General features: G+C 46.7%; 2 protein-coding genes and 1 pseudogene across 4 annotated transcripts; 2 read left to right on the forward strand and 1 right to left on the reverse strand.

Annotated features, from left to right (window-relative positions):
* Positions 1–22,196: 22,196 nt before the first annotated feature.
* LOC125510773 (protein FAR1-RELATED SEQUENCE 5-like) lies at positions 22,197–28,274 on the reverse strand. Of its 3 annotated transcripts, none has more exons than XM_048676037.1 (8): positions 27,098–28,274; positions 26,667–26,744; positions 25,740–25,796; positions 23,438–25,487; positions 23,223–23,347; positions 23,032–23,103; positions 22,873–22,953; positions 22,197–22,463 (listed from the first exon to the last, which is right to left on the reverse strand). In XM_048676037.1, the coding sequence occupies exons 1-8, from the start codon at positions 28,163–28,165 to the stop codon at positions 22,353–22,355; spliced, it is 3,642 nt and encodes a 1,213-aa protein (XP_048531994.1). In that variant the 5' UTR covers positions 28,166–28,274; the 3' UTR covers positions 22,197–22,352. The 3 variants fall into 3 exon arrangements, with proteins under 3 accessions (XP_048531994.1, XP_048531993.1, XP_048531992.1); XM_048676036.1 differs by having other exon boundaries at positions 22,873–22,947; positions 23,429–25,487; positions 27,098–28,271; XM_048676035.1 differs by having other exon boundaries at positions 23,429–25,487; positions 27,098–28,265.
* Positions 28,169–30,498, forward strand: LOC125507385 (annotated as a pseudogene).
* Positions 30,499–30,908: 410 nt separating this feature from the next.
* Positions 30,909–36,648, forward strand: LOC125510774 (citrate synthase 3, peroxisomal-like). Its single transcript, XM_048676038.1, has 13 exons — positions 30,909–31,253; positions 32,006–32,186; positions 32,279–32,364; positions 32,488–32,592; positions 32,790–32,852; positions 33,047–33,156; positions 33,258–33,377; positions 33,451–33,526; positions 34,428–34,501; positions 34,635–34,755; positions 35,403–35,500; positions 35,599–35,722; positions 36,238–36,648. Exons 1-13 carry the CDS (start codon positions 31,032–31,034, stop codon positions 36,367–36,369), a joined length of 1,512 nt encoding a protein of 503 aa, XP_048531995.1. The 5' UTR covers positions 30,909–31,031; the 3' UTR covers positions 36,370–36,648.
* The last annotated feature ends 35,185 nt before the right edge of the window (positions 36,649–71,833 follow it).

Here is a 71,833-nt window from a genome sequence, read left to right on the forward strand (position 1 = left end):
GCCGATCATCGGGCAAGTCCACCAAAGTCCACACTTTGTTCTCATACATGGATCCTATCTTAGATTTCATGGCCTCAAGCCATTTATCAGAATCTGGGCTCATCATCGCTTCCTCATAGTTTGTAGGTTCGTCATGGTCTAGTAACATGACTTCCAGAATAGGATTACTGTACCACTCTGGTGTGGATCGTGCTCTGGTTGACGTATGAGGCTCGGTAGTAACTTGATCTGAAGTTTCATGATCATTATCATTAGCTTCCTCCCTAGTTGGTGTAGGCATCATGGGAACAGTTTTCTGTGATGAGTTACTATCTAATTCGAGAGAAGGTACAATTACCTCATCAAGTTCTACTTTCCTCCCACTCACTTCTTTCGAGAGAAACTCCTTCTCTAGAAAGGTTACATTCCCGGCAACAAAGATCTTGCCTCTAGATCTGTGGTACAAGGTGTACCCAATTGTTTCCTTAGGGTATCCTATGAAGACGCACTTCTCCGATTTGGGTTTGAGCTTATCAGGCTGAAACTTTTTCACATAAGCATTGCAACCCCAAACTTTAAGAAACAACAGCTTAGGTTCCTTGCCAAACCATAGTTCATATAGTGTCATCTCAACGGATTTAGACGGTGCCCTATTTAACGTGAATGCAGCTATCTCTATGCATAACCCAAATCGATAGTGGTAAATCGGTAAGATACATTATAGATCGCACCATATCTAATAAAGTACGATTACGATGTTCGGACACACCATTACGCTGTGGTGTTCGAGGTGGCGCGAGTTCTGAAACTATTCCACATTGTTTCAAATGAAGGCCAAACCCGTAACTCAAATATTCGCCTACGAGATCAGATCGTAGAAACTTTATTTTCTTGTTACGATGATTCTCCACTTCACTCTGAAATTCTTTGAACTTTTCAAATGTCTCAGACTTGTGTTTCATTAAGTAGGTATATCTGCTCAAATCATTTGTGAAGGTCAGAAAATAACGATACCCGCCGCGAGCTTCAACACTCATCGGACCGCATACATCGGTATGTATTATTTCCAATAAGTCATTAGCTCGCTCCATTGTTTGGAGAACGGATTTTTAGTCATCTTGCCCATGAGGCATGGTTTGCAAGTATCAAATGATTCATAATCAAGTGATTCCAAAAGCCCATCTACATGGAGTTTCTTCATGCATTTTACACCAATATGACCTAAACGGCAGTGCCACAAATATGTTGCACTGTCATTATCAACTTTGCATCTTTTGGCATCAATATTATGAATAGGTGTATTACTATGATCGAGATTCACTAAACCATTCACATTGGGTGTATGACCATAGAAGAATTTATTCATATAAACAGAACAACAATTATTCTCTGATTTAAATGAATAACTTTATTGCAATAAACATGATCCAATCATATCCATGCTCAATGCAAACACCAAATAAAATTTATTTAGGTTCAACACTAATCCCGAAGGTAGAGGGAGTATGCGATGGTGATCTTATCAACCTTGGAATCTCTTCCAACACACATCGTCACTTCGACATCAACTAGTCTCTGTTAATTTTGTAACTCCTGTTTCGAGTTACTACTCTTAGCAACTGAACCAATATCAAATACCGAGGGGTTGCTATAAACACTAGTAAAGTACACATCAATAACATGTATATCAAATATACCTTTGCTCACTTTGCCATCCTTCTTATCCGCCAAGTATCTAGGGTAGTTCCGCTTCCAGTGACCATTTCCTTTGCAGTAGAAGCACTCAGTTTCAGGCTTGGGTCTAGCTTTGGGCTTCTTCATGGGAGTGGCAACTTGCTTGTCATTCTTCTTGAAGTTATCTTTCTTTTCCTTTGCCCCTTTTCTTGAAACTAGTGGTCTTGTTAATCATCAACACTTGATGCTATTTCTTGATTTCTACCTTCGATGATTTTAGCATCGCGAAGAGCTTGGGAATCATTTTCGTCATCCCTTTCATATTATAGTTCATCATGAAGTTCTAGTAACTTGGTGATAGTGACTAGAGAACTCTATCAATCACTATCTTATCTGGAAGATTAACTCCCACTTGATTCAAGTGATTGTAGTACCCAGACATTCTGAGCATATGCTCACTAGTTGAGCTATTCTCCTCCATCTTGTAGGCAAAGTACTTGTCAGGGGTCTCATACCTCCTAACACGGGCATGAGTCTGAAATAACTTTTTCAGCTCTTGGAACATCTCATATGCTCCATGGCGTTCAAAACTTTTTTGAAGTCCCGGTTCTAAGCTCTAAAGCATGGTGCACTAAACTATCAAGTAGTCATCATACCGAGCTTGTCAAACGTTCATAACATCTGCATCTGCTCTTGCAATAGATCTGTCACCTAGTGGTGCATTAAGGACATAATTCTTCTGTGGAGCAACGAGGATAATCCTTAGATCACGGACCCAGTCTGCATCATTGCTACTATCGTCTTTCAACTTAGTTTCCTCTAGGAACATATCAAAAAACATAGGGGAGCTACAACGCGAGCTATTGATCTATAACATAGATATGCAAATACTATCAAGACTAAGTTCATGATAAATTAAGTTCAATTAATCATATTATTTAAGAACTCCCACTTAGATAGACATCCATCGAGTCATCTAAATGATCATGTGATCCATATCAACTAAACCATGTCCGACCATCACGTGAGATGGAGTAGTCTTCAATGGTGAACATCTCTATGTTGATCATATCTACTATATGATTCATATTTGATCTTTGGGTCTCCAATGTTCCAACGCCATGTCTGTACATGCTAGGCTCGTCAAGTTTAACCCGAGTATTCCGCATGTGCAAAACTATCTTGCACTCGTTGTATGTGAACGTAGAGCTTATCACACCCGATCATCACATGGTGTCTCAGCACGATGAACTGTCGCAATGGTGCATACTCAGGGAGAACACTTATACCTTGAAATTTTAGTGAGGGATCATCTTATAATGCTACCGTCGTACTAAGCAAAATAAGATGCATAAAAGATAAACATCACATGCAATCAAAATATGTGACACGATATGGCCATCATCATCTTGTGCCTTTGATCTCCATCTCCAAAGCACCGTCATGATATCCATCGTCACCGGCTTGACACCTTGATCTCCATCGTAGCATCGTTGTCGCCTCGCCAACTATTTCTTCTACAACTATCGCTAATGCATAGTGATAAAGTAAAGCAATTACATGGTGTTTGCATTTCATACGATAAAGCGACAACCATAAGGCTCCTGCCAGTTGCCGACAACTTTTACAAAACATGATCATCTCATACAATAACGTATATCTCATCATGTCTTGACCATATCACATCACAACATCCCTGCAAAAACAAGTTGGATGTCCTCTACTTTGTTGTTGCAAGTTTTACGTGTCTGCTACGGGCTTCTAGTAAGAACCGTTCTTACCTACACATGAAAACCACAACGGTGATTTATCAAGTTTGCTGTTTTAACCTTCAACAAGGACCGGCCATAGTCAAATTCGATTCAACTAAAGTTGGAGAAACAGACACCCGCCAGCCACCTTTATGCAAAACTAGTTGTGTATGTCTGTCGGTGGAACCGGTCTCATCAACGTGGTCATGTAAGGTTGGTCCGGGTCGCTTTATCCAACAATATCGCTGAATCAAAATAAGACATTGGTGGTAAGTAGTATGACTATCACCGCCCACAACTCTTTGTGTTATACTCGTGCATATCATCTACGCATAGACCTGGCTCAGATGCCACTGTTGGGGAACGTAGCATGCAATTTCAAAAAAAATCCTACACTCACACACGATCTATCTAGGAGATGCATAGCAACGAGAGGGGGAGAGTGTGTCTACGTACCCTTGTAGACCGAAAGCGGAAGCATTTGACAACGGGGTTGATGTAGTCGAACTCCTCGTTCCGATCGATCAAGCACCGAACGTACGGCACCTCCGAGTTCTGCACACGTTCAGCTCGATGACGTCCCTCGAACTCTTGATCCAGCAAAGTGGCGAGGGAGAGTTCCGTCAGCATGACGGCATGGTGGCGGTGATGGTGAAGTTATCCGCACAGGGCTTCGCCTAGCACTACGTGAATATGACCGAAGGCATAAACTGTGGAGGGGGGTACCGCACACGACTAATAATGATTCGTGTGTGTTCTAGTGGTGCCCCTCTCATATATATAGGTTGGAGGGGAGGAGAGGCAGCCAAGAGGGCACCCCAAGTAGGAGGAATCCTACTTGGGGTCCTCCCAATTCGGCCTCCACCCTTTCCTATTCCTATTCGGAGTAGGAAGGGAAGAGGGAGAAGGGGGAATCCTATTCCCCTTTTCCTTTCCTTCTTCCCCTTTCCTTCTCCAATTTGGCCAGACCATATAGGGGGGTGCACCAGCCCCTTTGTGGCTGGTGTGTTTCCCCTCTTGGCCCATAAGGCCCATATCTTTTGCCGGGGGTGCCCGGAACCCCTTCCGGTGACCCGATAAGTACCCGGTGTATCCCGAAACACTTTTGGTGTCTGAATACCATCGTCCTATATGTCAATCTTTACCTCTCGACCATTTCGAGACTCCTCGTCATGTCCGTGATCTCACTCGGGACTCCGAACAACATTCGGTCACCAAATCACATAACTCATATAATACAAAATCATCATCGAACGTTAAGCGTGCAGACCCTACGGGTTCGAGAACTATGTAGACATGACTGAGACACCTCTCCGGTCAATAACCAATAGCAGAACCTGGATGCTCATATTGGTTCCTACATATTCTACGAAGATCTTTATCGGTCAAACCGTTATGACAACATACATTATTTCCTTTGTCATCGGTATGTTACTTGCCCGAGATTCGATCGTCGGTATCTTCATACCTAGTTCAATCTCGTTACCGGCAAGTCTCTTTACTCGTTCCGTAATGCATCATCCCGCAAATAACTCATTAGTCACATTGCTTGCAAGGCTTATTATGGTGTGCATTACCGAGAGGGCCCAGAGATACCTCTCCGATACTCGGAGTGACAAATCATAATCTCTATCTATGCGAACCCAACAAACACCTTCAGATATACCTATAGAGCATCTTTATAATCACCCAATTACATTGTGATGTTTGATAGCATACAAGGTATTCCTCCGGTATCCGGGAGTTGCATAATCTCATAGTAGGAATATGTATTTGACATGAAGAAAGCAATAGCAATAAAACTGAACGATCAACATGCTAAGCTAACGGATGGGTCTTGTCCATCACATCATTCTCCTAATGATGTGATCCCATTAATCAAATGAAAACACATGTCTATGATTAGGAAACTTAACCATCTTTGATTAACGAGCTAGTCTAGTAGAGGCTTACTAGGGACACGGTGTTTTGTCTATGTATCCACACATGTATCAAGTTTCTGGTTAATACAATTCTAGCATGGATAATAAACATTTATCATGATATAAGGAAATATAAAATAACAACTTTATTATTGCCTCTAGGGCATATTTCCTTCGGCCAATGTGTTGGATGCTGCGGACAGTGCATGGTGTTGAGGTATGTGTTCTTCATCACCATTATCGAGGTTTCCCAAACCTTATTATTTATGGGTTTGGTTTGTTTCTTCTTCAGCGACGACCATGTATGCAGTGCGGTGGTGTGGTTGTGCATTGTTGTGCGAAGAGTCTTCTTCCGTGCTCCTACGGGAACGACTGAGGTTTTCCTTCATTGTCATCTGGGTTCTGTGTTGGTGTTTGGTGGTAACGATTCTTCGTCATCTTCTGCCGCTTTGACTACTGGTGGGCTTTGTAGCCTCCTGAATCTTCAGACACCGCTCGTGCCAGTTCCCCTAAAAAAGAAGATAACAATTCCAGTGTTCATGTTGCCTATCATTCCTAACACTCTTTACCATTTTCCCACAATGTGCTCGAGCCATAGTGTTGGGCGCATTCAGTTATAGTTCTTGAGAAGAAGGTAGCAAGGAAAACTACTTATATAAGAACTAGGACATGGTAGAGAACAATAAATGTAAGAGGTTGGACTCTTTTCATATTCCAAGAGTTGGCGCGGCAGTTACGCCATTTATTTATCTGCATGTTTGGTTGAAGACTTGAACTTCAGCGTCAATCATTCAACTGGATTTGGTTATAGCACAAACGTCCATTTTTTTCCTTAAAGTTCTTTTTAGTTTTTGAGCTGCTGGATATTCATCCAGTCATGCTTGTTACCTCTTCAGTCTGAACCAAATCAAGGATAAGCTAAATATTAAGGAACCCAACTTCTTTGGGTCATTCCGCAATGAACTATCACCAATCATTATCGCAACACCCACCATCACGAAAGACATATATTTATACCTCAGCAGACTCCATCACAAAGGTACCATATATCATCCCTCGAAAACTATAACTACACCTGATCTATTTACTCAAACCTATTACTGAACTTCCCAAAGATAGTTCTATTCTGTTGCTGGGCATATGGCTTGTTCAATGTCTCCCCTATTTAACGTATGATAGTGAGCAGTAATTGGTAATAGTTTAGGCAGAATGCCCCAATTGCACATTAGAAAGTTTCTTGAGAGAAGTTTGTGTTGGACCGTTTGCATTAGTACTGTTAATTGATTGAATTACTTCGCATGACAATTCCATTGTCATCTCGGCATTTGGCTCAGGTATAGCACAACATATATGATGTGGGTGACCTATTAACCTATCATACATACCATTGAAAGATTGTGTTATTTTTTCTAACAAATTATCACTAACTTTTGCACTCAGTAGACTGATTCCTTTCAACAAAGTCAGAAGCATGTCTTATTTGTTCGAACTAATGTGCAGTCCGCGCGGACAATACCATTCTCCTGTCACAACTAGCACTAGTTGCATTCTTTATGGCTTTCAACGTGACATAACCTTTCACAATGAACTGTCATCCATCATTTACATCTTAGCAGACTCGGTCATAAAAGTACTACTATGGATATACCACCTCGAAAACTATGCACATACCTGGTCCATCACTAAGAATTGCAGGGGCATATGTTTAATTAACCATTTACTCAAACCTTCTACTGAATTTGCCGAGAGATAACCATTTGGCTGAGTTGAAAAGAATCAGCCTGCCAGAAGATAGTTATATTCTGTTGTTGGTCATACGGCTTGCTTGCTCTCTCAATCATTTAACCTATTCCCTCTCTCTCAGTTTACAAGGCGTGCGTGTATTCCTAGATCGTCAATTTGACCAATCTAATAGAAGTCATATATTATAAAAAACATATCAAAACTTCAGATGTTCTATTTTCAAACGGTACAATTTTTGTGTTATATAGTTTATATTACGGTGATAAAATTAATAATCTAGATGTATGCGCACGCCTTATAAACTGAAACGGAGAGAGTATGATAGTGCGCACTGAGCAGTAACTGATAATAATTATATGGAATGCCCTGATTGCTCATCAGAAAGTTTCTTGAGAGAAGTTTGTTTCGACCATTTACATTAGTATTGTCAAATGATTGAAATTTTACAGTCTTCACTTTGCATGAAACGAAATTTAATTGGAGATCACTGCCACCCCTTATCGGTGTCACCTCAGCATTTGAGATATATTTTTCAGCCTTTCAGGTTTAGCACAAGATAACATCAATAGATCATGTTTTTTTCAACCAAATGGTCACTAAAATGTTGTACTCGGTAGACTGAATCCTTTCAGCTCAGCCAAAAGCACGTCTTCTTTGTAAAAGAGCATCTTAGAAGCACAAGCATAGCTTTTTTTCGAAACAGGGGCAAAAATATTTGCCTCATCGATTAATTAAGAAGAAGAGAGTTGCCCGGTTAATTTACGAAAAACCGAACGAAAACCGGTACAGACTCCCAAATACGGACTACTCGCAAAGTACGAAACACCAAAACTGCTCAAGCGGCCCTCTAAACAAGCAACAACCGCAACTCTCAATACTTGTAGAACACAATGAAACTCCTAGCGAGCACACCAACGAAAACTGACCACCCTCCATCATGAACCCACGGACGCCTTTCGAATGGTGTCACACTTCTTATTTTTCTTCTTCTTTGGTTTCTCCTTAGTTGACTTCTTCTTTGGAGGGTCACTTGTCTTGCCAGATGTCGGCTGATGAGCCACCCATTTGTCAAGAAAATCATAAAACTCATTGAATTTCCTAGTTTCGTTGTCATCAACCAAGACGCTGCCAGAAGCCGACATCAACACACTAACCGCATCAACAACCTCAACCAAAGGAATCAACGACGCAACCTCATCGACCACAGGAACCGCCAACACGATGGACTCAGGCACCTTCAGTTGCTCACATGACTTTGGCAACACATGCTCCTCACACGAGGCCGCCGATGAGATGCTCTACTGTAGCGACCCGACCCGAACGGATCAAGTCTCTGTGCTTAAGTGTCATCCCTGGATCGGTATGCTGACACACACAGTACTCGTGGATTTATAATAGAGGTAAATCACATGTATAAATAACGTAAAATACTATTACCTCAATCCAAAATAGCGGAAGTAACAAGGTTGTGGATTCTCATCAACACCAACGGCAAAGTTGAGTGTAGAAACCGTAACCCTAACGTATCACTTACTCGTCGTAAGAAATCCTGCAACAGGAGACGTTGCAGCCACAAAGAGTCAGTACATTGAATGTACTGGCAAATTCACACCATAGAGAATGATGAACAATGGCTATCACTACATGCATATTTGGCTGGTGGAAAAGCTCTATGGTTATAAGGTTTTGCGTAAAGCCAATTTTTCCCTACTGCAAAGGAATAAATTTTATTTAACTATCATGGTGGTTGTTGAATATTGAGAATGGTTGACAGCATTCTCAATCCCAATTAAGTAACATCATTAAACCCAACAAAATTAAATTTTAGAGTAACATGTTGAGATTCACATGATAATCCAGGTACTAGATACTCAAGATGTCCATAACCGGGGACACGGCTAATCATGATTAGTTTATACACTCTGCAGAGGTTTGCGCACTTTTCCCCACAAGACTCGATCGCCTCCGTTTGGTTTCTCGCACTACATGGTGTTTGAGAAGACGGATGACCGAGACATAGTCTTTCAGAAGTGCTAGCACCTTACGATGGATAGACCGTTACACCTACTTTCCCCTACATCTGCTAGTCTACCCTGTAAGAGTTCGCACGACTTAATCAACTATGCTAGAACCCATAATAGCTTGTGGCTGCACACGGAAGTTTCTAGTATGAAAAATCTCATGATCCCTTTGAGCCTGGATGGCGGTCCGAAAAAAACAGGCAATCCTGGTCTACCTAGGTGCCTAGACAGGCAATCCTGGAATACCCAGGTACCTCAATCCACCCAGATGTGTGTTTAAGTTGCCACCTTAAGTAAACCATTAATTAACAATCTCACATCTGTCACGAAGACTCTCAAAACCCAATCCACGTCTACGAGCATAGCATGGCACTATAAGCATAACGTAATAGTAACTCCCAAGGTTTGAATGCAGGGCAATAGGTTCCTACCTCATCAACTACTTCCCAATACCCACATGTTATCAATCCTACTCATGCAATGTTTGAGGGTCAAACTAATGCATAAAAACTGGGTATGAAAGGGGATATGATCAAAGTGTGAACTTGCCTGCAATGTTGATGAAGATGATTCGCACTCAAAAATCTTGATAGATCTACTCGTCACACTCCGGTCAATATATCGTAAGCAAGCAATAGTAATCACACATAACCCTTTCATTTAATTTAAATGGAAGAAGTCATATCATCTTCGCTCAAGGGTTTTGTATTTGAAAAATAATTTGAATTCATGGAGATCAGAAAGCAAATATGAAAGTTTGGGAAAGTCCTTTTATTCCCTCTCATTTAACTTTCAACAAGTTTTGAATTCACTCACTTTCAGACAATCAATCAAACAATCAATCAAATCTATCTATTTATTATAACATTCCAAAATTTAAAATTTTGGGATGTTACATCTACAGAGAGAGGAGAACCAGGGCTAAGACATAGCTCTCGTAGCTCGGGCATGACCTGCAACACCGGATCTTCAAGCACGACAATGGACTCGCCTGAGAGTGACGATGAACCGTTCTCAACACGAGGGGAGAAACATCCATATAACTCTTGCCTCCCTTCCTCCATAGAGCCAACTGTTGGGGATCGTAGCAATAATTCAAAAAAATTCCTACGTGTCACCAAGATCAATCTAGGAGATACTAGCAACGAGAGAGAGGGAGTGCATCTTCATACCCTTGAAGATCGCTAAGCGGAAGCGTTGCAAGAACGTGGTTGGTGGAGTTGTACACGCAGCGATTCAGATCGCGGTCGATTCCGATCTAAGCGCCGAACAATGGCGCCTCCGCGTTCAACACACGTACAGCCCGGTGACGTCTCCCGCGCCTTGATCCAGCAAGGAGATAGGGAGAGGTTGGGGAAGACTCCGTCCAGCAGCAGCATGACGGCGTGGTGGTGGAGGAGCGCGGTACTCCTGCAGGGCTTCGCCAAGCACTACGAGAGACGAGGAGGGAGAAAGGTAGGGCTGCGCCTTGGGAGAGAGAGACTCGTATGTTGTGCAGCCCCAAAACCTCCACTATATATAGTGGCAAGGGCAAGGGGAGGCGCCCTAGGGTTTCCCCTAGGGGGGCGGCGGCCAGGGCAGATGGGATCTCCCCCTTGGGTGACTTGGCCCCCAAGCCAGGAGGTGGGAACCCTAGATGGGGCGCCCCAAACCCCCTGGTCACGTGGGAATAGGTGAGGGGGGCGCACAGCCCCTTAGTGGGCTGGTTTGCCCCCTTCCCTTGGCCCATGAAGCCCCCCAACACTTGTTGGGACTCCCGAAACACCTTTCGGTCATGCTGGTCATCACCCGGTACCTCCGGAACACTTTCGGACTACAAAACCCTTCGTCCAATATACCAATATTCACCTCCGGACCATTCCAGAACTCCTCGTGACATCTGGGATCTCATCCGGGACTCCGAACAACATTCGGTAACCGCGTACATACTTTCCCTATAACCCTAGCGTCATCGAACCTTAAGTGTGTAGACCCTACGGGCTCGGGAATAATGCAGACATGACCGAGACATCTCTCTGGTCAATAACCAACAGCGGGATCTGGATACACATGTTGTCTCCCACATGTTCCACGATGATCTCATCGGATAAACCACGATGTCAAGGATTTAGTCAATCCCGTATACAATTTCCTTTGTCTACCGGTATAGTACTTGCCCGAGATTCGATCGTCGGTATCCCAATACCTTGTTCAATCTCGTTACCGGCAAGTCTCTTTACTCGTTCCGTAACACATCATCCCGTGATCAACTCCTTGATCACATTGTGCACATTATGATGATGTCCTACCGAGTGGGCCCAGAGATACCTCTCCGTTTACATGGAGTGACAAACCCCAGTCTTGATTCGTGCCAACCCAACAGACACTTTCGGAGATATCCGTAGTGCACCTTTATAGCCACCCAGTTACGTTGTGGCGTTTGGTACACCCAAAGCATTCCTACGGTATCCGGGAGTTGCACAATCTCATGGTCTAAGGAAATGATACTTGACATTAGAAAAGCTTTAGCAGACGAACTATACGATCTTGTGCTAGGCTTAGGATTGGGTCTTGTCCATCACATCATTCTCCTAATGATATGATCCCGTTATCAACGACATCCAATGTCCATGGTCAGGAAACCGTAACCATCTATTGATCAATGAGCTAGTCAACTAGAGGCTTACTAGGGCCAAAAAGGACCGCAACATCAATATCGGGTGGGGTTGCTGAGCCAACGGTAGCAGAGACGACAGACACCCAAGACCCATGGTGAATCGCCTTGGAAGGGAGCACGGCTTTCATTGCACCCTTACATGAAGCTAGAGCAGGATGGCGCATGGAACCGAGGACTGGCGGCATGGCAAGGCATGCCAAAGAACTTAAAGAACGCAAGGATTGCGGCATCCGCGCGCACGGTGACCATTCTCCAAGCAACGGGAGCACCGAAGCGGATTTCTGCAAGCGGCCGCACGATGCCCAGGAGCGAAGCATCTGCAACATCTACCGTGCAGCCAAGCAGGGATTGGACGCGGAGCCATTGCAGGGGCTAGCGACGTCGGGCGACGCGGATCATGCCGGGGCAACACCTCCTGCCATACCTCGCTCGCCTTCACCACCACGTCCGGCAGAGCAGCGACTGGGGCCGAGGCCTTGCAGCAGGCGGTGTCATAGGGGCCGGCTCCTCTTCATCGTCATCGTCGCCGTCAGCGGCCAGAGAGGTCCATGACTCGGGCTCTGGCCGACCCGAGCCGAGATGCGGTGGCGCGGCGACGGGGGAGCACATCCCCTCCGGGCCCTCCAAGATCGACGCAGCAGAGGCCTGCACGGGCAGTCGCGCGGGCGCACGCACAGGCGCAACCAACTTGCTCGGAGACACCACCGGCACCTTCCCTGACCCGCCAACAGCATGGACGGAGCGGCTCAGCGCCGGCGGGGCCCCGATCCAGATGGGATCGAGCAACAGACGGCGCTGGCTGCGGGACGACGCGCGGCGCGGAGCCAGCAGACATCTCAGCGGGAGGCGGCGACAGCGCGCTCGCTGGGGCGTGGAGCAGCGTTGGGGGTGGCCGACGGGGAGCTGCCGGTGAAGACGGGAGTGACGGCGCGGGGTCGCCGGGGCGCAGCTCCCACACCTGATTCCTAGCAGGAGGGAAGGGGGGAGCAGACGACGTGGAGGCCGGATCTGGGAGCGGCAGACGCAGGGGTGGCCGGAGCATGGAGATCCGGCCGGCGGCGGCCGCGCGCTCACGCGGGGACGACCGCGGTCGCGAGAGTCATGCTCTCAGAGTGGAGAAGTTTTCGGGCAAATGTATGCGTTTCTTTTGATCTCAAAATGTTGTAATAATGTGCATTCCGCACGGACAATGCTAAAATGAGAACGATTCCTGCAATATCCCGACGGCCAAGCAAGCAAAATTTAGGTCAGGTTGCAAGGTGGACTGGATATTCCGCTAGGCCGCTGCGCCGTCCCGCAAAAAAGCCTGCAAAGCTGCTGCTGGGTCGGCCGTGTTTCCTCTAGCAGGCTCCTGTGGTTCCCGTGCGTTATGCGGTTATGCGGTTCCCGCTCGCCCCTGTGGTTCGCTTGTCGGTGACGCTGCAGGTGGGGTTGTCTTCTCCTTGGTCCCGTGCGTCATTGTCCTGCCTCTTGCTTTTTTGTGTGTGTGTGGCCTCCCGCGTCTGGATTGGCTCGTGCCGAGTATGGAGCGAGGAGGGACGCCATCGCCATGCCGCGTCGCATCGTGAGGCGTACTGGAGGCTTCTTTTTCTTTGGGTCGTCTGTTACCTTTTCCTGTGTCGCTTTGACCCGTCGCCCACCTGCCTCGTCATCCCTCTCGTTGTCCTCTCTTAGGCATAGCCCTCTTCGTCCGCCCCAGGCCCAGCAGGTGATGGGGGCGCCGCCCTGGTTGCGAGGAAGCCGCTGGAGGAAGAGCTCAACTTGGACATTGTCGACCGGAGGAGGGGATCGATTCGATCTGCAGAAGAGAGATAGTAGATGAGAGGGGGAGAGGGAAGGAAGGAGACGGATTCTATCTCCAAGAGAGAGAGAGAGAGAAGATGAGAGGGAAAGACTGATGGAAGGAGAGGAAGGAGAAAGAGAGAGGAAAGAGGAGAGGGAGGCGCGACAACGGACATGACAGGGTCAACAGTCGTCGTTGGCCTGCCCCGGCGAGGTAGGGCGCGACCTGAAGGTTGGTGGTGGCTCGATCCGCTTCTAGATCAGGACCTACGAGGAGGGTGGGGCTCGGGCGCGAGGTACGGCAGGCTGCGCTCGACCTCTTCCTCGAGGTGCATGTGCAGTGGGCAGACGGTAGCTCGCGCGGTGGTGCGGGGACCTCAACGGGTGCGCAATGGGGACTCCATGCATCTCCTACGCTTCGCAACCCTTTCCTTCCCGACACAGCAGAAACAAGGATGCCGAGGCGGTTCAGGTTTGCCTTCACCTCCTCTCATTTGCAGCTTCATTCAAGCATATATATTAAATTGGTAGGTATTCCAGGGATTTAGCTTATGTATGGACTACACCTACATGGAGAAGTTTCCATGTACACATATCACTGAAAGTGGAATATATATTCCAAATGCCAACACAACCATAGTCCAATATGCAGAACTATTTGCGCCCACGCAGCACATACCTCTTCTACACTTACAAGTCTTCCTTTCCAGGATTGCCATGATGAGCTGCTACTGTAGTGCTTTATAATTTTTTTTTGTCCCTTTGCTAAACTTTGTTCTCTTATTCTGATGCTATGATTTGTAATGGCTAGATGAGATTTGTGGTGAAAAGTTTCCTTTCTTTTGTTTACCTACAGATCTTGAATGCACGATTGATGATTTTGTTTGACAGGTTAGAAATCTAAATAATAAACATTTTTAAATTTTGTAGTTGGTAAACATCGAAATACAAGAAAAATATACTAGCTTACTACAATGTTGTTTGATCAATTGCTTTGCAGGAGGCTCACTGATGGAGTATGCCTAATCTCAATTTATTGCATGGTGTTGGTATGTTTCTTTTATTCTATTTAGGAGGGTTCTAAACTATTAAGGGAAACATACAATTTATCAGTTTGAGACCTGCTTCAGTCTCTGTGCTGCTGCAGGGGGACTTTGGATGGTGGTCTTGATATTCCGCACAGTGACAAGAGATTTGCTGGCTTCAAGAAGAATGAGAAGTGGCTGGACACTGAGATTCACCGCAACTACATTTATGAAGATCATGTTGCAGACTGCATGAAGGTGAGTTGGATCCATTGTCCTTGTGGTATTATTATAATGCCATTTCTTCGTTCCCCTGGGCTATCGTTGTTGTATACATGAATTCTTTCTGAGCCTGATTCATCCATATTAAAGTATCCTAAAACAGTGTACTTTGTTCTTATTTCTGAAGCAGGTTACTGAATCTTGTTTTAACTTCTGCCCTACCCTTATTTCAGTCAATAGCTGATGAAGAACCTGAGGAGTACCAATTTCACTTTAGTGAGTACATCAAGAAGGGGATTGCGGCTGATGACATGGAAGCACTGTACAAGAAGGTTCATGCTACCATTCGTGCTGATCCTACCATGGCAAAATAAACCAAGGAACCTCCGAAGACGCACAAGAGGTAGATGTATCTTGTTGTTTATTAAAGTCAGACAACTTATTTCAGCACTTTCATTGGATTGCAAGTACGGGACTGTTCGCTGCAGGTATAATCTCAGGAAGCGTTGAGACACAGCTTGCCTTGTATGTGATGTTGCAGCTCAAAATTAAGATGCTGTCAATCCAATAAGAGAAGCCAAGGAGCTATTGGCGATCGTGTGGTGCGTACTAGATCATGAAGTTTATCAGTATGCAGTAATGGCTATCATTTTTTTCTCATACTCATGTAGTCCATTCACTCCTAAACTGTATGTTCTTCTTTTGTTAAAACCTTGAAGTATTAAGATGTTAGGCTAAATATATTCCTTCATAATCAATAATAGAAATTTTTTCTATGTAATAAGATACAGTTTCATGCAAAAAATAATCTTGTCTTATATAGTTATATATCAAAACTATGGATTTGCTATGCACTTCTTGTGATCATTAGTGTTCACTGTTTTCCTTCGGATTTTGTTGGACACCTGCGGCATCGTGGTGTCGGATGCGACGGACGCTGCCAGGTCCGCGCCCATATCATGCTCAGGGAGCCTGACCTCTTTAGTCGTGTTCTCCATCTTGCAGCACATGATGAACTACACTGTAGAGTTCAGCTGTGTTTCCCCTGTTTTCTTCTACTACAAGAGTTCTAATGATTTTTTTTGAGGGAAGAGTTCTAATGATTTGTACTGTTTGCTGCAAATTTATGTTCTTTGCATCACCATATGGATAGTCATAACGATTGAAGAGATTTCAGAGAGTTTCACAATCTGACTCGAGTCACAGGCTATAGGTTAACTTTAATTGAATGGTAGTATGGGAGTAATAATTCTGAAATCTAGAAATGATCTTGTTTCTCATATAGATCTTTCTGGTAATCTGATCTACCTTTGCTGTATTAGTGGTGTTGGGTTAGACATCAACAGTGATGCTTAAAATAGCTAAAGGTGATTGTTGTAGTTACTGGGATCCTCCAAGTGGATCATAATAATGATGAGAAAACATAACCAAAAAAACATAAAATGGATTAAAAGGGAACCCACTTTCTAGGATTGTGGGCTGAAGAGAGAATGGATACAGGCTTTGTCTCAAGGAGATTATCTGACAAGAATGAATTAGTCATCAACAGTTGAGGTGCAGCGAACCTTCTTACTTGCTCCACATTGTTATTCTCTTCTTTTTTCTCCTTCGTTGTTGTGTCGCTCGACTGCATCTTTATTAGTTCAAACTCATGCTTGTTTTAGCTAGGATGAATTTAGGAATGGTTGCCATTTCATGGTACAGTTGAGCTGATGTTGAGTGTGTGTTTGTGTGTAGCGGTTCATTTCCTCCTTTTCTTTCTGCAACATTTCGTTCACTTGCTTATAGAAAGATTCATCACATAGGCCTTTAGCTTGATTGTTCCACATACCATGAGAACCAGCATGACTTTGGATATATGTTTCTGCAGATTTCAGAATGTATCCAAGATTGCAGGGAAGTTAATTACACCATCTCTGGAAGATGGACTGTGGAAGATGTACATAGCCCCTCAGTTATTTCACTTTGTCCTGGATTAATAACAGATTACTAACTTATTTGTTTAAACAGGGCGGGTTATTTACGAAAGTATTTTCTATGCAGAACTGATTAGCATTAACTCTAGACCATTTACTATTGACTGGATAATTTACATGTTGGCAAGGACTTATTCCTGCAGCCTGGTCATAATTGCTCAGCCAATTTCCCAACCCAAATCCAGAACCACTTCATTTTTAGATCTTTACGTGCTTCATGAAATGCCTTAGTGATTAAGCTCTGCACTTTGTTTTTCTTTGTTCTCCTGCTCACAGAAACCGATGGCTGCAAGACCGAGAGAAGCATTAGGAACTGGTCCGCAGCGTCTTCCAGTGTATGCATACACACAATTCGCTTTCCTTTTCTTTTCACACTTTTTATAGATGATGTGGTTGAGTTCCTCTTCTTGTAGTGTTGTCTGCAAGGCCGAAGGGTGTGAGCAATTTCATCGAGGCTGATGCAATCTTTGGACCAGTAGTGACGCTAGTGCCTGTATATCCCATGACTGGTTCTTTCAGCTCAATATCCATACACTACTTGTTTGTATTCTGTATTCCAGTGCAAATTATGATTGTTGCTAAACACTCTTGCATGTAACTGCACTACTATCTGCTCTAAAAAATGTCACTGCACTACCACAATGCTAGCATGCATTCCTTTTCACATCTAACACTTATTGAATTGTTCATCTTCTTTCTCCTCTGTTTGTCACAAAGATTCTTCTATGACAACCTCTTTAAGGAGATCAACTAATCTTCTTGTCGCAGTTTTTGTTGAAACATTGATTAGGTGCTCCAAGAATGTATGTGAGCTTGACATTGTATTTAACGGCATCAAGGTACAATGATTCTCTTTGTTTGTATTTTATTCTGGAATGTCACTGTCATAATAAATAAAGTCCAGAGAAGCATTGGTGTTTTTATCTTAGCATGTACTCCCTCTGTTCCTAAATATAAATCTTTTTAGAGATTTCAATAAAAACTACATACGGATGTATATAGACAAGCAGACGCCTTTTTGTAGCTTAGTTTCATATGTTGAACTGCGTTGTTGAGTGCAGTGCGTAGGCTCTTTATAAATTGCTCAGTAGGCAATCAACGCGGCACATGTGGGGGCTGTGAGAGCTGTGAATGGCATCGGTCTTGTCATACTTATGAGCAGGAGCACGGGCCACATTACTCTTCATGCCACTCTGAGCAGCCGAGATGTTGACTGCTGCTTGAATCCTGAGATTGATTTCCACGTTGTAATAGAAGAGAGTCCTGTTTGAGTTCCTGTATGAAAGGGTAAATAAGAAGAGGCATGTTTTCATGGTAGTTGCTGAAGGTGTTGGTCAGGAGTTGATTACCCGGACCGATGACCAGAACCAAGAGCAGGATGAGTATGTTAAGGGCATCTCCAGCCGCGCCCCCAACAGGCCCCCCCGGGCCACTTTTTCGGTGCCGGCGCGGAAAAAACGACCCAGTCGCGCCCTCAGGACGCCGAAAATTGCCGGTTCGGACCTTTTTTCCGCCCGGCGGTCACAGGCCGAACCCGGCGCGCTGGGGAGCAGTTGGGGGCTCCGGCGCTAGGGAAAAGCACGCCTGGCCCACACCGACAGGGGAAAAGTCAAGGTTTTCTTCCCCCGACTCGCCTCGCACCCCCCGCGCCCTCGGCCACCACTAGCTATATCCCGGCGACGGCCGCCTCCCTACTCCGCTAGATAGCCATTCCCCGCCGGAAAATAGCAGCGCTTCGCCGCGGCAGCCCCTCCCACAGCAGCTGGGCGTTTCCGGCCGCGGAGGCGTGGTTTAACGGCGGGTACACGCCCACCGAGCGCAAGGTGTTCGGCGTTTTGCCTGTCTCGGCGATGGACTCGGATGAGGAGGAAGAGCTCGCCGCGCTGCTGGAGGAGGAAGCCGCGGCCGACGTCCAGGAAGAAGAGCATCTCATGGTGCTCGCCGCCCTCGCCCAGCTGCTGGCGAGCAATGAAAAGCCGCGGCGAGGTGGCTCGGCGCCGGGGCGGGTGAAAGCAAAGAATCGGCATTGTCTCCAAGGCTACTGCATGCTCTACTCCGACTACTTCGCCGATGCTCCACTTCATGGCGAGAGAACATTTCGGCGCCGTTATCGGATGAGCCGAAAGCTCTTCCTCAGGATTGTGAGTTTCATCCGGGAGTTCGACAACTACTTCAAGTGCAAGATGGATTGCACTGGCGCTCTTGGATTCACCTCCATCCAGAAGTGCACGACAGCGATGAGGATGCTTGCATATGGAGCTCCCAGTGATTCACTCGACGACTATGGGCGCATGGCCGAGTCCACCAGTATAGAGTGTTTCTACAACTTCTGTCGGGCAGTGGTGGCGGTGTTTGGGCCACAATACTTGAGAACACCCAATGCGGAAGACACTGCTCGGATCCTAGCCCAGAATGCAGCAAGAGGATTTCCTGGGATGCTTGGAAGCATCGACTGCATGCATTGGAAATGGAAGAATTGCCCATTTGGTTGGTAGGGGATGTACAAAGGCGCCAAAGGCAGTTGCAGTGTGGTGCTTGAGGCGGTAGCCACACAGGACCTTTGGATTTGGCACTCCTTCTTTGGTATGCCAGGAACTCACAATGACATCAACGTGCTGCAGTGCTCTCCTGTTTTTGCCAAGCTCGTTGAGGGCCGTTCTCCTCCGGTGAACTTCGAGATCAACGGGCACCAATACAACAAGGGGTACTATCTAGCTGACGGCATCTATCCGAGATGGTCGACATTTGTGAAGACGATCTCAAACCCTATGGCAGGAGGCAAGAACGCCTGGTTTGCGAAGCTTCAGGAGGCTTGCAGGAAGGATGTCGAGCGGGCATTTGGTGTGCTCCAATCTCGATTTGCTGTTGTTCGGTACCCCGCTCAGACCTGGTCCAAAGATCAAATGTGGGAGATTATGACTTGTTGTGTCATCTTGCACAACATGATCATCGAGAGCGAGCAAGAAGACCCAGTGTTTGACACTGAACCATACTACAGGCAGGGTCCTCTAGCCGAAGTTGATCACCAGCTACCGGCAACTTGGACTGCCTATCTCAGTATGCGTCAGGAGATCCGAGACCCACAGGTGCATCATCAACTGCAGAAAGATCTGATTGAGCACCTATGGAGGCTCAAGGGGGACGCCGTGTGATGAAATACAAGTTTTTATTTGTTGAACTATATAATTTGTATTGAACTATTTGTTGTTGTACTATTTTGTTGAAGTATTTGATTTTTCTGTGATAAGAAATAATTGTGTTCATAATTGAACGCCGAGACACGGCGAAACCACGCCGAATATGGGCCTATTCTCACCCATATGGGCCGTTTATTCGCCGAAATTGGGCTGCAAAGTGGGCCAATTTCGGCGCCTGGAGGCGAGCTGGGGGCGACGACTGGGCGCAAAACCGCCCCCAGCGCCGATTGTATCGCCGGCTCGCCCCCAGAGGGCGATTTTTATGCGTCCTGGGGGGGCCAACGGCTGGAGATGCCCTAACATGTTGTTCCTTGACGTTGGCCTTCTTCTATAAAGTTTACATGCAACTCTCCTCCATGGTTAAAAAACCAATTTCGTTTTGTTTCTTTGACGGTTACTCATTTCTCTTACCGTTGTTGTATCAAAACAATTGTATTTTTGTTGATGGCCGCTTGGGCTCATTTTCTAGGAGAATGAGATGTGGGATAATCTACTCTGAAATGCTTGGTTCCCTTCAAACAATTTATAAGCTAACTAATTTTGGCTGCTGCTGCACATGAAACAATTGTACTATGTTGTTGCCATCTTGCCTTTTATGTGAGCTTAAACACACCATCAATTAAAATTTTACTAAGTTCATACTGTATGTATTTGCTCAAACAAAGTTGTTGAAAATGCAAATACTTTTAACGACTACATGATTTTAAATGAGACTCTGCGCCATTTGGCGCAACAGGTCATGTTATACAAATATATTTTTTTTAGCGCAATGGGTCATACAAATTTTTTTTTCAAATTCAGATTTCGCAATGTGATAAACATATTTTCAATATAGCATGGTTTAACACATGGGTTTTCTGACTACCAATATCGAATATGTCCTTGCAAAATGAAACAATTTTCATCGACAACATGGCTTTAGCGGGTCTCTGCGCCATTTGGCGCAACGGGTCAACTAGTTGTATCAATTGGAGCTGGAGCTCTGTCGCGACCCGTCTTAGGAGCTGCAGGCTCGGCAGGCCCGGAGGATGGATCAACAATGTGACTGATCAGACTGAGGCCAGTTACCTGTAAGAGTCAGTAGCACCATCCTGAATTAAGCTAGACATCAGGATCATCCATCAGGCTGCTAGGATCAGCATTATATGTGTTCCATCGGAGTGTCCATCTCTTGTCCAGTTTCAGTTATAACTAGAGAGTGCCGAGGGCCGGTCACTGTGGAGTTCAGAGACACGGTTGAAGTGTCATATCCTATTGGGGCCAAGCCGAAACCATGACCCCAAGTTCCATATCCAGGAGCGAGATGGCCAAGCACATATGACACCTGATTGGCAACATTCAGCGGGAGCAAGCTGAAAAAACAGACGTAAAGGGGTTTCCTTGGAAAGAAAAGGTTGCATGTATACCAGTGTTCACAAAACTAACAGTTACAGTCCTCACTTGATACTTGATTGAGAATCTCGTGAGCTACTGGGTTGGAAGCAAGTGATGCGTTAGCTTGTTGAGGAGCCAGCGAGGCAAACAGAGGAATTGTCTGGAGATCTTCAGGGGGCACGGCACACTAGAGCTGGAAGAAGAGTGTTCGGAAATAGACCCATTCCACACAGTATATGTGCTTCTGCAGTTCTGAATGTGAACGTTGCTGTCATGAGAACGATTGGTTGCTGACGGTGCTGCCGTGCTGTCCGCTAAAAATCAAGCGACCCGAAGGCGGGCAACCGCGGTGGCCGCTAAAAAAGCTGGCTTCCGCTTTGGTGTTTGGCGGGCAGCCGCCTGCAACCTCAGATGCTGCAGATGAACAAAGAATCAAAGATGAGATCACGGAGAACAAGATTAAGGCTTACCTGATAAGCCTCTTTCTTCGCACCGATCCACGCTTTGGCGGGTGTCGACAAAATGGCAAACTTGTTAATGATAGTCCATGATCCCTTGCTCATGACCAGCGGCTGGTGGTTTTGGGATTCGGCTCCCTTGTATCTGGCTCAGACAATGTTCCTTGATGTTATGCATGCCGTCCGAATATGTCCATCTAAACCTTACCCCCAGGCTCTAGTCTTCCTTTTTGTGCTTTTACTTTATGTATTCCAGTTCTCGCCCAGTTTTCCCTCAGTTAACTAGGCAACTTTCCTCTTATATGAAAAGGGCAGAGCTCCTGGCCTTGCCTCATCAAGTATTTCAAAACAAAAAAAACTAGTAATAATTGCACTTTTATGGCTTTCAACGCGGCGTAACCTTTTCACCCATAGTATAAAGGTTTGGTCCAGGTTTTACCAGTGCCACATATTTTCATTAATATAAACAAGGTGGGCCAGGGAGGACAGCTCAGTTTCTACATTATTTTTCGTTACATGATTTACAGCTAGGATAGTTGAGTTTCTACATTCTGGCATAAACACATGCTACATCACAGGAAATCCCATACTGGGATGGTGTACTGGCCTTGATCCGTGGTCTGGTGGCCCAGCTGAGGATTACTGCTAAGAAATTGCAATGACTGGATATCTGGAGGGGGAGCCTGCACCAAAACACGACGAAAACTAGATATCATCATTTTGCCTTCTTAAAAAAATTAGCCAACAAGGTGTTGAATGAGCTCATGCTATGTAATGCTGATTACAGTCACTTGACCGACTACATCAACTACTCCCTCCGTTCGGAATTACTTGTCGCAGAAATGGATGTATCTAGATGTATTTTAGTTCTAGATACATCCATATCCGAGACAAGTAATTCCGGACGGAGGGAGTACATGAATATCTCCCATGGAGAGAACTTGTTATAGAGGGGTATGTAAGGATATGAAATCAATGCTCACTTAAAAGTCCTACCCTAGCAACTGTTGAAGAAATAATTGGAGTAAAATCCCATGAGAAGGACAACACAGGTGTAACCAACCATAGAGTAATGCACAAATGTAGAATCACCTGGTGCATTTGAGGACCGCCATGAAAGGGTGATTGTTGTAGATGAGGTTGCTGAAGATGAACAGGTGATTGTTCCTGCATCTATCGACACACCGATATGTAGTGACAGCAAAGTATAAATTGTATTGCTTTTTCAAGAAATTAAAAAATGTCCATTACCTGCCCAAATGGCGTCATGCCAGAAAATCCTTGAAGAGAATTAAGACCAAACTGCTGTGTAACATATGGTGCCTGTTTCGATAAAGCTATAATATATCAGACTTAACTACAAACTACAATATTCATCATCTTATCTGTTCATCAAAACAGGGGTGTATGGAAAGAGAAGTAGAAGGAAATATAAGTTTTACCTGCATTATATGATTTGGGGCAAGGAACTGGTTGGTTGGAGTACTCATGTGATTCGGGATGTCATTCGATATTGTGGGAGCAAGAACCCTAAGTGGGAGTTCAGCCTCCTCAGACTCCACTAGACCTGCAACAATTTAATAAGATCAGACACTGATCATGTATTCACGTTCAATCCAGCATGGAGCAGCTTAGGTGATGAACATACCTTGTCTACCTTTTTTCTTTTTACTTGATTCAAGAGGACTTTGCTGCTGGCGACGATTCTCTACATTTTTATTTTTCTTACTACTTGCTCTGCGAGGTTCACTGTTGCTGGTATCATTCTGAGGCAAATTTGGCTGTTGACTTCTCATGATAGTGCTTAAGGAAGGCTTGTCATGCAACTTTGCTTGCAAAAGAAGCTCAACTTGCTCCAGGAGCTGATCATATTGGCTCTCCATAAATCTCTGACCTTCAATGTTTTCTGCAGCCTTTGCTGCCACTTTATATAAAGTTCGATACAGCGAATTGTGCCGTTTAGACACCGTGAACTTGGGATCTTCATCCACAGCAGCAAAACCGAAGTTCTCCTTTGGAGATTCACTCTGAGCATCCTTTCGCCATCTTTTCAAAATATATTGTGGTGGAAGTTCTTTGATATTTTTTATCTCAAGAACTTTCAGTACATGGCAACATGGAAGGCCTACGAATTCAAACTTCTTGCAGCTACAAACGACCATATATTCTGATGAGTCAAATCTAACAAAATGGACTTGAGGTCTGTTTTTGACAGTTACCTCATACTCGGATATTGGTCCAATTTCACCACAGCAATAAACCATGCAGGACAAGACCAGTTCAAATTCTAACCTGAACATCTCAAACAGTGCAGGAGTATATGTATTAGCAGCTTGCCAGAGTAACCGCAGAGGTGGTACCCTCTGTGTCATTTGAACTCCAAGGTAGTCAGCTTGTTGTTCAGCTAGACGTTTCTCCTCCAAAAATTTATCATATCTGTTGAAGAAGTATGGAAGATCTATTTCTGTTTTAAGAACACCTGTCAGGATGGCATCCATGTTATCACTTCGGAGTGTGGCTGCAATATCTGCACAGAATATATCACGCCCATAAGGCAAAGCCCATCTTTCTCTATCCTCATACAATTTACTTAGCCACTCATTGTCTTTCAGATTGTACTTCGCCAAGAGGATTTCCCAGCTAGACAAGAAGTCCCCCTCCTCCTCATAGTCATACAAAGACCGACTAAAATCATGGGCAAAAGTTTCCGAACCTTGGAATGTATCGCTTAGTACCTTGGTGGCATTTTGATATAAATGCAACAGTGAGAAGCGATGGGCAGTCCCTGGCCAAGCAGAAGCAACTGCATCGCTTATTGCTGTAGAGCGATCAGTCAAAACTGTTCTTGGCTGCTTACCGCTCATAGCAGACTTGAAAGTTTCAAACAACCACTTGAAGGATTCGACTGATTCATCATAAATAAATGCTGTACCAAATATGGTTGGCTCCTTATGATGGTTAACTCCAATGAACAACAACAAAGGCCTACAATAATCACTTGTGCTATACCTTGTGTCAACACATACTACATCACCGAAGTAGTTAAAGTCCATCACTGATTTAACATCTGCCCAGAATACATTTCTGAATTGGTCGTCTTCATCCACTTGAATGGAACAAAAGAATGAAGGATTCTCGCCTTTCATCCTCTGTAAATATTCAGAAATTGCCTGAGCATCGCCTGATTGCATATCCTTCGTGTGTCTTGTCCTTACGTAATTTTTATAATCATTTGGTATCAAAACAACTTTTGGTGGATCCGGAGGCTGCTGTAACTTTGCTAATAACTTCTGTGATCTAAGAATCTGAATGTCCACCAAGGGAGCTTCAAGATCATGATTATGATCAGCCACATACTCAGTCACAACATATTTGCCGCCAGTAGTGATTCTAACAGTCATGTGTGCTTCGCAGCCAGTTCTTATTTCTGCTCGTTGTTTCTTTGGCTCAGCAGTAACACTTTTAGGACGGAAGCCCTCTTTAGAACATACATAAGACCGAGACCTCGTAACATTATTTGCTGTTTTCTCAGAGCATCCTTTTCGGACATTGAATCCTGCAGTTCCAGCATAGCTGACATAAAACTCATAGGCCTTGTCTTCATTCAGGAAAACCATACCAACTTTTGGTTCTCCTCCAGGCCCAGCTACTACTTCAGTTTCTGGATCCTGTTCCGCTTCAACTATTTCATCTTCTTTATTCTCAGGCTGGACAATAGGGAAAACAATCATACATGTTATAGTGAATGGCCGTTTCAAATATGCAAATGTAATAATTCATATGGAAGAAATGGTGTAAACTCACAGAATTCATTATTCCCTTTCTATGTTACATAATAGAAGAAAAATATTATATCAAAAGATTCATACAGAGAACTCAAACAAGTATCTCCTATGCAACACTTGCAGAGAAAAAGTCAAACATATCATTACAATTGAACATTTTGCACACAAGCTTACCTTCTTTTCATTTTTAAGATTTTGCTTCTCAAGACGTTTTGAACGCCTTTCTGACGGCTGCCAAGAACAAGAATAAGAAAGCATAAAAATAATGAGATAAATGTCACAGAAATGCTTCACATTTACTCTGAAAAAACTAATACATGGAGGCAAGTTAACGCTTGTTGATTCGAATAATTTGCACATTCATGAGACGAGATACAGCAGGTCAGATAAATTAGAATTGTGTTAGCATACAAGAGTTGCAAAGTGGAGGTAAGTACAAACCACCCACAAATCACATAAAATTAGTTCAGCGAAGGCAACAAGAAGAGCTACAGATAATCTGTTGAAACCAGCCCCATAGAAGTTAAGAGTTATACATCAATGAAATGCGGAATACAGGTACATAGTGAACATTTTCTTCTATAAAATTAAGTTTATTAGCAACAGAAAGTGGCTACACAAATGAAGTAACAACACATATCTGTCATGTGGGGCAGAATGTATGGCGCAGGCACAATGATAAGGACAGGCAGCCTACTGCTTGATCCTCACGATAGCCTAGGGGATCCCCGTATCAATTAGTTTCCAAGTTTGTTAGTGCTTGCCTTATGTCGTAAGCCTTCCTTTTACCCCAGCCATCTATATTCTAGCTATGTAAAGCTATCAATAAACAGAAAACGAGATTAGGCTCCAACCCTAAGCACATGACAATATCTTCCATAGAAAAGGTGCCAATTTATTTGCCAGTATGTATGAGACTGCAGTCGGTTGTAGCTTGTGAGTCCTGACAGTGAGATGACAATTAGACACCAACTGAGTGCTACCATTTTTCTTTCATTGGATAACTAACCACCCACTTAATGGAAACTGCTAACAGCGAAAGAACACAGTGATGCAGCGCATTCGCAAATACAAATATTGCTGATATGCAAGCAAAGTTACCAGCGGTCCGTCGCTTGACAGAAATCTACCTCCATCACCACGCTTACGCCTTTCCGCCAAAGCTTGGCGTGAGACAATCTAAAATGGACAAGAACACATACTTACCAAATAAGCAAAGGATCATACAATATTATATTTGTATCTACGATTACTTTCAGTTGATATAGGGCCGATTACCCAGACACTTGAACATTCTAACATATGTTTATGTCCTGATATATGCAACACACATTGGTAAAAACAGGCCATAAATATTGATGTGCCAGGTATATAACCTTTTTTCTGAAATGAGCAAGTATGTGGGCCTCATTGTAGCAATGAGGCCTACTTACATCGTATTCTACAGTCCACAATCCACATAATACAGTATTGCAAATTATGATATATTCTATATCACCATCACAACAAACAGCAAGGTGGAAGTGATTTACCTTGGCAGGCCTGCCCGAGGCAGGTCTGCTCTGTCGCTTCGAGAGATACTTATTAAGTATCTTCTTTCTCTCATCAACAGCGCACTGCGACGCCATCACACCAAGGTCCGTCGACACACATGCCTGAAGGGCATTATCCTCTGTAACAGCCTTTCTCGGCCTCCCCCTCCCTCTCTTTTCCTTGACCTCCACCTCCTTTTCCATTTCACCCTCATGAGCATCAGAATTAGCACCGTCGCCGTCACCGAGGTCATGGGCACCATCCTGTGCAGCATCCTCCACCTCAACATGTTCCTCCTCCAGTTCGACGACAGACTCGACATCCTTCTCCACAGCATCCTTCTTATCCCCACCTCTCCCCAAATTCTCCGTACTAGGTACTGCTTGCCCATTCCCTGTGCCTGCTGTTGCGACACCCTTCTCCACCGAGTTCTTCACCTTGATCACCGGCGTGCTCTTCTTCCCGGGCTTGCGGCCCCTCTTCTTATGCGCCCCAACCTTCCCTTCCCCTTCCCCTTCCCCCGCGGCACCCTCCTCCACCTCCTTCGGGGCTGCCGAATCCTTGGCTTTGTTACCCTTCCTGTAGGAGTAATTGCCTCTGCAGCAGAGGAACCGCTGCATGATCATGCCCCCCGTGCCGGCCGAGCGGCGGTTGGAGCCGGTGCGCGCCTTGAACCCGGCCCTCTCGCCGTAGCCGTAGTAGAAGCCCTTGGCGTCCTGGACGGAGTCGAACTCCATCCCTAGCTCCGGCGCGGCCGCGGCCGCGGAGGGGGCAGCCTCCCCCGTAGCCGCCGCTTCCAGCACGTGGTTGTGCTCCACCACCAGCTTGGACACCTTCCACTTGCCCTCATCCCCGCCCACCCCGCCGTCCTTCCTCACCACCTCCATCATCGCCCTGCACCGTTCGTCGGGCGGTCCCGCGGGCGCTGGCGACGCCTCCTCCTCGCTGGCGGGGCCGGCCTGGCGGAGCGAGAGGTAGCCGCGGGAGAGCGGCTCGCCGGGCTCCGCCGGCGGGGGCGGATCGGAGGAGCTCGCGGGCGGCCCCAGCGGCGGCGGCGCGTCGGCCATGCTCGGGGCGGGGGTTTGGGCGGGGTTTGAAATGGCGCGGGTTTAGGCGGGGGCGGGGGATGGGGTGGGGGGTGGAGATCGGGTGTGGGGAGGAGGCGTCTTGCCCTGGCTGCGGCGGCCGGCGGGAGGGGGGGGGGGGTGGGGGGGTGGATGCGGAGAAGGGTGTGGGTGTCAAAGGCTGCGCGCACGGGCGTCGGCTCCCTGGCGCGTGGGGTCAGGGGCGGCGTGGCCCAGGTGTCATCGGGTGTGAGCCTGGAAGCGAGTGTGGCGCTAGGGGGCCGCCGATGGGGCTCCTGGTCGGCGACCTGAGGAGGGAGACGGTGTGGCGCCTCTGAGCACGCGACGCGTGGCCCGCCACGGTAGGGGATTGGCATGCCGCAGGTGGGCCGACGATGTCAGTGCACACATTTTTATCACGATCGTCTACGAATTACTCCCTCCGTTCTACTCCTCAGTTCCGAATTACTTGTCTAAATGTATTTTAGTTCTAGATACATCCATTTCTGCGATGAGTAATTTAGAACGAAGGGAATATAATGTAAGATTTTTTTTATACTAATATAATGTCAAAAAACGTCTTACATCATGAGACTAAGAAAGTATGATCGTTATTACCGATGTGGAAAGGGAAAGAAAATACGAGTTCCTCGTGCAACCTATATGCACTTTGGAATTATTATCATTGCTAGAGGATTGAGATAGGAAGTAGAGTGACAACCAGTGTAGTGCACAAACGGCAGTTTTCGATTCGCGTGAAGAAAAAAAATCACTGCTCGTATTCCAACGTAAAGAAAATGTAGAAAGGACCATACATGAGATGCGCAAATGGATACACTAGGGACACTTGTGCCCCCCAAAAACAAAGGAATTCTTTGAAGCCTCTGGAATGAACGATCTGATAGATCGTTGTCGGACTCTGTTGTCATTGAATCATCAAAAGGGGAAGAAGATGGTGCTCCCGTTCTACATGTGTTTTCATATGTTGAAACAAACTGCCTTGCTATACATCTGGAGGAATCAAACTTATTCAACATGTTTTCATATGTGTCATAAGTAATTTCCTCCCTAGGCAAGCTGAGAACGTGATCCGGTCAACACGTTTCTTGATGCCGCTCATTCCGAAGAAGTGAAAGTTAGCCCCTGCATGGGCATCTAAGACAAGTTATACACTCTTGCCAAGAGGATCGAGCTTGTGTCTCACAAGTGAAAAGGAACAAGAGAAGCACGTATTTATATATGCATAGCACATAGTGGTAAAGAAGAGTTGCAGGAGGTGAAGAGCTTAGGTGCATATAAATAGAGGAAGTAATGCTCAGTAAATACTCGGCAAGAGACTTGGGCGTGATATGGCACCGTCTCCATCCGGGTTCTCCACCTCCCACACCTACATATGAAAACCAACCCTCTAGTTGAAGACCGCGGCACATAAATTTGGTGCAGTTCATGTGAGCTAAGTTAACAAAGATCCTCTATAACATTATGCTCTTTAATTTTAAATAGCCCCACATTCAATTGAGATCTGCAATTGAAATTGGGTCATTCAATTTTGATCGCATCAACAATTTCTTGAAACTCTCTTGTTAGACTCTTTTGTACTCATTATGTTTCCTAAATTTTAAGGGGCGGCACAATTAATTGATGTCTGCAATTTATGATTGGGTCAATCAATTTTGATCGGGTCAACAATTTCTCAAGGAGCGCTCCCATTCAATTCTTTTAATTCACTATGTTTCCTAATTTTGAAGCCCCGCCAATCAATCAATGTATTCAATTTGAGATTTGGTTTTATGCTTCAGACTGGGTCAATGATTTTCAAAATTAATCAGTAGCAATCAGCCTTTAAAAGTATATCAATCCCGTGCACCCTCCCACCACCTAGAAAAAGAAAGTGCCACATTATGTGAACTATAGAACCAATATAGTCAATGTAGCCACCAACACAATTTTTTTTCACATAAATATAGATTGGTTGGCAAATAACACAAAATCACATCACAAAAGGAGCTATTTACGACGACTCCGTCCGCTCGAATAGATTCAGATAGCTAGCTAGCTAGCTCAGTCCGCTCGAATCGATTCAACTAGCTAGCAGTGGCGGAGGGAGGATTCGAGTATAGGGGGGCCGAGTACGTATATTGATCGAATCTTGTTGATAATTACTAGTTGCTTCTACTAAAATTGTTGATCGTTGGGGGGGGGGGGGGGGGGGGGGCGGGGGGGGGGGGGGGGGGGGGGGAGGGGGGGGGGGGGGGGGGGGGGGCGGGGGGGGGGGGGGGGGGGGGGGCAGGCCCCTGCTCGTCCCCCTGGCTCCGCCCCTGCTAGCTAGTTCCTAGATTGATTCAGCTAGCTACGACGATGGTGGTTCCGTATTTGGCCGTTTGGATTGATTCAAGCTAGTTAGTTTCATGCAAGTCACCCTGGACGCCCGCGGCTCCGTATTTGGCCGTTTTATGCGCTGTTCGCCGGTTTCGTAGAAGTGAGCTAGCTGACCGTGGACACGGGCGAGAGAAAGAAAAAGACGTCAGGAAAATATAAATGAGTATTTAATTTTACAATTTAAGTTTGAGGAGTTTGTTCGGCTGCAGCTCAAACCAATCCTTAAAAAATGCGTTTCCACGAACTGAAAACGCTCCGCGGTTTAAAGGGTGTGTTAGAGACGCTCCTACTCGTAGAAAATAACCGTACTAGTGAACACACGAGACGAACACATTGACCATCGGCGCTACTTAAAAAGGAAAAGATAAACAGCATCCTGCTGCGCGAAGCAAAAGCCGTACCAAACTAGACGTCCAAGCAACCGCTTCCCTCTCTTCTCTTGCTCTGCTCGTCTCCAGTCCACCCTGCTCGCATCGCACCGACCGATCCGATGGACCGCGCCGATCCCGCGCGGGGCCGCCTCGCCGTGCTCTCCTCCCACCTCCTCGCCGCCGGCGCGGATCCCGCGGCCGCGCTGGGGAGGTCGCCGGCGTCGGCCGCGGCCCCGGGGGCCCGCGCCGGCGTGCTCGCCGTGGTGGACTCGAGGACCGGGAAGCGGTACGAGGTCAAGGTTTCGGAGGACGGCACCGTCCGCGCCACAGACTTCAAGAAGGTATAAAACCAGCAGTCCAGCCTGATATTAGCTTGTCTTCTCCTGCGGCGGGGGGTGGCGTGAATCGATCTGTGCTGCCTCTGTCCGTAGCAGAGTGCTTGTGCTCTGCAGTTCGGTTAGCGGTGGGCTGGCCTTATGGATTCGGGATTGGATCAGGATTTTTATCCTACTCGTCGTAGCTAGGCGCATGTAATGAAAGAGCTTAAGTTTTGGTTGGTAGTTGAGGTTCCAGTCCAATAATTAGGATCTACTGTTGAACCTGTGATCAGATCAGATGATCCAGCAATTGATGAATTATTCTTTTGTAGAAATTGTAATTGAGGATGATAGATAGACGTATTAAATATTTAATTCGACCGAGCTCGTTAAATTTAATGCAATCGGGCCAACAATATATGGTTATTGTACGTGAGGTTGAAGTTGAGCTGATAATCAGTACAAGCTTGAAATTTGTTCTGATGGGTAATTGTTGCAATTAACAATGTTATGGCATGGTCTAGGAGAACTTGTCTAATTGACCGACATGTATAGCTTGGGAAGCTGGTAGCCGTAATTATTTCAGTAGAAATTGTCTATAGATTTCTGTGATTTTGCAGCACCAAATTTTAACAAAACACGCTATAAGCATTTTACTTTCAGTGACACCTTCTTTTTCGAGGAACTAGCAGGAGCTCTGCCTCAATGATCCTTCATTTGTATCATGAAACCAGATCGAAGAGGACAAAGCTGATTGTCGTTGTGTTATGTTGTAGATTACCACTGGGAAAGATGACAAGGGTCTTAAGACTTACGATCCTGGTTATCTCAACACTGCCCCTGTGCGTTCTTCCATCTGCTACATTGATGGGGATGAGGGAATTCTTCGCTACAGGGGTTATCCAATTGAGGAGGTGGCCGAAAGCAGTTCGTTTGTTGAGGTCGCCTACCTCTTAAGTAAGTGTTTTGCAACTTGTATTCCTATTGAATTCCAGAGCATATTCGCTTTTTTTGTTGTAATCGTTGGTTAATGACTTGTGCGTTCACAGTGTACGGGAACTTGCCCACTCAGAGTCAACTGGCAGGCTGGGAATTTGCAATTTCACAGCACTCTGCTGTTCCTCAAGGACTCTTGGTATGCGTTGTCCCTTACCTTTTCTTTTAGAGTCTTGATATTACGATATATTAAGAATATCATGTAGGTTTCGGGCTTCGCTCTGATTACAAAGTGATGTATGGTGCTTTCTAATTTTGGCAGGATATCATACAATCAATGCCTCACGATGCCCACCCCATGGGTGTCCTTGCCAGTGCAATGAGCACACTTTCTGTCTTCCACCCAGATGCAAACCCTGCCCTTAGAGTAAGCACATTCTGAATGCACCAATTTAGGCAGATGATTATTCACATAGTTCTTACGCAATGCAATAGTATCCATCAAATCCTTAAACTTTCACTGTTATAATTCTTGTTTGATAGTTTGTTGTACATGCATACTTAATTTTTTATTATTATGCTTAACAGTTTGAAGTTGATCTTTGACATATTCTACCCATACAGGGGCAAGATCTGTACAACTCAAAGCAGGTTAGGGATAAGCAAATTGTGCGAGTTCTTGGGAAGGTATGACTAATAATCTGATTATCTTCAGTTAGTGTAGTTTTTCAGGATACTCATCCAACTGATTAAATTATGTTGCCATGCTAAAAATATCCACGGATTCCGCACATAACCTCATGATGAAAGTTGCAACAACAGTACTTTCTGTCTTTAGTCATCTACGTGACTTAACTTTCTATATCTGACCATTTGTTTAGGCACCAGCAATAGCAGCTGCAGCCTACCTGAGACTAGCAGGAAGGCCTGCTGTCCTTCCTTCAAATAATCTTTCTTATTCAGAGAATTTCTTGTATATGCTAGACTCTTTGTAAGTCACGTTACTTGATAATTATTTTCATTTGTTTTTCCCACATATATTGGCTAAATAATCCATTTGCTACATATTTTTCTATGTTTGTTGTGTTGCAGGGGTAACAAAGAATATAAGCCAAATCCCCGACTTGCACGGGTTCTAGATATCCTTTTTATTCTCCATGCTGAACACGAAATGAACTGCTCAACAGCTGCTGTTAGGCACCTTGCTTCAAGGTATCATGTCCTTCATTCTCCTCTCAAGTGGGAGTAGTAAATTGATGTCTAATTACCTATGATATCTGTATAGTGGTGTCGATGTCTTCACTGCTCTTTCTGGTGCTGTTGGAGCTCTATATGGTCCACTGCATGGTGGCGCAAATGAGGTAAATTATATCGAGCTCTGCATCCTCCTCGTTCATGAATTCAAGCTTATAATGTTTCTACATATTTGACAATCCTCATCATTAGTAATTCATTAATTAATCTAAGAAACAGCAGGACCTTGCCTCAGTAGCTTTACATGAAAAACCTTCTGAATCTTGCATCCACTTGTAAGGAAGTTTGTATTTTAAATAATCATTAACCTACACTTAAATCAGTTTTAGACCGTGTGTTCCACCTCTGGCCCTACCAGGCCCATTCAAAACCCAAATTGAAACCTAACAAAACTGAAAGTATGTGACTAGCAGTCTCATGCAGTTCTAGTTCATCCTATGTACCCGGCAGGAGCTTGCAACGGTTCCATGACGACCAATGCTCCAATTTCTTTTATGAAGAGTCTGATATCCATATCTCCCTGACCGTATCTACATTGCTCAATATCTCCTTAATTTGGAACTATCAAAACTAGTGCACACAGTATAACCAAGATTATTAGACCACGAGGAACAACTTATTAATGCGTCTATGGATTTTATTAGATTTGGTACCTGTAAAGTGTTTATGCATACTGGCAGGCTGTCATTTTCTCCATGTAAAGCAGAATCCATTACTATCTATAATTTCGAAGGTGATTAATCTTTGCCTGATTCACATTGAAACTCATGAAAATGAATTCCTGAAGCAAGGCCCACCAACACATTTCTATGTGTTTCTGTTTCTCATCGTGGCGTCATGCAAGTAGATCCATCCTCCCAGGAATATCCTTCCAGCCCCACACCATGTTAGTTTTTAGGGAATGTATGTATTGTGAAGTCTTTTAATTTCAGAAACCTGCATCCTGGCCAAAAGAGATCAATGATTTGCATCTTACCATGGGACTTAGTGTTATGTTCTGTATGTCAGGCGGTACTTAAAATGTTGAATGAGATTGGAGCTGTGGAGAATATTCCAGATTTCATTGAGGGAGTGAAGAACAGGTGATAATACACAACTCCTGCTTGATTGATATTTTTCTTGTCTCCGTGATAGTCTTTTCAGTAGAATTTCTACTTCGATACCTTTTGATGTACCGTGGGACTTGTTTTACAAGCGATGTCTGTCATTTTTCAGGAAACGGAAAATGTCAGGTTTTGGGCACCGTGTGTATAAGAATTATGATCCTCGTGCTAAAGTCATCCGAAAGTTAGCAGAGGAGGTTTTCTCTATTGTTGGACGGGATCCTCTTATCGAGGTCAGCTATTCTTGATCTGTTTAACTGTAGAGAGGAAGATTTTCTGAGAACTTTACGAAACCTCCATTTATGTGGCGAGAGTTTGATCGGTGCTCTCATGTAATGAAACAGTGCTGCTCTGTTTATGCTGTGGGTGCTAAGTGTCAGTAACTTTGTCTATGAAACATTATGTTTCGCAAGTAACAGAGTAAAAGGATCGAACCATGCAAGATAGAAAATACAGTAAAAATATCTCTTTTCTACTGGGTGAAAATTGACTGAAAAATTGTGAGATAGATGAAGTGCAATTCAGATTATTTCCACTTTGGATCTGTTGACTGTTGAAAGGAACAAAAATAGTGGACCTAAGTTGTACGATTGTTCGCCATCTGTTTTTTTTATGACCGAACGAAAGCTGTGTGTTTTATGCTACTCTTGTTTGCTAATATCACAAATGGCTAACACTTCAGGGTTTGACAATCGTTCATTTTGCTATTTAACTTCTTTTTCTTTAAACACCCTAGAGTTATGGTATCAACAAGGGCCTAATAATTATGTCGTTTTCTTTAAATGAGGATCCTAAACAGCTTGGCTATTGGTGGTCGAAACTGTAATCATGCGTTGCCAAATCAAACACATCCTTATGATGTTTTCTGATGCCATGCCAGGTTGCTGTTGCTTTGGAGAAGGCAGCACTGTCAGACGATTATTTTATCAAGAGGAAGCTGTATCCAAATGTGGATTTTTACTCAGGCCTGATTTACAGGTGTATCAGTTGTTTCTTCGAAACTGAGTCTACTTTCTATCCCCCGTGCACCCTATTTCTGTTATTGAATACTTACATTGTGACTCGTTGATTTTCAGAGCGATGGGATTCCCTACAGAATTTTTCCCTGTGTTATTTGCAATTCCTCGCATGGCTGGTTGGCTAGCACATTGGAAGGAGTCACTTGATGACCCTGACAATAAAATTATGAGGCCTCAACAGGTCAGTAGCTATCAACAGTTTTATGTAGAGCACTTCTTTTTGCTTGTTCTGAATTCGGGGACAACCATTTTTGTTTTGTTTGTCAGTCTATACTGAGCACCAGCTTAAGAGTTGCTATTATTCTTTGATCTGTAGTGTGAAATATAATGTTGTACATGCTTCTTATTCTTTTGAGTGTTGTTCGGTGGATCTAGTTTTCCCTGTGCTTTAGCAAGGACTTCTTATCACTGTGATACATGTTCCTTTATGCACCTTGAAACGATTTTGCTTATGCAGAAGTCAGTCAATGAATTCTAGTCATGTTTCACTTTATCTTGTCTCCCTATAGTATCCTGTTTTTTTTTCTGTCATATTCTCAAAATTAGTAGAACAAATAATTCTGTTAACATTATTTGAGTCATGCAGTTGCTAAAACAAACCATCTAAGACAGTAGTTAGTTACTCAGGCAGCCAGATCTTCTCATACTTGTGCAATGATTGCTTTGTCGGCGTTAATTTGTTTGCTATTTCTTCAGGTATACACGGGCGTTTGGCTGAGGCACTACACCCCTGTGAGGGAACGAGTGGCATCTAACCAGGGCGAGGAGCTCGGTCAGATCGCTGCATCAAACGCAACGAGGCGTCGCCGTGCTGGTTCTTCCCTGTAGAACAGCAGCAGGCACGGATGCATGGTGCAGCATCCAGCCCACGCAATAAACCAGGCTGCTGTCGTTGCCACTCACAACGCCGCAGCGGCTCGAGTCCGGGAGCTGTTATCCTTCTGGTGTCACCAAGACACTTAGCAGTTGCCATGTAATAAACTTCTAGTAAAAGGCACGCTGTGGACACTATCTATGCACACACTTCCAGTTTCCAGCTTCATCTCTGCATGCATGCAATGTGAGCTCATGATTGGAAAAAATAATCATACTCCCTCCGTCCCAAAATAAGTCTTAACTTTAGAGGGAGTAGTTGATGGCATGTCGGTCTTCGTAAGAGTGTGCATATTAGTGCGGTGCGTAGGATTCGATCCCTGGCCAGCAATGAAAAATCATGCCATTTGACCGTTAGTTAACGCGCTATTTAGTTCTTTTTTACCTTGGGAAAAAGTTCCCTTTTTCAGTTAAACGTGTTACTATTTTATCGAACCTGGACGGACCAACGGTTGTACCGGTGCTCCAGCAGCCTGTCCGGTTCATTCGTCGGTCTAGGTTTTCAAAACTATGCTCTAATGATGTTGGATTTACAATCACACTGATGCGATTTATGTGCGTGGCGCTGACTGTGCTTCCGTTTGGCCAGACCGGTGGACTGTTCGTTGCTGCTCTTTCGGTGATGTTCCCTGTAGTTGGCAACGTTCTGGGTGTTGTGTTTGGTCGTTGCATGGTACTCACTCCGTCCGGAAATACTTGTTCTAGAAATGGTTGTATCTAGACTTATTTTAGTTATAGATATATCTATTTTATCCATTTGTCAGTATTTTTGGATAGAGGAAGTAGGCGGTACTTCAATGAACTACGTGTGGTTGTTTGTGCGGGTTTGGTTGCCGGGGGTGGTGCCTTCGTGGTCAAACCTGCAAAATCGCATACGGAGGACATGAATATAGCAAAGGCGTAGCGGAGCGCGCCATTCTGTCTAGTTCATTTTCGTATCATATGGTTACTGTCTTCAGTTTTTTGCTGTTGTACCTTGCTACCTTCTCTGTTTTATATCTCTGTTTTTGGATCTGTGCATGCTATTTCCTTTCTGGATCACATCCCATGTCTTCTTGAGCAATAGTAATACACTGATGCAATGAGGAGACACACTGCTGACTCTCACTCGTTTGTTCCACCATTGATGTTTGTTCCAAGCTTGACCGGGTCAGTGTCGATCGTCGTCTTTTGTAGGCAGTACCTTTTGGGAATTATGCACCTCGTATTCCTTGCACTAGCTAATGATTTGTGCACTTTCTCGATGCAGGAGCAGTGGGTTAGCTTGGACCAATGACAGAAGTGGTGAGGCATTCATATGGAAGTTTATCTCATTACACTGGACTAGAGTCAACGGCTGTTAACATGCTTCTTGATGTCGCCCGTTCCGAAGAAGCAAAGGCAAACAAATTCCTGCCTCCCCTTGGGCATCTAAGACCTGCATGCGTTCTTGTCGAGAGAGGATTGAGTATGTAGATATTTATAGATGTAGAATAGTAAGAAAGAGTCGCAAAAAAAAGCGAGGAAAATTATGAGGTGGAAACATTTAAGAACCTAGATGCACATAAGTAATTAGAGGTACTGCTCCGTCAAAACTTTACTACGAGACTTTGGGCATGATAGGTAGGCTGCATCAACCGATCAGGAATGTCACACACACAAGCTATGACTGTCTGGTTATCTGTATGCGCCCACCATATGTTAACATGAGTTGCTCCATTGCTTACAATGACTACTCTAGACCAACACTGGTAGAAAAAGGGTCTATAGTCCCGGTTCGTAAGGACCTTTAGTCCTAGTTCCTGAACTGGAACTAAAGTGTCGGTACTAATGCCCCGACCCTTTAGTCCCGGTTCAATCCAGAACCGGGACTGATGGGCCTCCACGTAGGCAGTGCCCAGTGCCCAGGCAGGAGACCCTTTAGTCCCGGTTCAATCCAGAACCGGGACTGATGGGCCTCCACGTGGGCAGTGCGTAGTGCCCAGGCAGGAGACCCTTTGGTCCCGGTTGGTGGCATCAACCGGGACCATAGGCATCCACGCGTCAGCATTTCTATGGTTGGGATTTTTGTTTTTTTTAAAGGGGGGGTTGGGGGTTTTGGGGGGTTAATTTAGGTGTTTCATATATTGTGTTAGCTAGCTATAATTAATAGAAAGAAGTGTCCTCTCTTACGTCTGTGCTTGGTCGACGCTACGTACTATACACACGTATAGAGAGGACTAGACACGCTAGTTAGCTAGTAAGCAAACGAAGGAAACAGAAGATCGTCATGAACATATATGCATACAAAGAGAAGTGATATCGACCACCTCTCCTTCTCCGAGAGATTGGTCGAACAACAAGTTCTCGTATATCTATCCGACACTACCGACTACATATATACAATAATTATCTCTTACAAATATAATCATACGGACTCATGGTCCACATAGTATTCTCCGTCTTCAGCGATCACTTGGTCAAGAAAGAATGCCGCCAATTCCTCTTGAATTGCTCGCATGCGAGCTGGTGCTAGGAGTTCATCCCGCTTCCGAAACATCTAATTTGAAGAAGGGGGTCAATACATATATATATATGAATGAATGAAACTCAATACAAATGATGGTAATAAAATAAAATTGTGAATATTGTTATTTACGTACTTCATATTGTTCGTCAGAGTACCCGCCCCGCTCACAGGTCGTGTGGCGGATGGACTCGCAGACGTAGTATCCACAGAAATCATTCCCTTGTTCCTGCCACAACCACTTTACAAGAAATAGATGTCAATCAAACTGATAAGCAAGAATGCTAAATGGTATTGATGAAACTAGCGCTTGAATCACTAGGAGATGCGCGGAACATGCTACTATAGTACTTACTTTCGGGTGTCTAAATTCCAGCTTCTTCGGCAGTCCCGGAACTTTTCTGGTGAATTTTCTCCAAATCCTGCTGGACAAAGAAAACAATTACTTGATATCAGGAAATGAACAAAGTTGCTGATATGGTGGATAATGATCGATTTAACTTACTTCTTGAGGATTTCAGTCATGTCCGCATACTCCTGGGGATCTTTTCGTTTAGAGTCCAAGACGGTTACTACTCCCTGCTCAAGCCTAATCTCTAGGAGAATATAGTGGAATCTGCACACACATGCATAACTCATCAATTACATTACTATAACCTGGACTAATATATAAGGGAAACCGAATATGCACAAGACAGTAACACTCACTTGAAGTTGTAAGGAAAGAGTATTATATCTTTGTTTTCATTTTTTTAATGATCGTAGCAAGTTGGCCTCGGTATCTCCGGGACGATGTTCAACCTCAGTTGCACCTATGAGATATGTGTTAACGAACCCAATATCACCGATTTGTCTTTTCTTCAATTCGGCAATCTTCATTCTGCATAATATAGTGAGGATAATTATAAATACATGCAATGAATGAGATGAGCTATATAGAGAGACTTAATGATAGAAGTAGTAGTACTTACAGACAGTAGCAGGTGATCGTTGTTTTATCGAGGGCCAATTGATTGAAAAACTGATAGAACTCCTCAAATGGAATAGGCAACAGTTCAATTCCAACGAGGTCATGCTCCGGTTTAACTCTCGCATACAAAGTACTCCTCCCCCCAGACTCTCTGCAGATTTTCAAGTACCAATCATGTAATCTTCGCATCATCGTTGTTAAAGATTTTTCATCTTTGACGAGAGGCTTCCCGTACTCGTATCTGTGTATCTGCACCTCCATGGGATCATAATGTACATCGTCGGGCAGGTAATCGTCAACATTGCCATAACCGGGTACCATCCTCAGATCGACGATGTCGCTAGGCACCTTGAGGGGGGGGCACGATTGCTTCGCTTGTTCGCCGAGCTGGGCAATTTGTTTCCCAGCTGCTCGTCGTTCTTTCAGCCTTTGATCACTGACTGTACTTCCCGACTGCTCCGCTTCGGCCCATGTCTTTGCAATAATGCGCTCATAGTTGCCTTTCGGCGGAGACTTGGGTGGTTTTGCCAGGGCAGCCAGAGTGCGCTTCACTTTCTCCGGATCTACCTTCTCCTCCGGAGGTGGATGTCTCTTTGCTTTCAACCCTTGAAACCAGTCATCCACTTCGGTTTGCGCGATCTTCGCGTTCTTCTTCGGGGTCCTCTCGTATGGTAACTTCTCTGGAGTCTTCAGAGAAGGACCGAATCTGTATGTCCTCCCGCCTCTGGTTGTACTGCTAGACGCCGACCGAGCAGATGGAGCGGTTGTCTTCTTTACTTGCTTACGAGGTGGAGGAGAAGGACTACGACGCGCCGGAGCAGCTGGAGCGGCGGCAGGTCTCTTCCGCCCTTGCTGATGAGGCGGAGAAGGAGGAGGTTGGCTGCTCGGGCGCGTCGGCGCAGGCGGAGAAGGAGGCGGAGTGCCGCCACACGCCGGAGAAGGAGCCGGCCGAGGGCCCTGATCGTCACTCGCTGGAGGAGGAGGCGGTGGAGGAGGCGGAGTGCCCTGACTCGCCGGAGGAGGAGGAGGAGGCGGAGGCGTCCAGTTCGGAAGGTTGATGAGCTCCTTCCGCCATAGGCATGGAGTCTTCAGAGCAGACCCCAGCCGAGTCTCCCCTTCACCGGTAGGGTGGTCAAGCTGGAGGTCCTCAAATCCCTCCGTTATTTCATCCACCATCACCCTAGCATATCCTTCTGGAATCGGCCGGCAGTGAAAAGTTGCGCCGGGTTCAGTAGGATAAACAGAGCCAACAGCCGCCTTGACCTTCGAATTCATTCATTGCGTCATAAGGTGGCAATTTTGAGACTCCGTGATAGCATCCACGGGATAGCTGGCAGGAGACGTCAAGGCATGCTCCGGCTGAAGCAGCTCGGTGGAAGCCACGCTGCTTCTGCGCTGAGATGGCGGGGTAGCTTCGGGGGAGGCTTCGGCAGTACGTTTGCTGCGATTTGCTTCTCGTTCCTCTATCGTGTCTACCCTTGCTTGCAGCGCCTGCATTTGGGTCTACTGCACTTTTTTCCTCCTCTCATGGGATTTGTAACCGCATGCGTCCAGAAACCCAACCTTTCACGGAATGGAGCCTGGCGTGCCTCGTGTCCGTCCAGGGTGCTCAGGATTCCCGAGGGCCATTGTGAGCTCATCGTTCTCTCTGTCTGGAAAAAACGTCCCTTCCTGCGCTGCTTCGATATACTGCTTAAGCTTTCTGACTGGTATGTCCATTTGATCGTTCGTCCAAATGCACTTCCCTGTTACAGGGTCCAAGGTTCCGCCAGCCCCGAAGAACCAAGTCCGGCAACGGTCTGGCCAGGTAATTGTCTCTGGTTCGATCCCTTTATCAACCAGATCATTCTCAGTCTTGGACCACTTAGGCCGGGCTACGAGGTAGCCACCTGACCCCGTGCGATGGTGAAGCTTCTTCTTCGCAGCATTTTGCTTGTTTGTCGCCGACATCTTCTTACTCTTTTCCGATGTCTTGTGGGCCACAAATGCGGGCCAGTGATCTCTGATCTTCTCATATCTGCCCTTGAATTCTGGTGTCTCATTATTTTCGACAAACTTATTCAGCTTTTTCTTCCACCTCCTGAATAGTTCTGCCATCCTCTTAAGAGCAAAAGACTTGATTAATTTCTCTTTAACTGGGTTCTTTGGATTATCCTCTGGCGGTAGGGTGAAATTTGACTTCAACTCAGTTCAAAGATCATTTTTCTGCATATCATTGACATAAGACACCTCAGGGTCTTCTGTAGCCGGCTTAAACCATTGCTGGATGCTTATCGGGATCTTGTCCCTAACCAGAACCCCGCACTGAGCAACAAATGCGCTCTTTGTCCTGAGGGGTTCAATCGGTTGGCCGTCGGGCGCGATTGCTATGATCTCAAACTTTTCATCCGAGCTCAACTTTTTCTTCGAGCCTCGTCTCTTTACCGAAGTTGTGCTCGATCTGGAGGGCTAGAAAAAAGAACAAAGACTTAATTAATATGTGTACATACCAAAACAATGAATGCATCAATCAGCTAGTCAGCACAGGCTTAACTAATATATATCCCCTGGGCTCACGAACCGGGACCAATGCCCACATTGGTCCCGGTTCTAGACTGAACCGGGACTAATGGGCTGACCCGGCCTGGACCATAGCCCTGTTTTCTACTAGTGCAACGCAAACCTTAAAGCATCTTTAAGCACGCGTAATAAATATAGACATATCCAAGGACTCGTGCAACCTTTTTTCATCTAGACTTTAACATAAAGAATATACAGTCGTACATACAGTGGGATCTGTAGTCAATTACTCCCTCCGTTCCAAAATGTAGTGCGTATAGATTTTCTCAAAAGTCAAACTTTGCAAACTTTGACCAAAAAACTATTTATATCTATAATATAAAATATATAAAATACAAAACTACATCTTATGATGAATCTATTGATATATTTTTGGCACTTTATATGTCAATGTCTTCCTCCACAAACTTAGTCAAACCTCCAAGGTTTGACTTTTCAGAAAATTTATGTGTACTGCATTATGGAATGGAGGTAGTAGTAAACAATGGGGTTTTTATTAGTTAAAAAGATGACCGCTTTGCAAAAGAAAATGACCAGCCGTATACCATCTGATAGTCTTGCCAAAAAGGGATGACCTCAGTAGTAGTTATGCCATCTACTTTGGTTTCTACTTTGTCTATAAATAAAACGAGGCGAAAGCCTGTTTCGATATACGAACACATTATTGTTGTTAGGATATCTAGTAAAACATTTGCGATTATCGCCATATTAGTTGAAATTTACAAGATCTCTCAAAAACTATGTATCAAGGGATTTGATTGCTCTCATACGTCCACATTGGATCATTAATTTTTTAATTACATACCATTCCTTGTTCCTTCCAGAATCGGAAAGGGCAATAAAGAGCCTACGTCCATTGACGTTCAAAGGCACTGAGGCTCCGAATGTTGATGTTGAATTGGCTGCAGAGTTCAATTCTTTTGATCATTCAATTTCATTCTCTGAACATTATTTTCTCTGCTTTGACGTTCATTCTGAGGCTATTCCGGGATATTTGAAAATTGTTCTTGGCAAGCAGGGACAAAACTAATTCATCCAGCTGCATCCTAACTTAATATAAGGTGTTTTTTGACGCTGTGATAGTGGCAGTTGTCGCTTGAAAGAGGATGAAGCAAAATATGCTCACAAGCTATTGATAATGGTGGAGAATTGGAGTAGAAGCAGAGAAAGAAAGGAAGAAAAATAAAACATTTTGCGGTCCTCCTCGTCCTTTGGGTCAAACTTTGACCTTCAATTAGATTGACAAAAATAATTTATACACTGGAAAAGTAATATCATTGAAAACTTTTTTCAAATACGAATCCAAGAATATAAGTTTTGTGACATACTAACCAGTTTTATCAAAGGCTCACGGACATCGTGACACACACAATCTCTGATGTAGTCACGACGTGAGTTACCTGAGAGTTTAATATCGAGGACTTCTGTAATTAGCCGTTGACATGCAAAGAAATTAACCTAGTTGTTGATGTTCAATTTGTTGTAGAGTTTAGTTTTTTCGACTAGTCAGTTATGTTTTGTAAGTATCTCTACTCCTAAGGGAGCAGTTGGTAGTCTCGCTTCCAGGTTTTTTTTAGTCCCATCTTCCATGGGTTTTTTCGTCCTAAAAAAATCTACGAAATTTCGTAGGTTAACCAAGGAAAACTCCCACCTTCCAGGGTTTTTTTCGTCCCACCTCCCATGATTTTTTTTGGTACCTCGTCCCACCTCACACTAAGCCGCCACGAACCGCAAAAACCGCCTACCTTAGCCAAATCAACAAATCTCTCTCATTAATGCAATTTTCTTTAGGAAACAAATAATAGATTCTTTCCTACCTTAGCTAAATCAACGGATCTCTTCTATTAATGCAATTTGCTTTAGCAAACAAATAATAGATTCTTTCCTACCTTAGCCAAATCAACGGATCTCTCCCATTAATGCAATTTGCTTTAGCAAACAAATAATAGATTCTTTCCTACCTTAGCCAAATCTACGAAATCTCTCTCATTAATGCAATTTGCTTTAGGAAACAAATAATAGATTTTCAGGAAACAAATAATCTCTAATCTCTAATAATTTCTACTCCTAATGAAGCAGTTGGTAGTCTCCTCCCACCTTCCATGGTTTTTTTGGTACCTCCTCCCACCTTCGCTGGTTTTTTTTCGTAGATTTTTTTCGTCCCCTCCCCTCACTTCATCGGTTTATTTTCGCGTCACCCTCTCACACAACGAAAGAAATCTAAACAGATCAGAACTTTCCATACTGGCGCAAGGTATTTAGTAATGTAGAATCAATCACGAACAATCTCTAAAGATCAAATCTAAATTAATTAACCTTACCTTAAATCACTCAATTACATTAATTAGAAAACAAATAATTGATTTTCAAAAAATCGCTCAATCACGTAAACCTTACCTTAACTCACGGACGGTAATCAATCTCCAAACAAAGAAAACAATACATCGAGGGAGCAGTAAATAAACTCCCTTTCTTATGACATGTATATGACCTTTCCTTCCCTCTACGTTGTCGAGCGTTCTTGATTCTCGAGGCCGATGCTTGGCCTGCGTCACTGGGTCGCGACGGTGCTGGAGGACGAGGACGGCGAGGCTGGGTGCCGCGGCACCGCGTTGGCCGCGACTGGTGAAGGGGGCAAAGAAGGGCGGCTTCCCTGGCCCTGGCCATGGCCGTGACCCTGGGAGTTGGTGCGGTGGAAGTGGCACTTGAAGGACACGGCGTGGGTGGCCGACGCGCAGACGCGCTTGGAAGCGGGCCCGTGGCCCGTGCCGGACGGCGCCGACGCCGACCCGGGCCACCTCCTCCGCGTATTCTTGGAGGTGTGGCTGGCCGATTTACATGAAATTAATTCCCTCAGTTGTGGTGGCAAATATAATACACATAATCCATATTGTTATGTACTAGCGTGTGTGTGTGAAATAGATGGATTATGGTCCCGTACCCAATAAGATGGATATGTGTGTGTGTTAGAGAGAGAGAGAGGGAGAGGGGGAGAGAGTGAGGAAGAGGGAGGCAGAGAGTGTGTGTGAGGAATTGATGGTAAAAAAGGTCGCCAATGTCACTTGATATATATGAGAATATTAATATTGAACTTTTAAAAGTTAATGTGGCCCCGTTGCAACGCACGGGTGTTCTTCTAGTTCTTCCTAGTGCGTCAGTTTTGATATTGCTCCGATGAACTTATAGTAACATTTTTTTTGCATGAAGGGACGACCACTTCATCTAGCCACATCAATCTTCTTAATTTGGACTGGTGAAAAAATGGGTCAAGCGTAAAAAACGTTTGAAGCACTGTTTAGATTTCTAGAAAGAATGCATATCTTTGGGCTGATCAGTATTCCAGCATTATAGGAGTCTCAGACTAGCTAGCTCTAGGTAATCCCACTGATGCAGTCCAGTAAAGCCAGACCAAAGGGGAGTGAGGGCTTTTGGCGGCCGCGCTACAGGCAGGCCACTATCCCGACCATTTGTTTGGGCTTGGGGATCTGTAATGTGTCAGTGTGTGGCAGGCTTGTCCCAGGCCTACTACCTGAAATACGGTCTGGGATACGGCTATCCGACGCCTAGGCGTATCCTGTTCTGCCCATACTACTTACCTGCTCACGCGCATCCAGAAAGACTGGCCCATAGGTGCTGGTTCGAAACAGCACAGGTGAAGCGATCCCATCCCAACTCCATTCTCCCTGTGGCTTACCGTGTGGACTAGACCAGAGCTCCTGAAGCGACGGCCGGAGCGCTCGTCCTCTTCCACTACCCGGAGCGCTCGTCCTCTTCCACTACGGCGGCTAAATCACCCGGATCCAGCGTCATCTTCCACTCCGGCAGCCGAATCAGCTCGAGTTTGCGGAACACCGGATCTGCTCAGGATGAGGTCCTCGTCCATGGATCTGGCCGGGAAAAGACATTTCTTCCATTGTTTCGGTGAGGCAGGATCACACGTTCTGTACTTATGCTTTTTCTCCTAGCTGGTGTTCATGTGTTTTAGAGTTGCATGTTTTGGGCGATTTTAATTTTGTTCCTTACTATTGCTTTGGCATGGCTGATTTGGCTGCATGGATGGATCGAGATGTAAATCATTTGTGTTGATGAACCCATAATAGAGTGCTCTCTGATAGTCTGTACATTTGCGATTTTCTTTTGCAGATCCTAATTTGCTGTGATGTTTTTTAGACGATGTATGTGACGGATAATCATGAGGGGAAAATGTTATTCATGCCCATGCGTATTTGCCAGATCGGCTTAATTTTTTACAACATGTTTTTTTGGGGTGCTAATTCATACAGTTTCAACTTTTTGCACTGCATGTGTTATTAAACTTTGATTAGTGATTATTCTTAACGAACTGTTCAAATTGAGATAGTGTAATGATGCACGGTTTACAAGCTGTCCTGTTGACAACTGTTGCTGTTTCATATGGATTTTGAAATGGTATAGTGTAGGATCTCGAATGCACTGATACGGATACGGATATCAGTATCGGACCAATACGGATACGTAAATTTGCCATTTTCAAAAAGTGCCAATACGGGTACGTTGTAGGTACTCAAAGCAATCTAGAGGAGATGAGAATGACAGATCTTCAGAGATCAGAGAAAAAAGAAGAGGAGATAAGCTTGGCTGGGCAGGAGAAATGGAGAAGAGAAGTGTCTATACATGGCTGTTGGTGAGAGGGGACGTTGGTGAGTAGGAGGAGGAGCTCATCGCCGGCTAGCCGCCACTGCTGCTGGCCCTGGGACCTGGGTGAGCAGCCGCTGGCGACACAGCCGCCGCCTGGTGTGAACATGGGAGGGAGGAAAGACGCTGTGACGGAAAGGATGGGGGCATCGGGGCACTAGGGTTGCTGGTTGCTTCTTAACTGGGCTGAGCGGGCTCTTATCTGGGCTGGAAAAGTATCCAAAACGTACTGGCGAAATATCTTAGAGTACCGTAATTGTTTTAAATCATTTATTCTCAAATACTCTAGCTATACGTATCGGGGGCGTATCGGAGGATTATCGGTATCGGATACGATATCCGATACGGATTTGCTGGTCGGCTAAAGTATCCGTGCATTCGAGTGTAGGATTGACCACTAAATTTGTTTTAGTGTGCGCTAGACTTTTGGTGGTACTAGTAATAATGTACGTGTAATGCACGTTTATATTAGGTAGTATATTAGTTGCACATTATATTAGGTAAGATATATCTGTTGTACGTTGGTATTTTGGTAAGATATCAATTACTTTTTCGCAGGAATGGTGGGATATTAATTACATGGCAGATTTTATGGGACAACGTTGAGTCAAAACGTGTTTATAACCAATGGCAGTGGTGGGTAATTAGAGCGTTAAACGTGTTTGGTGCTAAACATTGAAGCGATTTGAACCGCTAAATAACATGATTTGACGGCCGAGATGGTTTGGATCTACCCTTTTGGGTCTTTTTATATTGCTATAGATAGTATAGGATTTTTTGGTTCTGGATTGTGAAATTCTGATGAACTATGGGTCACTGAATTTAAGATAATTTAGAGTTCAGACTATAACTATGTCTCACTGAATTTAGGATAAATTAGAATTCAGAGCAAACACATGCATCAACCGTTTAAATTAGATTTCAGAAATAATCTGGGATAGGATAATTTCAGTTGATTTAGGGTTCACGCTGTTAATCTTTGTTCTGCCGGTTACCAGACTATAACTCATGTGCATGCTTACCTCCGTTAACATGTAGCCATAAGAAATCCGTTAACATGTAGCCATGAGAAATGATTCTTCTCCACTTGTCCACTAGTGTCATGGTCACCAGGCACGCACGAGTTTCTTGTAATCCGCTTACCAATGCATGATATGTGTCGGAGTAAATGACCACGGATAGTCACATCGGCCCTCCTTGATAAATGCTTACCTCTGCGCCCCTCAAAGCATCAAAGATAAGCATCCGCCTTTAGGGGGCCGGCTGGTCCAAACGACCGGCTGCTGGAAGGCGGCGGAGCCCAGAGGACAGCCGTGAGGTGGGCCGACTCCTAGCAGGCGGCCTCCAGGAAGGCCGGCTCATGGCAGTCGGCCCCTCGTTCCCTCAAAGTTAGCACGCCTTTACGACGACGAGATGGGGCGTGGCTACAGTACAACCTGCCACCCTCGAATCCAGGGCGGAACGTGGCCACAGTGTCCCGTACCTGGCAGGCACCCCCTGACCGGTGCGACATTGTTGCCACGCAGCCCATGACATCACCTACGGCCTAGGGTGCGGCGCCCCGACGACGGGCTGTCGGTACGACCGGCAGGCGGCGGGCCCTACCTCTCTGTGAGAAGCCAAAAGGCGGCGGACCCTGACCAGTCGGCGCGGGGGAGGCCGATTCCTAGCAGGCGGCCCTCCCCCTTCCTCAAAGTCTGTGTGTCATTAACCAGAAGAGACGGGGAATGGCTACAGTAAACGCCCGCTAGGCGGCGGCACTGTAGCCATGCTCGCCTCGGCAAAGCACACATCATCAGCGGCGCTGCCATAGTACTAAGCAGCCGGTAGGACCCGCCAACGGCGGGTCCAGCCTGTCGGCCAAGTACAAGACAACCGATGGGACCCACCAGGCAGCGGGCCCCAGTAGCCGGCGGAGAAGCCGGCCACCAGAGACACTGACGGCTGGGCCCTACGCCTAGCTAGATTACCATTGTATCCCTGGGGGGTAGGCCTATATAAACCCCCCAAGGCACCCATGCAAAGGGTTCAGCTTCTTAGATAGTACATATACATAGAAATAGGAGTAGAGCTAGCCTTGCCCTTCTTCCTCCTCTAGCCAAACAACTCAAGGAGCAAGCTTATAGCTACTTGTTGAGGAAGTGATCATGCGAAGACCCCACAGAACAGGACTAGGGGTGTTATCTCCTAGGAGAGCCCCGAACCTAGGTAAGATGCGTCGGCGTACCTATCTACGTCTTATTCCGTTTCCAGGCACCGGCGACGTATTACTCTCCCCACCATGATAAGCCATCCTTTGCCATATGTCACATGACATCCCCGACAGCATGGCACCCCAAAACTGATGAAATGACAAGGCTGGTCATAGCTTGACTAGGGTGCTCAATATTGTCACTAGGGATGAGTGCAATTGACGTGACCACATAGGTAGTACATGCAGCAGGGTGCGGCATGGGTTGCGACCTGGCATGCGCGCGGGCGGTCGTGCAAGGAGCCGCCTGTTCTGAAAATCTAGCAGCGCAATCTCGCCTACGCATGCTTCGAAAAACCAAAAAATTGTTCAGTTTTCCTGTTAGTTTCTTTTGGGCGTGCATGGAGTGTCGAAAATCAGAAGATATGGGATTTTTTGGTCAAGGAATCACACAACAAGTTCAATCTAGTATATGGTTAAAGAGCATTTTTACGGTACCCTCTACTGCTATAGAGGGGAGAGAGCAGTATACAATCATCCCGCCGTTCATTTCGTGAGGGTAATCTAGTCATATTTTTCTGTTTTCCATTGTAACGTCAGCCCTGCAGCAATCGGTCGCTCTGTTCGTTCAACTACCCGAGCCGTAGTTGAACTCGCCGTCGCGTCCCATATCCCAGGGCACTCCTACCACCACACTCCGCCGGTGCACTTGACCTCGACTGCCGGGCGCTCGTCCACTTCGCCGTCCTCGTACCTCCAGCCGTGCCTTTCGCCGGGGCGCGCACGGCCCTCTCACGCACGTCCATGTCCGTCAGTACAGGCCGCATCCCACCAAAAACTAGAGTGCAGATCGTAAATTTTCACAACTTCTATGTCTTTGGTACCATGGTGGTTCATCACTTAACTCTTGGTCAGTGGAGACGTCGTGTTTTGGTTGATCTATAGAGTCCGTCCATTGATAGCTTCTGAAATAGGCACTACATCTAATTTCCCTGGTAGCCGGCGGCTGCCAAAGAAGGGGAGCTCGTCGGGATGACAACTGTGTATACTGTCGAGCGGCCGGTACACGATCATGTGACCAAGACGAAGATGAGATGCAACGGTGGCCGCCGCAAGAGGAAAGGGAAGGACCGGAGGAGGCCTCGTCGAGGAAGACTTTGCCGGCGCGCGTGACACCACGAGCTTGGCTGGCGCCTAGCGGCGTAACAACGTTGATCCACGAGCACGGGCGACAATCGGGGAGGCGACAAGGTGGCCGCCATAATCCAAGTCGATGGGCGTGTTCGTGCGGCCGTGCTGAAAAAGTGTAGAAAACGGGTTGGCTTGTTGGCGAGACGGGTTAATCTTTTTCCTCTCCCTAAATTACCCTCATAGCACGTATACCGCGGCGCCCGAAGCGGCCAGTGCCACTGATACTGTTGGCGACGGGACTGGCCCAATTGAGTAGTATAGATCGATCACCGCCCTTGAATTTCAAGAATAGACGGCCCATATTGATGACAGGGTACAGTAAAAGAGCTCATGGTTAAAATGGCATGCTTTGGTTAAGGAATCACATAGCAAGTCCAATCTAGTATATGGTTAAAATGGCATGCTTGGTTAAGGAATCACACAACAAGTTCAATCTAGTATATGGTTAAAATGGCATGCATGGTTTGTTCATCTCCGGCTTGGACCACACCGGGCTCGGCTGCTCACTGTGCATGCACGCCGTGCAGTCGGGCTAGCTGTAGGACAAGACAACTGATGGGAGGACAAAAGATGTTCAAACTTCACGGTGGTGTTGTGACCGCGTGTAAAAGAAAGAGGAGTGGAGACATTGCCCGCTGTGCAATAAGCATACACCTCGCCCGGGCATGCGTTGTAAAACGTTCTCTTTTTTTTTTTAAAAACGTCGGCCTTTATTGATTAAGCAACAAACTTACACAGAGTCTCCCGGATGCAATTCGGAGCAGAACGGAACAAACAAAAACTAGAAGAGGCAAACAAGCTCTAGCTAGGATATGAGCTAAAACATTACATTGCCGACGAACATGCTGAAAGCGAGCAGAAGAAAGACCGCTAGCCAAGAACTTCACCTCTGAGAGAACAGATCCCACAGCCGAGCGATCAGTGAGGGAAGACGAGAGACGTTGCACCACCGATAGACAATCCGTGTTGAATGAGACATTGGTGAAGCCCTCCTCCCGAGCCACAGAGACAGCCCGTCGAAGCCCCATGGCCTCCACCACCTCAGGAGACAGCGCGCCCGCTAGGGGCTCCGAGCACGCGGCCACGCAACGGCCCTCATGGTTAAGCATCACCACTCCCACTATAGACTTGCCCAGCTCTTCCGACACGGCAGCGTCAGAGAAGGCAATAACCGCACCCTGCGGCGGCGGAGACCAAAGACGACCGGAGCCGGAGATCTCACGCCTAGGAGCAGGAACATGATCATATAGATGTTGTAAAACGTTCTTAACCCTTCATCCATAGTAGTTAAGTCAATATGTGCATCACAGTCAGATAGTTTTTTTATGTGTTATAAATGAGTACCAATCAAGATGTAAAACGTGTTCATTGATGTAAAATAGATTTCACTACCATGCTCTGACCGGGATGGTCGTCTTGCTGTGCACCACATTAGAATCGTCCTGATCATTTTAATTATCCAGCCACAGAGATTGAATTAACCATGAGTGCGCTTAATGAAGAATCGTAAACTTACTGGCAAGCAATGATCCACGTCGTGCTTGAAAGAACTTGTGGTCAGCCATGCAAGCACCACGACGTAGGGAGCTACGCGGGCTGTGCATGAACATGCACCAGGGTCGCCATGTTGTGCATACATGTCAGGTGCATGTATGAAGCCATGCGTACAGATTTCCAGCCCGCAATGCTGTGCGTACATGTCTGACGAGCATCAAGAGCCTAGCTGCCTTTTGCATGTGCGTGGGGCCTGGCGAGTTCAATACATGCCAAAAGAAAAGCAAATACATGACATATACAATGCCAGCGCGCATCCCCGTGGTGATGCAGCGGCCGAGATTCCGGCCTGCCTGCAGCGCGGCCACCATTGGCATTTTCCGGACCAAAGGGTCGCTATGGAGACAAGGTTCGTCGAAGTGACACTAGGCACGCTATGGATGTCATATATGAAGTTCATAATTGCGTGACTGGTGTTTGTACGACGTCTCCTCCTGTTCGTCCTATCATTTATAGAGGATCTGGCTGATGCCACGTGACACACGGGCGAGGTAAGGGCGTGCGTCATGGCTCTCTTCCTGACGCCACTCGTTCCCAAGGAGAATCAATGGAAGAAATGGAAGACGCATGGCATGGTTTAGACTTTAGTGTCAAGGCTTAACTAATTGGTTGGAGACTGATCTATTATAACTCCATCCTACAAGCTCTCCCCCCATAGAGGCATAGCGGACGAGTGAATGACTAATCGAATAAGAGATGGATGGGGATGCAACAAGAGCAAGAGTCTCATATATAGGAGGTGTGACGCTAATTTGTCACGGGATGAAGTCAGCACTAGGATTAATGGCATGTGCTCTGATCTCCATGAGGCGCATGTGGCCATTGATTGATGGTGGTATCCCTCACGGTGGAAAAGATAAGACAAGAACTTTTTGCCCGGTCTTAAAACAATTTACAACTATTCTAGAAAAATAAACTAAATGATAGGTGTCGCACGTGTGGCATGAAGCAATCTGGTCCTGACATTTTTTACAATTAAAGTTGTCATCCGAAAAAAAAGCAAACAAAAGAAGCTGAAACTTGCCATGCAAAAAGAAAGTTTTCATGCTTAACAACTAAAGTTGCCATACTTAACAACTAAAGTTGTCACTAAACTTGCCATAAAAACGTTTGGAGTTGCTATGTGTTCGCGCCACACGTGTGGCACTTATCAGGGTTAGAAAATAAATCTACAACTACAAGTTTTCTTTTTGAGGGGAAAAGCCTTTTATTACTCAAAGTCCACAAAGTGTGGGATACAAGTCTGGTCATGTGGCTGACCAAGCCACACATGACGCCCTGAAAGTAAAGACAAAGCAAATTTAGCTAACTTATGGGCTTCAACATTCGCCTCACGATTTTCAAAAGTAAATTTACAGGTGCGTGGTGATCTCATTCGGATTTCTCTCATTATAACGGCATATTCTCCCTGGCTTCTTGATGCTATATCTTCAATCACCTGTTTGCAGTCTGAGGCCACTGCATAGTGATGCTAGTTGAGATCCTCTGCCAATGCCATTGTCTCGCGACACGCCATAGCTTTGAGTGTAGGAGCGTCCCAAACTCCGGCGACAACAAGGGCTGAGCTGCCCAGGAAAACGCATTGGCTGTCACGGCATATCTGAAGGAAATATGCCCTAGAGGCAATAATAATGTTATTATTTTATTTACTTATATCATGATAAATGTTTATTATTCATGCTAGAATTGTATTATCCGGAAACATAATACTTGTGTGAATACATAGACAAACTAAAACGTCACTAGTATGCCTCTACTTGACTAGCTTGTTAATCAAAGAAGGTTATGTTTTCTAACCATAGACATGTGTTGTCATTTGATTAACGGGATCACATTATTAGGAGAATGATGTGATTGACATGACCCATTCCATTAGCTTAGCACCCGATCGTTTAGTATGTTGCTATTGCTTTCTTCATGACTTATACATGTTCCTATGACTATGAGATTATGCAACTCCCGTTTGCCGGAGGAACACTTTGTGTGCTACCAAACGTCGCAACGTAACTGGGTGATTATAAAGGATCTCTACAGGTGTCTCCAAAGGTAAATGTTGGGTTGGCGTATTTCGAGATTAGGATTTGTCACTCTGATTGTCGGAGAGGTATCTCTGGGCCCTCTCGGTAATGTACATCACATAAGCCTTGCAAGCATTGCAACTAATGAGTTAGTTGCGAGATGATGTATTACGAAACGAGTAAAGAGACTTGCCGGTGACGAGATTGAACTAGGTATTGAGATACCAACGATCGAATCTCGGGCAAGTAACATACCGATGACAAAGGGAACAACATATGTTGTTATGCGGTCTGACCGATAAAGATCTTCGTAGAATATGTGGGAGCCAATATGAGCATCCAGGTTTCGTTATTGGTTATTGACCGGAGACATGTCTCGGTCATGTCTACATTGTTCTCGAACCCGTAGGGTCCGCACGCTTAAGGTTTCGATGACAGTTATATTATGAGTTTATGAGTTTTGATGTACCGAAGTTAGTTCGGAGTCCCGGATGTGATCACGGACATGACGAGGAGTCTCGAAATGGTCGAGACATAAAGATTGATATATTGGACGGCTATATTCGGACACCGGAAGTGTTCCGGGTGATTTCGGAGAAAACCGGAGTGCCGGAGGGTTACTGGAACCCCCCCGGGAGAAGTAATGGGCCATATGGGCCTTAGTGGAGAGAGAGAGGAGCAGCCAGGGTGGGCCGCGCGCCTCCTCCCCCCTGGTCCGAATTGGACTAGGAGAGGGGAGGCGGCGCCCCCCTTTCCTTCTCTTTCCCCCCTTCCTTTCCCCCCTCCTAGTAGGAGTAGGAAAGAGGGGAGTCCTACTCCTACTAGGAGGAGGACTCCTCCTCCTTGGCGCGCCATAGGGCCGGCTGGCCTCCTCCCCTTGCTCCTTTATATACGGGGGTAGGGGGCACCCCTAGACACACAAGTTGATCCACATGATCGTTTTCTTAGCCGTGTGCGGTGCCCCCTTCCACCATAATCCTCGATAATATTGTAGTGGTGCTTAGGCGAAGCCCTACGACGGTAGAACATCAAGGTCGTCACCACGCTGTCGTGCTGACGGAACTCTTCCCCAACACTTTGCTGGATCGGAGTCCGGGGATCGTCATCGAGCTGAACGTGTGCTAAAACTCGGAGGTGCCGTAGTTTCGATACTTGATCGGTCGGGCCGTGAAGACGTACGACTACATCAACCGCGTTGTTATAACGCTTCCGCTGTCGGTCTACAAGGGTACGTAGATCACACTCTCCCCTCTCGTTGCTATGCATCACCATGATCTTGCGTGTGCGTAGGAATTTTTTTGAAATTACTACGTTCCCCATCAGTGGCATCCGAGCCCAGGTTTTATGTGTTGATGTTATATGCACGAGTAGAACACAAGTGAGTTGTGGGCGATATAAGTCATACTGCTTACCAGCATGTCATACTTTGGTTCGGCGGTATTGTTGGACGAAGCGGCCCGGACCGACATTATGCGTACGCTTACGCGAGACCGGTTCTCCCGACGTGCTTTGCACAAAGGTGGCTAGCGGGTGTCAGTTTCTCCAACTTTAGTTGAACCGAGTGTGGCTACGCTCGGTCCTTGCGAAGGTTAAAACAGCACCAACTTGACAAACTATTGTTGTGGTTTTGATGCGTAGATAAGATTGGTTCTTACTTAAGCCCGTAGCAGCCACGTAAAACTTGCAACAACAAAGTAGAGAACGTCTAACTTGTTTTTGCAGGGCATGTTGTGATGTGATATGGTCAAGACATGATGCTAAATTTTATTGTATGAGATGATCATGTTTTGTAACCGAGTTATCGGCAACTGGCAGGAGCCATATGGTTGTCGCTTTATTGTATGCAATGCAACTGCGCTGTAATGCTTTACTTTATCACTTGTAGCGATAGTCGTGGAAGCATAAGATTGGCGAGACAACAACGATGCTACGATGGTGATCAAGGTGTCGCGCCGGTGACGATGGTGATCATGACGATGCTTCGAAGATGGAGATCACAAGTACAAGATGATGATGGCCATATCATATCACTTATATTGATTGCATGTGATGTTTATCTTTTATGCATCTTATCTTGCTTTGATTGACGGTAGCATTTTAAGATGATCTCTCACTAATTATCAAGAAGTGTTCTCCCTGAGTATGCACCGTTGCGAAAGTTCTTCGTGCTGAGACACCACGTGATGATCGGATGTGATAGGCTCTACGTTCAAATACAACGGGTGCAAAACAGTTGCACACGCGGAATACTCAGGTTATACTTGGCGAGCCAAGCATATACAGATATGGCCTCGGAACACGGAGACCGAAAGGTCGAGCGTGAATCATATAGTAGATATGATCAACATAGTGATGTTCACCAATGAAACTACTCCATCTCACGTGATGATCGGACATGGTTTAGTTAATTTGGATCACGTAATCACTTGGAGGATTAGAGGGATGTCTATCTAAGTGGGAGTTCTTTAGTAATATGATTAATTGAACTTAAATTTATCATGAACTTAGTACCTGATAGTATCTTGCTTGTTTATGTTGATTGTATATAGATGGCTTGTGCTGTTGTTCCGTTGAATTTTAATGCGTTCCTTGAGAAAGCAAAGTTGAAAGATGATGGTAGCAATTACACGGACTGGGTCCGTAACTTGAGAATTATCCTCATTGCTGCTCAGAAGAATTATGTCCTGGAAGCACCGCTGGGTGCCAGGCCTGCTGCTGGAGCAACACTAGATGTTATGAACGTCTGGCAGAGCAAAGCTTATGACTACTCGATAGTTCAGTGTGCCATGCTTTACAGCTTAGAATCAGGACTTCAACGACGTTTTGAACGTCATGGAGCATATGAGATGTTTCAGGAGTTGAAGTTAATATTTCAAGCAAATACCCGGATTGAGAGATATGAAGTCTCCAATAAGTTCTATAGCTGCAAGATGGAGGAGAACAGTTCTGTGAGTGAGCATATACTCAAAATGTCTGGGTATAATAATCACTTGATTCAATTGGGAGTTAATCTTCCAGATGATTGTGTCATTGACAAAATTCTCCAATAACTGCCACCTAGCTACAAGAGCTTCGTGATGAACTATAATATGCAAGGGATGAATAAAACTATTCCCGAGCTCTTCGCAATGCTGAAAGCTGCGGAGGTAGAAATCAAGAAGGAGCATCAAGTGTTGATGGTCAACAAGACCACTAGTTTCAAGAAAAAGGGCAAAGGGAAGAAGAAGGGGAACTTCAAAAAGAACAGCAAGCAAGTTGCTACTCAAGAGAAGAAACCCAAACCTGGACCTAAGCCTGAAACTGAGTGATTCTACTGCAAGCAGACTGGTCACTGGAAGCGGAACTGCCCCAAGTATTTGGTGGATAAGAAGGATGGCAAGGTGAACAAAGGTATATGTGATATACATGTTATTGATGTGTACCTTACTAATGCTCGCAGTAGCACCTGGGTATTTGATACTGGTTCTGTTGCTAACATTTGCAACTCGAAACAGGGACTACGGATTAAGCGAAGATTGGCTAAGGACGAGGTGACAATGCGTGTGGTAAATGGTTCCAAAGTCGATGTGATCGCGGTCGGCACGCTACCTCTACATCAACCTTCGGGATTAGTATTAGACCTAAATAATTGTTATTTGGTGCCACCGTTAAGCATAAACATTATATCTGGATCTTGTTTGATGCGAGACAGTTATTCATTTAAATCAGAGAATAATGGTTGTTCTATTTATATGAGTAATATCTTTTATGGTCATGCACCCTTAAAGAGTGGTCTATTCTTATTAAATCTCGATAGTAGTGACACACACATTCATAATGTTGAAGCCAAAAGATGCAGAGTTGATAATGATAGTGCAACTTATTTGTGACACTGCCGTTTGGGTCATATCGGTGTAAAGCGCATGAAGAAACTCCATACTGATGGACTTTTGGAACCACTTGATTATGAATCGCTTGGTACTTGCGAACCGTGCCTTATGGGTAAGATGACAAAAACATCGTTCTCCGGTACTATGGAGAGGGCAACAGATTTGTTGGAAATCATACATACAGATGTATGTGGTCCGATGAATGTTGAGACTCGTGGCGGATATCGTTATTTTCTCACCTTCACAGATGACTTAAGCAGATATGGGTATATCTACTTAATAAAACATAAGTCTGAAACATTTGAAAAGTTCAAAGAATTTCAGAGTGAAGTTGAAAATCATCATAACAAGAAAATAAAATTCCTACGATCTGATCGTGGAGGAGAATATTTGAGTTACGAGTTTGGTGTACATTTGAAACAATGTGGAATAGTTTCGCAACTCACGCCACCCGAAACACCACAGCGTAATGGTGTGTCCGAATGTCGTAATCGTACTTTACTTGATATGGTGCGATCTATGATGTCTCTTACTGATTTACCGCTATCGTTTTGGGGTTATGCTTTAGAGACAACCGCATTCACGTTAAATAGGGCACCATCAAAATCCGTTGAGACAACACCTTATGAACTGTGGTTTGGCAAGAAACCAAAGTTGTCGTTTCTGAAAGTTTGGGGCTGCGATGCTTATGTGAAAAAGCTTCAACCTGATAAGCTCGAACCCAAATCGGAGAAATGTGTCTTCATAGGATATCCAAAGGAAACTATTGGATACACCTTCTATCACAGATCCGAAGGCAAGACTTTTGTTGCTAAATTCAGAAATTTTCTAGAGAAGGAGTTTCTCTCGAAAGAAGTGAGTGGGAGGAAAGTAGAACTTGACGAGGTAACTGATGAAGCTATGTACCTAGGGTAGGGGCACGGACCCGTCCAAAGAGCCCTACCCAAGGACATCCCTAGAAGAAATCACCTTTCAATCGACTTGAAGGTATTCCACTCGACGGGTTCAAGACACTCGACCAAGAAGCTATCACTCGACCAAGAAGCCACCACTCGACCGCCAGGAGATCTAAAGTCACTCCGCAGGCAAACGGTCGGCTATTAAGTAATCTTTATGGTCATTGTAGCACTTTATTAGGGGCGTTACCAGTAACGCCCAACCTTAAATGTACCTTAAACCCTGCATTACTGAGGACAGGAGGGGGCCGGCGAACTCTATATAAGCCACCCCCCTCCTCAGTATGAAGGGTTCGCACCCCTGTTATTCACACACGCATAATCCAATCGACCGCCTCCGGGCACCGAGACGTAGGGCTGTTACTTCCTCCGAGAAGGGCCTGAACTCGTAATCCTCGTGTGCTTACAACTTCTCCATAGCTGAGATCTAGCCTCTCCATACACACCCCCCTACATCACTGTCAGAGTTAGAACCACGACAGTTGGCGCCCACCGTGGGGCAGGAGTCTTAGCGCCTTGTTGGAGAAGTTGCGATCTTTTCCGATCCATTCGATCATGGTTTCCTGCGGAGTTTTGGTAGAGGGCCGCGAGATCCGTCTCGGCGCGCTCACCTTCATCGCCGACGACTCCGCCTGGCTTCAGGAGGCGCCGCTCGACATCGACGCGCTCCCCGTCCGCGGCGCGACGCACTTCCGCGCATGCATTCGTGGCGTCCTCCTGCGGCAGCCGTCGACCCAGTACCAGTCTGCTCCCGTTTCGTCTCCCCGCCCCGTCTCCCACCAGCGCAAGCGCTCCGGTCGGTCGAGACTCCAGCGGTGGGTGAGGCATGCCGTGGCTCGCCAGTCGGTAGCCCCACAAGTCGCGGAAATCGAGCCCGACGAATCCCTCTGCGGCATGTTCGACCTGGCGACTGGTTCCGCGGAGACCGCATTTGAGTGCGACAGCAGCGACCCAGCGGCTGAGGTTCTGGCAGTCGATGGAACGCACACCCCTCCCGGTTACCCTCGCGCTGATGGAGGCGCGGGTGGGGGCGACCCGTCGCATCCCCACGATGAGTATCTCCCCGAACCTCTCACGTCGTTGCAGCGAGAGGAGCTTCGCCGCCGGAACATGGACGCGCTCCACACTCCTATTGTCGAAGAAACCCCCGAGGCCCGGGCCTTGGAGGACGCGCGCTTGGCTAACCTGGCCGAGCACACTTGACTGGAGAATCTCCAGCGAATACTCGACGAGCAAGCGCGTCAGCGGGCTCCCGAGTCCAGTCGACGTCAGCAAGCTCCCGAGTCCAGTCGACGTCAGCTCTTCCCGCCGCCGCAGGTATACCGAACCCCAGTTCAGAATTTGGCTGCTGCGGCCTGTATAGCAGAATCAATTCAGCCCTTCCAGTCGGAGGCTGGCAGGGGCTTGTTGCAGACCAGAGCGTTGCTCCGGGCGGCGGGAAACCAGAATTCTGCCGTTTCTCGGTCGCGGGACAGAATCCATAGTCGATCTGTTGCAACAGATACAGTCCAGTCGGCTCACAGCCCGAGATCGCCCACGAGGCGTGAGGGGCGTGGTGACCGGCATGATCAGTACAGGAGGAATGAGCAGTATGATCACCGATTCGACCGTGATGATAGACGTCGAGTGCCAACCCCTCCCCCAAGGAGTGGGTCGTATGCGCCTTGACGGCAAGATGACAGACGCCCTCATAGTGTTGGGCAGAGGATTCCAGTCGACCCCAGGGACCCAGGCTTTGATGCGAGATCCATCCTCATTCAAGGTTTGGTTGACAGGAACAGAGCTCATCGAGAAGGCCACAACAGAGATGCGCCTGCCAGCAGCAGAGTACATGCTTCAGGGCCGGAGTGTTTCAGTCGAGCCATCAGAGCCGCAGTGATTCCTCCCAACTTTAGGCTGGCGACTGGAGTCAGCAAGTTCACTGATGAATCTAAGCCTGACACTTGGCTCGAAGATTACCGAGTGGCTGTACAGATTGGCGGTGGCAATGACGAGGTGGCCATGAAGCATTTGCCTCTCATGTTAGAGGGCTCAGCCAGAGCGTGGCTAAATCAGTTGGCACCCAGCAGCATCTACACTTGGGAGGACCTCTCCCGAGTGTTTGTCACCACCTTTGAGGGGACATGCAAGCGACCCGCAGGCCTTACGGAATTGCGATCTTGTGTGCAGAAGCCGAATGAAACCCTGAGGGATTACATCCAGAGGTGGATAACACTGCATCACACGGTTGAGAATGTGCCAGACCATCAAGCAGTTTGTGCCTTCAAGGAAGGCGTCAAGTACAGAGAATTGAATCTGAAGTTCGGTCGAACTGGAGAGATGTCTCTGAATCGGATGATGGAGATTGCCACCAAGTACGCTAATGGTGAAGACGAAGATCGACTCCGGAGCGGCAAGTACAAGGCAGTCGCCCAAGAAACCGGAGGGAACTCCAGTCGGAAACAGAAGCGGAAGGCCGAGCCAGCTGCCCCTGGGGAGGCCCTGGCCGTAGCCCAGGGAAACTTCAAGGGAAAACCCAAGGGCACCTGGAAGCCCAAGAAAGTCAAGGATCAAGATGGGAATGATGTTTTGGATCTGTCATGTCACATCCACACCAAGAAAGATGAAGAGGGTAATTTTATTTACCCAAAGCATACCACTCGACAGTGCCGTCTCCTGATCCAGTAGTTTCAGGGCAAGCAGCCCAAGGATAAAGAAAAAGAGCTGGACAGGGTTGAGGACAAGGATGATAGTGACGATGGATACCCTCAAGTCAATTCCACCCTGATGATTTTTGCCGATGTCGAAAGCAAAAGTCGACTGAAAGTCATTAACCGCGAGGTGAACATGGTTGCTCCGGCAACACCCAGTTACCTGAAGTGGTCTCAGACTGCCATCACATTCGACCAGTCTAATCACCCGACGCACATTGCCACCCCTGGGAGGCAAGCCTTGGTGGTCGACCCAATTGTCGAAGGCACTCGACTGACCAAAGTCCTGATGGATGGTGGCAGTGGCCTGAACATACTGTATGCTGAAACATTGAAAGGGATGGGCATTCCGATGTCCAGGCTCAGTGCCAGTAACATGAGCTTCCACGGAGTCATTCCTGGGAAGAAAGCCCAATCACTCGGCCAGATTGCTCTTGATGTGGTTTTCGGTGATTCAAAGAATTACCGCAAGGAAAAGTTGACATTCGAGGTTGTAGACTTCCAAAGTGCTTATCATGCCATTTTGGGCAGGCCAGCTTACGCACGCTTCATGGCCCGACCATGTTACGTGTATCTCAAACTGAAGATGCCTGGCCCCAAAGGTGTGATCACTGTTACGGGCAATCGGAAGAAAGCGGAAGAGTGTTTTCAGAAAGGCTCAAAGATTTCAGATGCTCAGATGGCAGTGGTCGAACTGCAAGAGTATCAAAAGACTGCCGATCCGAGTGAATTGCTACGAGCCAAGAAGCCTGCTTCAGAATCTGCTTTCCAGTCGTCCGGTGAAACAAAGACAGTCCACATTCACCCGACCGACCCCGATGCTGCCCCGACTCACATCTCAACGACGCTTGACTCCAAATGGGAAGAAGCGCTCGTCCAGCTCCTCCGTGAGAACTGGGACATCTTCGCATGGAAACCCTCTGACATGCCTGGAGTTCCCAGAGATCTGGTTGAGCACCGTCTACGAGTCGACCCGAAATTCAAACCCATGAAGGAACATCTTCGACGGTCCGCCGTCCAGAAGAAGCAAGCCATTGGCAAGGAGGTGGCTCGGCTCTTAGCAGCAGAGTTCATCCGAGAGATTTACACTCCGAGTGGCTCGCCAATGTCGTCATGGTCCCCAAGAAGGACAAGTCTCTTCGCATGTGCATCGATTTCAAACATATCAATCGGGCCTGCCCAAAAGATCATTTTCCTCTCCCTCGCATCGACCAAATAGTCGACTCGACTGCGGGGTGCGAGAGATTGTCTTTTCTATATGCCTATTCCGGGTACCATCAGATCCGTCTGTATGGACCCGACGAGATCAAAACAGCTTTCATCACTCCATTCGGATGCTTCTGCTACGTCACCATGCCGTTCGGCCTCAAGAACGCCGGAGCCACGTTCATGAGAATGATTCACAAGTGTTTACTCACTCAAATCAGTCGGAATGTGGAGGCATACATGGATGATATTGTGGTCAAGTCACGGAAAGGTTCCGACCTACGGACTGACCTTGCTGAAACCTTTGCCAACCTCAGGAGGTATGATATCAAGCTCAATCCATCAAAGTGCACATTCGGAGTTCCAGGCGGAAAGTTACTCGGTTTTCTCGTTTCTGAACGGGGGATCAACGCCAATCCTGAAAAAATTGGTACCATACTCCGGATGAAGCGTCCTGTGCGTGTGCATGATGTCCAAAAGCTTACGGGCTGCTTGGCCGCCCTAAGTCGATTCATTTCTCGTCTCGGTGAAAAGGCGTTGCCTCTTTACCGACTGATGAAGAAGTCTGACAAGTTCGAGTGGACTCCAGAAGCTGATGCAGCATTTGCAGAACTCAAAGCTCTGCTCTCCACCCAGCCGGTGCTTGCTGCCCCAATCAGCAAAGAGCCTCTGCTGCTTTACATTGCAGCCACAGGACAAGTTGTCAGTACAGTACTTGCGGTCGAGCGGGAAGAAGAAGGAAATGCCTTCAGAGTTCAGCGCCCAGTCTATTATCTGTCTGAAGTTTTGACCCCTTCAAAACAAAGATACCCTCACTACCAGAAGCTCGTATATGGGATTTACATGACCACAAAGAAGGTTGCACATTACTTCTCTGACCACTCCATTACAGTCGTCAGCGACGCCCCATTGTCAGAGATCCTGCACAACAGAGATGCAACTGGTCGAGTGGCTAAGTGGGCGATTGAACTCCTTCCCCTAGATATCAGGTTTGAAGCAAAAGAAGGCTATCAAGTCCCAAGCAATCGCAGATTTCGTCGCCGAGTGGATTGAACAGCAACTTCCGACTCAAGTCCACTCGGAGCACTGGACCATGTTCTTTGATGGATCTAAGATGCTGAATGGTTCTGGTGCTGGGGTAGTATTAGTCTCCCCCCGAGGAAGCTCAGATACGTTCTCCAGATTCACTTCGATTCCCCAATAATGAAGCAGAATATGAAGCACTTTTATATGGGTTGCGCATGGCCATTTCACTCGGCGTCCGTCGCCTCATGGTCTATGGCGACTCAGATTTGGTGGTCAATCAGGTGATGAAGGAGTGGGACGTCAGAAGTCCGGCTATGACTGGTTATTGCAATGCAGTGAGAAAGCTAGAAAAGAAATTCGAGGGGTTAGAACTTCATCACATCCCCCGACTGAAAAATCAAGCAGCTGACGATTTGGCAAAGATAGGCTCCAAGAGGGAAGCCATTCCCAGCAACGTGTTCCTGGAACACATTCACTCACCGTCAGTCCAAGAAGATCCTTTTACAGAAGAAGCCCCGCAGCCGAAAAGTGCCACAGATCCGACTGAAGTCGAAGTTCCTGCTGTGGTCGACCTAATCATGGAAATCTTGGCAATCACTCCTGACTGGACGATACCGTACATCGCGTATATCCTAAGGAAAGAACTCCCAGAGGATGAGGAAGAGGCTCGACAGATCGTCCGCCGATCCAAGGCCTTCACAGTCATAAAGGGACAGTTGTATAGAGAAAGCGCGACTGGAATCGGTCAGAAGTGCATAACACCGGAAGAGGGTCGGATAATCCTTGATGATATCCACTCGGGGACCTGTGGTCACCATGCGTCCTCTCGGACCATTGTGGCTAAAGCATACCGAGCGGGATTTTACTGGCCAAGAGCAAATGAGATGGCAAAAGAGATAGTCGACAAGTGTGAAGGGTGCCAGTTCTACTCCAACATGTCACACAAGCCTGCATCAGCCTTGAAGACCATTCCACTCGTCTGGCCCTTTGCTGTCTGGGGACTAGACATGGTTGGTCCACTGAGAACAGGCAGGAGCGGTTTCACTCATTTGCTTGTGGCAGTCGACAAGTTTACCAAATGGATTGAAGCTAAGCCCATCAAGAATCTTGATGCTTGCACTGCTATCAGTTTCGTCAGAGGACTAACATTCAGATATGGAGTCCCTCATAGCATCATCACTGACAATGGGTCAAACTTCGATTCAGACCAGTTCAGAGCTTTTTGCGCCTCTCAAGGCACACGAGTCGACTATGCTTCGGTCGCCCATCCCCAGTCGAATGGACAAGCCGAGAGGGCAAATGATCTGATTCTCAAAGGACTAAAGCCTCGACTGATGCGTGATCTCAAGCACGCAGCAGGTGCTTGGGTCGACGAACTTCCGTCAGTTCTGTGGGGGTTGAGGACCACCCCTAACCGGTCGATTGGAAGAACTCCATTCTTTCTGGTCTATGGAGCCAAAGCAGTTCTGCCGACTGATCTTCTTCACAACGCACCCCGAGTCGAACTCTACACTGAAGATGAAGCAGAACAAGCCCGGCAAGACGCAGTCGACCTCCTAGAAGAAGAGAGGGAGATGGCTATGATCAGATCGACCATTTATCAACAAGACTTGCGTCGATTCCATGCCCGACATGTGAAGAGTCGAGCCTTCCAAGAAGGAGATTTGGTCCTCCGAGTGGATCAACAGAAACCACACAAGCTTGCTCCTACTTGGGAAGGCCCCTTCATCATCACCAGAGTCCTCCACAACGGAGCGTATCACCTCTACAATATTGATCGCCAGATCGACGAGCCGCGAACTTGGAACGTGGAGCTGCTCCGCCACTTTTACACTTGAGTTCCTTCCTCTAAAGATGTAATAAGAGAAACTTCTGCAGTTCATTTTTATCAAAGACAAGAGTGTTCCAATGATTGCTGTCACTTTTGTTTGCATACGAAATCCCCCAGTGGGTGACTTAGCAGCGAATCCGTTTCGCCTAAGTTTGAAAAATCCTACCGAGTGGAGAGCCAGACTCCCACTCGGGGGCTTAGCTGCAGCCCAGTGCTTGCCTAAGTGTTCAAAAATCCTACCGAGTGGAGAGCAATCCTCCCACTCGGGGGCTTAGCTGCAGTCCAGTACTCGCCTAAGTTCTCCCACTTAGAGACTTAGCTGCAGTCAGGCACTCGCCTAAGTTTAAAAAAATCCTACCGAGTGGAGAGCAATCCTCCCACTCGGGGGCTTAGCTGCAGTCCAGTACTCGCCTAAGTTCTCTCACTTAGAGACTTAGCTGCAGTCAGGCACTCGCCTAAGTTTGAAAAAATCCTACCGAGTGGAGAGCAATCCTCCCACTCGGGGGCTTAGCTGCAGTCCAGTACTCGCCTAAGTTCTCCCACTTAGAGACTTAGCTGCAGTCAGGCACTCGCCTAAGTTTGAAAAAATCCTGCCGAGTGGAGAGCAATCCTCCCACTCGGAGGCTTAGCTGCAGTCCAGCACTCGCCTAAGTTCTCCCACTTGGAGACTTAGCTGCACTCAGGCACTCGCCTAAGTTTGAAAAAATCCTACCGAGTGGAGAGCAAACCTCCCACTCTGGGGCTTAGCTGCAGCCCAGCGCTCGCCTAAGTGTTTAAAAAAAATCCTACCGAGTGGAGAGGAAACCTCCCACTCGGGGGCTTAGCTGCAGCCCAGCGCTCGCCTAAGTGTTTAAAAAAATCCTACCGAGTGGAGAGCAAACCTCCCACTCGGGGGCTTAGCTGCAGCCCAGTGCTCGCCTAAGTGTTTAAAAATCCTACCGAGTGGAGAGCAAACCTCCCACTCGGGGGCTTAGCTGCAGCCCAGTGCTCGCCTAAGTGTTTAAAAATCCTACCGAGTGGAGAGCAAACCTCCCACTCGGGGGCTTAGCTGCAGCCCAGTGCTCGCCTAAGTGTTTAAAAATCCTACCGAGTGGAGAGCAAACCTCCCACTCGGGGGCTTAGCTGCAGCCCAGTGCTCGCCTAAGTGTTTAAAAATCCTACCGAGTGGAGAGCAAACCTCCCACTCGGGGGCTTAGCTGCAGCCCAGTGCTCGCCTAAGTACGGAACACAACCCAATCCGCAAGGACGACGAGGTGCAAATCGACTGCTACCTTCTCCTTCGGAGCTGCACCACAAATACAAAAGTTATTTCGAATGAAGATCGAGTTCCACTCAACGGATCATCCACAAAGATGTTCAACGATAAATCAAGTTCAAATAAAGCCTAAAAGGTCCCAGACCTCAGATCAAAGTATTCGAACCCTCGGCTCGGTAGAGTTTAAACTGTTACAATTCCACTCGGCATTCCGAGGCAAATTTAAGGCAGAAGTTCAACGGTTACAGATCCACTCGGCATTCCGAGGCAAATTTAAGTGGAGCTTAAAAGTTTTTCATTCCTCAGGTGGAGGACTGGAAGGGGCGACGAACTCATCCAAGTCGATCCCGTCTGCGATACGGGTGGCAGCAGCAATAAATGTCTCCATGAAGTCCTGGAAGTTGTGCTTCCTCGTATTGGCAACTTGGATGGCGGCCATCTTCTCCTCCCGCGCCTCCTTGCAATGGACGCGGACCAGAGACAGAGCCACATCAGCGCCACATCGAGCAGAAGACTTCTTCCACTCCTGCACTCGGTCAGGGATTCCGTTAAGTCGAGTCATCAGAGACTCGAGATCGTTCTGGAGCGTAGACTCTGGCCAAAGTGCCGGGTCGATCTGCGACATGGCAACCTTCAGTCGAGCCAAGTAATCCATGACGCCGTCAATGCGAGATTCCAGTCAGAGCAGATTCATGGCAGCTTCATCTTTCACCGGAGAGTTGATTGGATCCAAACCTGTTTCGATCCACCCAGTCTCCTCTTCAAAGTTCTGGCAAAGCTCTGCATACACGATCCAAGGATAAGTCAATTTTCATAAGACTGAGTCCACACAAAAAAAACCAGTCGGAACTGAGTGTGCACCTTCGAGCTTGATGTACAACTTCTTGGCAAGGCTCCTCAAGTAGCTCTCCAGGTCGTCCCTCCTGCGAGCGATGCCTTCCATCTTCTCGTTCAGGGTGAGGTTCTCCTTCTTCCAACGCGAACACTCCCTGTTGGCTTCATTCAGAGCGGTCTTCAACTTGGTATTCTCTCCTTCTAATTGGTCGACCGAAGCCAGCTTCTGTGCGGCCAGAGCGGTCTTGTCATCAGCCTCCTTACGGGCAGCAGCCAAGTCCTGATCCTTCTTCGCCAGAGCTTCGTTCAGTTTTTCTGCAAAGAAATGATGATTGATTCGGAAATAGCAGAAGGATACTCAAGCCTAAAAACTAACCAGTCGACAAAGGCGTCTTACCTGCGGCGCCGTCTCTGACCCTCTGCAGCTCTGTTCTGGCCAGCTCCAGATCAAGGTTCAGTTGAATTTGCTGCTTCTCCAAGTCAGCCAAGTGGGCTCCAAGATCACAAGATTTCTGAAGTCAAAGGGAAGGAGTTATTATTACAGTAAAAAAACAACAACAAAGGCAATAAATACTAAGACTACGGTCGACTGCCAGCAGTCCACCATAGTCTCGGGGACTACACCCAGTGGGTGCACTTAGCGTGCCCCCACCGATTCCTATCCCACCCGACCGACCCCGAAGTCGAGTCCAAGATGAGTTGCTTCCGAGTAACTAAGAGACAATGATGGCGTTTCTAAGACTACAGCCGAAGCAAAAACATTCGACAGTAGTCTCGGGGACTACACCCAGTGGGTGCACTCAGCGTGCCCCCACTGTAAAAAAGAGAGAGAGAGAGAGAGAAGGTCGACTGCCCGCAGTCGACCAAATACCGTTCCATTCAACATGGCCTGACCAGACCGAGTGAAGAAATATATATACAACAACTCAATAGACAGACTACAGTCAACTGCCAGTAGTCCACCGTAGTCTCGGGGACTACACCCAGTGGGTGCACTTAGCGTGCCCCCACTGGTCCAAGAATTGGCAGACACACCCAGTGGGTGTACAGATATAAAGATCTTTGGAAAAGAGATTCTTCAAACAGCATATCGTAACAGACCAAGTGTTGAAGTCGACTGACCTGGACGTTACTCTGAAGAGCCGAGCTTGCGTCATAAGCCGCCTGGCAGGCCTCCCAAGCCACTTTCACTTGTTCCATCATGATCCCCGCCTGGCGTACAGCCTCCTTCGCAGCAGCCGCTTGGTCCTCAGGGACGGGGTATGCAGCAAAAAGCGAAGACAGATCCGCAGTCGACGCCGAGGGCTGCACACTCGTTAGAGGAATGGCGAAAGTCACAGAAGCCCGAGTGGGTTCGCCATCGTCCCGAGCTATGGCCTCAGGCGCCGGAGTGGATTGTGGGGTCTCGCCAGCCGACGCCCTCTTCTTCCTCTTCGCTCTTAGCGGTTCGTTGTCATCATCGTCCGGGAGGTCGATAACATGAGGAGGGGCTACAAGGAAAACATTCAATCGACCAGAGTTGCAATAAAGGTTCAGTCGACTCAGAAATGGAACGTCAGCGATCGTACCAGGGTTGGAGGTAACAGCGTCCTCCATCTCTTGGTCGTCATCCTTGGCGGAGACCTCAGAAGTAGCACCACTGCAAATCTCGAAAGTCAGTCAGTTGGCTCAGTGAATCGACCAAGGATCCGTCCATGGTCGACAAAGGAAAGCAAGCTTTATTATTACCCGGAAATGGTAGGAACAACTATCTTCATCTTGGGCAGAGCCTTGGGCGGCTTGGATGGCGTCACTCGTGGGTGCTTGGGAGCCTTCCCAGTCGGCGGAGGAGGAGAGGTTCGAGGGCATTTCGACGACTGCCCAACAGGAGCAGTCGCCTTGCCACGTCCCCGCGCTGGATCATGTGTGAGCTTGGATCGCCCCTCCTGGCGGGGAGGTTCAACCTCCTCCTCCTCCTCCTCCTCCTCGCTGGAGTAGACGTCGTCGCCTCCCTCTCCTTCACCATCAGACTCCCACTCGCCTTGGTCATCCCCGCTCTCGCCTCCGCTCGCCTCCCCTTCCTCAGTCGACCCCTGTGCCCCGTTGGGCGTCGAGTACATCTCGGTGGTCGCCTGGAAAACAACAGACAAGACAAAAGTCAATTGACCTACTCAAAGAAGACCAATGCAGAAAACAAGACTTCAGTCGGAAGCATAAAAACATACCTGGTCCACTTCATACGAATTGTCGAGTGGAATTACCCTCCTGGCTCCTCGGGGGTTGTCTTTGTTCCCCGTTATGCTCGACAGCCACCCCTCCAGCATCTCGTCGGTGACCTCCTCCGGGTGGATCCGAGTGGTGTCGTCAAGACCCGAGTACAGCCACATTGGGTGGTCACGGGCCTGGAGCGGTTGGATGCGCCTTTGGAGGAAGACCTCCAGCAGGTCCATCCCAGTCACACCCTCACGGACAAGCTCAACCACTCGACCGGCCAACACTTTGACTTGGGCCTTCTCCTCCGGCGTCACTTTCAGAGAAGTGGGTTTTTCAGCTCGGTCGAGGGAGAAAGGAGGAAGACCAGTCGACTGTCCTGGGGTCGGCTGGTCCTGACAGTAGAACCAGGTCGCCTGCCAACCACGGACCGACTCCGGGAAAGTAATGGATGGAAAACAGCTCTTCCCCCTCGTCTGGATCGCCAAGCCCCCGCACAACTGGATCACCTGCATCCTCTCGTCACTCGACTTGGCCTTCTTGACCGATTGAGAACGGCAGGTAAAGATGTGCTTGAAAAGTCCCCAATGGGGGCGGCAACCCAAGAAAGCCTCACACATGGAGATGAAAGCGGCAAGGTATACAATGGAGTTGGGAGTAAAGTGGTGGAGCTGCGCTCCGAAGAAGTCCAAGAAGCTCCGGAAAAAAGGATGGGGCGGCAGAGAAAACCCTCGGTCGATGTGGGTGGCTAGGAGCACGCACTCACCGTCGCGGGGTTGAGGTTCGATCTCTCCCCCCGGAAGACGCGCAGCTTCGTGGGGAATGACTCCCCCCTCGACCATGTCGTCGAGATCCTCTTGCCGGAGCACCGACGGCATCCAGTCGCCCTGGATCCAACCTTTGGGCAGAGCGGTCCTGGAGGAGGATCCGCCCCGAGCAGACCTCTTCCCTTTCCCTGCCGCCGCCGCCTTCTTCGCGTGCTCCAAAGCAGTCGTCTTGCCCTTCACCATCGTCGCCGGCGAGATCTCACACGGGCTTGCAGCGCTAGGGTGAGAGCGGAGGTAGCGGAAGGACTCGCGAAGGGAGAGAGGAAGAAGGAAGGAGAAGAGAGCGCACGGCTTGGAAACCCCGAGCCGGCAACTTATAAGGGGCCGCTCCCGAGTGGCTGACTGGTAGGCCCAGGCTATCCAGTCAAATCCCGCAGCAGGCGCGCACAGTACGTGGCGAAAAAGGCGACACGGAGATCGAGGAGCTTCCGCTTTATCGCTTCTGATTACTGCAGCTGCTCCCGTCCCGCGCGCTTCCCAAAATCCGAATCCAGCGACATCCGCGGGCCGCAGAACAACTTGTCAAAACAGAAGACCCCGCTCGCGCCGACACTCGGCATGTCACAAGCAAAGAAATTCACTCGACGAAAGGCCTGGAATGGATCAAGGCGACTGAAAGAGGTTGATGATGTCATCCGTGACAATTGGCCCGAAACGAGGCACTCATACAACCCCAAAGAACCAGTCGGAAAGATCCCCAACTCTTTCCCCATTCTAACCTCGATCCATTCGGGGGCTAATGATGAAGCTATGTACCTAGGGTAGGGGCATGGACCCGTCCAAAGAGCCCTACCCAAGTACATCCCTAGAAGAAATCACCTTTCAATCGACTTGAAGGTATTCCACTCGACGGGTTCAAGACACTCGACCAAGAAGCTATCACTCGACCAAGAAGCCACCACTCGACCGCCAGGAGATCTAAAGTCACTCCGCAGGCAAACGGTCGGCTATTAAGTAGTTTTTATGGTCATTGTAGCACTTTATTAGGGGCGTTACCAGTAACGCCCAACCTTAAATGTACCTTAAACCCTGCATTACTGAGGGCAGGAGGGGGCCGGCGAACTCTATATAAGCCACCCCCTCCTCAGTATGA

The sequence above is a fragment of the Triticum urartu genome, chromosome 5 (genome assembly GCF_003073215.2).
Source record: "Triticum urartu cultivar G1812 chromosome 5, Tu2.1, whole genome shotgun sequence".
Classification (NCBI taxonomy): Eukaryota; Viridiplantae; Streptophyta; class Magnoliopsida; order Poales; family Poaceae; genus Triticum; species Triticum urartu.

What these genes read in the sequence shown, in the direction of transcription:
- LOC125510773 (XM_048676035.1), bottom strand. Translation starts at nt 28,165, where the DNA reads ATGGCCGACGCGCCGCCGCCGCTGGGGCCGCCCGCGAGCTCCTCCGAT. An exon ending in GCATGACGCCATTTGGGCAG is followed by an intron (nt 22,954 to 23,031) that starts GTAATGGACATT and finishes GTGTGTCGATAG; the next exon opens with ATGCAGGAACAATCACCTGT. An exon ending in GCGGTCCTCAAATGCACCAG is followed by an intron (nt 22,464 to 22,872) that starts GTGATTCTACAT and finishes GTTTTGGTGCAG; the next exon opens with GCTCCCCCTCCAGATATCCA.
- LOC125510774 (XM_048676038.1), top strand. Translation starts at nt 31,032, where the DNA reads ATGGACCGCGCCGATCCCGCGCGGGGCCGCCTCGCCGTGCTCTCCTCC. An exon ending in TTGTGCGAGTTCTTGGGAAG is followed by an intron (nt 32,853 to 33,046) that starts GTATGACTAATA and finishes CCATTTGTTTAG; the next exon opens with GCACCAGCAATAGCAGCTGC. An exon ending in GACGGGATCCTCTTATCGAG is followed by an intron (nt 34,756 to 35,402) that starts GTCAGCTATTCT and finishes ATGCCATGCCAG; the next exon opens with GTTGCTGTTGCTTTGGAGAA.